The 55,212-nt window shown below is 25.4% G+C and overlaps 1 protein-coding gene across 1 annotated transcript; it reads left to right on the top strand.

The window, feature by feature from the left end:
• The first annotated feature begins 32,865 nt into the window (after positions 1-32,865).
• Positions 32,866-54,729, top strand: LOC129958800 (zinc finger protein 726-like). The gene is made up of 6 exons (XM_056071490.1): positions 32,866-33,085; positions 35,550-35,771; positions 41,215-41,346; positions 43,497-43,637; positions 49,268-49,542; positions 54,670-54,729. The coding sequence occupies exons 1-6, from the start codon at positions 32,866-32,868 to the stop codon at positions 54,727-54,729; spliced, it is 1,050 nt and encodes a 349-aa protein (XP_055927465.1).
• Positions 54,730-55,212: the final 483 nt, after the last annotated feature.

Genomic DNA, 55,212 nt, shown 5'->3' with positions numbered 1-55,212 from the left:
TTATATAAAACAATTATCAGAATTGATTGCTTGGGATTACATATAATTTTATTTTGATATGCAAAAGTCTTATTCTACTCTTTTAATGTTTGTATTGGAATTGAAAATTAATTAGATATTTAATGAAATATATATAATTGATTGCATGAATCAGATTATATTTTCATTGTCTACATTTCATTTGAATTGCGCTGTCTGCTTTTGATTGAATTATTTACATCTAGATTAAAAGTTTTATTCAGTCTTTTTTAATTTCATATAAAATTTGTTGTTATGTAACCTATAAGCTTAAGTTTTAATTTGAAATAAATAGGCACTGCTAGATAAAGATCTTAACTTAATGTTAGAAATAATGTTTAACAAATAAGATATGAAAATATTTAATTATTTATTTTTCTCCATGTGATGTTATTGATAAATATATGAAATAAATATTGTTGAATAATTTGATTGATTAAATATTCAAAATATTACAAATCTATGGCTTTCAAGGTTGTTCAAAGAAATTGAAGTGTATTTTAGTTAGTTTTATTATTAAAATTATATAAGTTATTGTGATAATAGCATCTCATCCATTTTTTTCTTCTTGTACTACAGTGCAAAATTTAATACTATTTAAATCATCAAAAACTTATGAATACCCTTTTTTTTCTCCCCCCCCCCTCTAAATTTCATCGAATTAAAGTGATGAAGTTATACTGTAATGCAGGTAAATCATTTAAAAATATTAATCTACATTTGCAGTGTCTATTTATAAATTTATGATAAATGAAAAAAAAGCAGGAAGTGTAAAAAAAGCCTTTATTAAGTAAAATCTGCAACTGTTTATGGAATAGTAAAATTCATTAAAATTTTATTTTAGCATTTATCTTGGATTACAATTCTTTTACTTATTTTTATTGACAAACTCCAAATCTCGTAATTTTTTTTTAGCAGATAAGTCTTGAAATTTTGCATTACTTCAATAACACAATTACCATACTATGTTTTTATAGTGTGTCTCTATGTATGGGTGTGTTTGTATATTTGTGTGTGAGTGTAAAAATGTCTGCTTTTATTTTAATGTATTTATATATGCTCATTGATTACTGTTCTATATGTTTCTTATTTATTTTTATATAATTGTGTATTTTTGACTTTTTTTTTAGTGGGAGAAATGTATGCTACAAGCTATGAATCACCATTGCGTCTAACATATTTTATGCAGAAACCACTTTTTTACAAGTACTTGTGTGATAATTGCCCTTACAAAACTAATATTGCTACAAATTTTAGAAATCATATTAGAAGACATTCTGGTGAAAAACCTTTTAAGTGTCAGAAATGTTTTCGAAGTTTTACAACTAAACAGAATATGTTAAAGCATCTTTGTGTCAATTTTTGAAATTTTTATTTTGTGTGTAGATGCTTCTTATTGTCATTTAATCAATGCCCACATCGTTTGATAGCATTTAAATTTGATAAAATAGCTAACAAGAAAAAAAGATTTACTTAAAGCACTTATAGTTAGCTCTGATAGAGGATTGTATAAGGATTGAAATAGGTTGGTGAAGTCTACAGTTGTAATTATACTTTAAGACCACTAGATTTTAAGATGCTAATAATTGTCTTCATTTGTATTATATGATTATGATATATATTAATTTTTTTGAGTTCTTATTGGATGGGTGATTATCTTTTGAAAACTAAATTGAGACTTGACATCAAGAAAACAGGACTTGCTAGAAAGTTTTATAAATAAGAAGTGCAACAAAATTGTTTTCATGACAATTGGATCCCAATCAATGAATGGTTACCATGCTCTGAAAAAAAAAAAAAAATGACTTTTGAGTGACTTCATGTCAAAACTCTAATTAAAAAGTGATAAAAAAGAAACATTATAAAAATGGTATTTTTAAATTTGGGGAAAATATTTCTATTTATTCTGTGTAATTAGGCATTATGATGTCAAAGGGATACCAGGAAAAGTTTTGGGAGATCTATTTAAATTTACTAATAAATTAGACAAAATCATTCTAAGAAAGAATAGATTGCTTCTCACTAATAACATCTTTGAAGGGGGAGGAAAACCCACATAGAAATTTAGATAAAAAGCAGGTTTATTTGGATTATGTTTGCGAAATTATTTAGATATCTTACGATTGTGTCTGAAGGATTACTTTTCTACTTTTTCTGTATCTGAGTATTACAGGATGCGTAGCATCATAAAAAGTCCTTAAAAAGTGCTTAAATTTGAAAACCATTTTTAAGCACTTTAAAAGTGCTTAATTTTCTCGAGAAGTGCAAAGTAGATATTCCTTTTTGTTTCCGTAGATGATGAATACAATCAATCGAAAACAGTCATAAATCTTTGTTTATTGGATATATCAAAAAAGAAAACAAACGAAAAGGAAGCATTCAGTGAAGGGATACAAGAGTTTCAACTTGTAATAAGAAAATGCTTAATGGACATTTTTTTTCACGTTCCTTTTTATAACAGTGTTAACTGGCTTACATTGAAATATTGGAATGGTTATTCTGAAAGAATGAAATATAATAAGCTGGTGTTGATAAAATGTTTGAACTTCTTTTACATTTAGTGTTCTAAATAGCAAATAATTTATTTTAGTTATATGCAAGGTAACTTTTATGTTCAACTCTATGAGTTCTTAAGGACTACGCAGTTAAGCTGTGATTGACAAAAAATAAAAATACAGTATGGTGCGTAAAAGAAATAGATATATCAGAGATGGGTGAAGTTGTTCTAAAAGTTTACATGAAAGATATTTATGATATTTAACTGCTTTTAATCTGATTACTATGAAGTCTCATTACATATTTAATGATCATTCCCTTTAATATGTTGTTTTGAGCAATCTTTTGAACGACAATAAAAAGGATTTTACCGTACGATTACTTATTGTAGTTGTAAATACTTTAGTGGACTGCTTAAAATCCAGTGACATTAACTTTTAACTTGAAGACGTAAGTTTTCAATAATTTCTATTGCGGTGCACTTTTTTTAATGTCCCCATTCCTTTGAAAATTATCATTTGTTGGACCAATCTTGTCTACTAGGTCTGATGTTTAAAATTTAAAAGAAATAATTAAAAAAAAAAGTTAGAAACCTTTATGATTCAGATTATATCATTTTTTTAGTTTTCTCTCTCTCTCTCTCTTATTGTAACTTTTGCATGATTTTTTTGCTTTCCCAGCAAAAAATTTTTTCTCGGTATATAAAGATTTGCCTGACTAATACAGAGCATCATTGAAATTTAACAGGCAATTAATTTTTGGATGTTAGAGGCTGACTAAGGATGAATTTTGCAAAAATTTAATTAGAAATTCATTTTTTAAAATTTTCTAACGTATTTCCCACATAATATTAAGGAATTTTAAGGGTCAAAATTTATTTTTACACCTTTTTAACAGTGTTTATACAATATTTTCTGACACTCTTCTGTGAATTTGGTTGCCGTTTGTTACTTCTCTTTTACTTTGATAGCTTTGGAAAGCTTACATTAATTGTGATAATAATAGGAGATCTATTACTATCTACCTTCTAATATGACCTTCTCCTATAGTATTTTGATGGATTTTGTCCTCTTTTAAAGCTTCAGAAAAATACTAGCCACTCGCATTCCATTAGTAAATTCTTACCCCTCTCCTTTGTAAACCCATTTTTTTAGAACAAAAGAAGCAAATTCATAGTACATATGTTTAGAATTCAGTTTTAATAAAAAAATCTGATGCAAAAATCCTTTAGTGGACACAAAGCAAAAAGTATTGTGTACAGCAGTTGTAAGTCATCCTCCTTAGAAAATTAATTCTAACGACTTTCCCTTGAATATATTCAGCAACCCACATCTACTATACTCTGTAGAAATTAAAGAACTGTCACGAAAAACTAGTGAAAAAAAGAATTTTTCACGCATTGTGAAGTGCAACAACATTCAAAGAAGGATAAGGAAAAAAAGGGCTTTTATAAAATGTAAAATCTGAAATTGTCAATGAGAATTTTTTTTTAATGTAAAATTAGCTGTAATAACAGCGTTCTTGTTTCTATACTTATTATTTCTATTCATATAAATATTTATGTAAATGAAAAATGTCTTATTTAATCAATTTTTTATAAAAAAAATGCTAAAATAAAAGCTGTATGTATTAGTAAATTTAAATTATTAATATAAAATAATGTCAGATTTTTGTTATTTTAATGTTAAAATTTGAGTTGAGTATTTTAAAAATTAGGGGAGGAAGCAGTTAAGTTACTTTTTACGTGTAATTTTTTTTAACTGTACACATAAAAAAATATAAATTATTAAGACGTAGAAGTTATTTAAATATTTTTTTTCTAATTTTTTTAAAAAAAAATTTAACTTAAAATTATTCTGATAAGAGTGTCAGCATTATCTAATATTAATAAAGTGTTTTCTGAACTGATACGTAATTAATTATAGGTTTTTTTTTTTTTTTTTTGTATAAGCATAAATTATTTTCGCCCGATGTCTTGTGAAAATAATTTTGTCAGCCCATTTTTATTGAATTTACCCATTATTTGAATCTTTAATTTTGTAATATATATTGATTATATTCAATTTGCTCTTAATTAAAATTTCCAGAGTTCCTTTGTAGTAATTATTGCTGATGATAATGTTGCGAATTCAATATCTAAACATCGATTAAAATTTAAAAAATGTTTTGTAATCAATGATTAAAATTTAAAAACATCTTAAAAATGGATTTTTTTGAAAAAAATTTCTTTAAAAACTATCATTTATTATAAGACAAAAAAAAATTCTATGATTAGAAAATTCTTGAGTTTATGTATTCGTGCATGTACGAAAATGCTCAATTTTTTTCGCTAAGGTGCTTAAAAAGTGCTTAATTTTTGCATCCATTTCATACTACACACCCTGTTTTATTATTATTATTTTTAAATTCATAGAAGGATTCTATTCTGTTGCAATCATTATTGGCAAGTGATTCAATATTTGAAATATAAGATTGTGGGTCCCCCCTAAAAAAATGTTATTAATGAGAAGCAATGTATTCTTTCTTTAAAATGATTTTATCTCATCTGTTAGTAACTTTAAATAGATCTACCAAACTTTTACTGGTATCCCTTTGATATTGTAATGTCTTAATTCTACAAAATTGATTGAAAATATTTTAATTGTTTCGTTTTAAATGTCGGAAGTTGGATTAACATAAATGCTTATAATTCTTGTTTGTATTATTATTATTCCACTATATTCTGAATCTATAACATGTTTGAAAATGATGGCATATTAAATTAAGGGTCATCAATGAGTCATAAAATTTTGGATGTCAGATAAATGCTCAGAATTGTTGTATTTTTTATTCTACTATGTTCCAAATCTGTAATATGCTTGAAAATGATGACATCAATTAAATTAGGGATCATCAATGAGTCTTATAACATTAAACTGGATTATGGAAATTTGAACTATGAATTTTTGATAGTGTTCAGTATTTGCTAATTATAACTGCATTAAGTAACATCTACAGTGATTTTTAAATTTGCTTGTATAAATTTTGATGCTTTTATAATACTCGTATGTCAGGAATTGTTCAAAGACTGCATGCTGATAGGCTGTTTCATAATTAATGTTCATCAGTGGCATGTGGTTAAAGCACAAGTATCCCATTTCCATAAAAAGGGATTTTATCTTATTTCTGTTATTTATTTTTTGATTTTTATTCTGAGAATCCAATCCAATTAACTTAATAATGTGATTGAATTAAGTATTTTGTCTTTGTGTAGTATATATCTTTGTTTAAAGTTATCGCTATCCCCCATCTTCAATTATGAAAAAAAAGTTTTAATGCAAAAGTTTCAATGATGCATTGAATAACCTTCATATAGGCAAAACAAAAGATAGTCCACAATCCAATTGTTATAAATTTTTCTGTTCTTTTTTTTTTTTTTTTTTTTTTTTGCACTTATTGGTACCATAAAATTTTTCAGTTTTCAATCCAAGAAAAATTTTCAACTATATCTGTTGAGTAGTAGATATTGATTTTGTATGGAATATCAATCAATCAATAAATCATTATTATTATTTTCCCTTAAGATTTAGAAAATAAATTTTTAATGTTTTTTTGTATGTCAGGTGATTAGATTTGAGAAATGATTGATTTCCTCCTTATTCTATTTGTGTAGTTCTAAAAACTATGTCATTTCATATATTGTTTTTTCATTTTATTTGATCATATGAATGTTGCTGTTTTTGCTTTTTAATTTATGACTCAAAATTTGGTAGCCCTATATTTTGTATTTAAAATCAATAAATAAACTTAACAAAAATGATAGTGTTTTTATGACTTTCTTTGTAAATATTCCTTTGATAATTTTTCAATGTACAAAATGAATTTAATCTTTTCATGTATAATTGAAATTCAGATACAATTTTTCATTTGAAAATTAGCCTCTTAGATATGGATTTTTTTAAATTCAATATTTTGTTAATATAATTAAATCTTTTCAAATTTCACTATAAATGCTTGGTTTTAAACCGACTCTCAGAATTTTCCTGTCATTTTGGTCTGTTATTTGTATCATTATCTTTATTATTAATGAATTTTTTTTTTATAATTCAATTTTCGTCATATTTTGAAAACAAAGTAAAATAATAAAATTTCATCTAATCAGTGTAATAATGTATTTTGCATAATAGAATATTGCCAAACTTATTTATTAAAAAAAAAGAGGATTTGAGCGTCTATCCAGATGTTTTAATGTGCATTTTTTGTTGAATATTCATTTCATTGCTTGTATTTTTTTAATAGTGTTATTATGATTTTAGTGAAGAATCATGTAAGTTTACAAATGATTGTATTATTTTGCTCTTATAAAGTTCTAGTAATAAATTACAAATTTTTCTAATAATAATAATATATATATTTTAATTTATAATTTATCTTTTCTATAATTTATGCATTTTATGCCATATACTGTGATTTAAAAAAAAAAAAAAAACTGAATATGTCCTTTATGCATAATTATATTGCTTTAAACTGGGCCTATAATTATTTTGGGGAAAAAAAAAAAAAAAAAAAAAAAAAACAGGATACTTAAGTTCTTACTTAAGGATAGTTATGTCAGTAATTGTATTTTCAAAATTTGAATAGCAAAATATATTCCTGATTGAAATTATCCATTTGATTTTCTTTTCCATATGAAAGAAAGCTAATCAAGTACAGAAGTAAAAAGAAACTTTATTTAATGCAGCATTAACTGGTCTTCTATCCGATAAATATGTACTTTAGTATTCTGTTGTTTTTGAAAAAAGGATTGATCATCATTATTTTGTTTATTGGTGCTTTTGGTTGATCTGTAATTTATTTCATTGTTTAAGATATTGTTAGTTATAAGCATAAGTCATTGGCAAGTGAATGTCAGTCTTTTTCTATAGTGGATTACTTTCATTTATTATAGTAGTTTTGAACCATTCTTGTATTATTTTTGAAAGCTAGTTTTTGTCAATCATTGAAACATTTCTCGTCTTTCTAGAAATCACAGTTCTTTCTAAATAGAGAAAATTTAAGGTATGTTTAATAGGGGGTTTTTTTGTGTGTGTGTGTATGTTTGTGATTATCTCTCTATAAAGATCAAATTGAATTCCCCCCTTCCCTATGGTCAACATTTGATTTTAAAAGGTTAAATCAAAAGTTAAGAGAAAAAAATAATGAACATTAAAAAAAAGTAAGAATGACTTGTAAAAAGTTACCTTGCCATTCAAAATCTTGTAAATTTTCCCTTTCTTTTTAAAAGAATAAGAAACATTTTTTATTTCTTGTACATTTTCTAATTTTGTGACTTTTTTATGTTATGTGTTTTTTTTTTTTTGTGTGTGTGAAAATAATGTATACATAATCTTAAATTGATATTTTCTTTGAAGTGTTAACTGTGATTATTTATACAGTTATTGAAAGAAACAGAATTTCTTTTAATATGTGAAAAATATATTTCTTTATCATCTTTGCAGCTAGAAATTGTAATCAACAGAATATGTGACTCCTTTTTATTTTAAAAATATTTGTCTCTTCTCTTTCTTCAAATGTTATTAAGTGTATAAAATGCTTTTGTGTTGTAAAGTTTTTAAATTTACTTCAAAAAATAAAGAAAGCAGTTTTGTATTCAAAAAAAATTATTGATATAAGAATGGCAAAAGTTTGACTTTTCATCAAGTTTTATGATTTTCTTGCACATGTGCCCATTTATAAAAAATTAAATATGTTAAATAAAAAAAAATATTGAATAAATTAATTTTCAGTTATTTTTTTTTTATTTGTTAATATTACTGAAGTGCACTTTTTAAATATTACTATTTTTCATATTTTATATGTTTGATATTTTCGTATAAAATATTTTCACTAAGATTTATTTCTTTTGCAGATCTCTATTCTACTTGTTCAATATGTCGTAAAATATTTGCATCTGAAAAAACTTTGGCAAAACACTGTTTATGGCATCACCAATCTGATAGGTCCAGTTTTAGATTCAACTGTGACCTCTGCCCTTATTCTACAAATGAATCTTCTAATTTCAAAATACATTCTGGTGTCCATGATCCTAAGCGCGAATTTGCTTGCGATTCTTGTAATAATAGATTTAAGTCTTTAAACAGTCTATCTAGACATAAAAACATTCATACTGGTTACAAATGTCTAATGCGCTTCAAAGATCTAATGGCATAACAATTCATGTTATATTCATTTATGGAAATATATCAATTTCCATTTCCATTCTGTGTAAATAGTTTTTCATTTATTATTTTATTGTACATCATTTGAGTCAATACAAACTATAATTAATATTTTAAAAGTGTGCTTTAATTACAATTTTTGAAGAATTTCATTGTTTGTTGTATTATTTAAGATTGCTTCAAAATTATTTTTGTTTTCATTCTAGAATTTTGACTTTTGCAGTGATAGCATTGCTTTTAACAATTTGTTTTTGTTTGAATGGAACATGCCTATGAAAGAAAAATCATATTGGGAAAAAGTAATCTTTATTTCTCCTCAACTAGTTAATCATACAGTTTTTTAATATGAGCAAAATTCAAAAGTAATTTTATTTATTTATTTTTGGTATTTGACTTCAAATAGAATGGTATGTATTTTGTAGTTGGCTGTTCCTTGGAATAATTATATACAAATAAACAGTTTGGGATTCCCCCCCCCCTTCATGTCTGTTTATAAATGGTTATCCCACTCAGAGTTAAAAGTAATGCTTTCTTTTTCAAAAGGGAAAGATTTTGATTAGATACTTATTTAAATCTGCTGTTAATAGTTTTTTTTGTTGGTTCATATTAATTACATAATAAATTATCACTTTTTTTTTTTTTGATTTGATAGCATTTGTCAAGTATTGTACTTCTGACTTAAATCTGATAAATAGGTTCCCCAAACTGTTACTTGATATGAAAATGTCTTAAATCAAATAGAAAGAAAAAACAAATTTCTTGTAAGTGTAGTTATTTCATATATTTACAGAAATAATAATTATTTTTAGAAAGTATTTTTGGTGAGTTCAGTTTAATAAAATCATAACAAATTATGGTATTTATTATGAATAATTCTTACTGATATATATTTCAAAATATTAGATTTATTAATGTATTAAAATTTTTTGAAACTGTATGCTGTAATAAGATGATGGCTTTATAAATTTCAAGCTATATATATATATATATATATATATATATATATATATATATTAAGGATCATCAATAAATATTGTATGGAAAACGTAAGTAATAATTTGGGGAAGGCATTTGATTTTTCTGCTGACGCAACTATTAATGATTTAGTCCACTTTTGTTTGAATTTAAAATATTTTTACTCCATATTCTGACATAAAATCATCATTTTGAATTATTTGTTTAAAAATGAACAAAATAAATAAAAAGCTGATATTTATATTCATAAACTGGATTTGCTAAATTTTCCAATAAACTTTGTAGCCAAGTGCTTGCATTATTAATATCACTACTTTCTGTTAGGATATTTATTTAATATAGGAACTGCTGCTTTTATAATGTCACTTCATTTTTATAGGTGAGAAATTGTCAAGATTGTAACTATAGATTTTATGATGCATGTTTTGTTGGAATTGTATTTGTTTACGTTGCAGTTATATTTTAATTCAATAAAAATGTTTTGTATATTTGGATGATTATTTCTTTCTGAACTGATGTATGTAGATTCTAAAGGATTTTCTTCCATGGATATGTTCTATATAGTCTGTGTATCATAAATATTTTAGATTTTTTTAAAATTTATTGTTATATTTATATTGATTGTCTGATTCTAATAATTAAAGACCAATAAGCTTAAACTTATTTCTATTAAAAAAATCATACACTTATTTCTTGAAGCTAATAAAAATAAATATATAAATATAAGAATAATGATTAACAATATTTGAATTTCTTAAATTGAAAGTCCTATTCTGGTGTTAAAAACTTTTAGTGCAAGTTAAATTTTCTATAGGATATTTTTATTGTATGCTAATAAATGTTGTAGATATACTGCATGCAGGTGTCTTCATCAGGTCTGCTTCTTCATATATTAATTAATGCATTGTAACTATTCGCCTAGCTGTAGAAGAACAGGAGAATTGATTTTATCTTTCTATTATTTACTGAGTGATGATAGAAAATGAACTGTCGTCTTTTCTTCCATTTTTTTTAAATTTAATTTATTTTCTAGCATTGAGGCATTATATAACTAATGTGATTAAAAAATATTACTTTTTTTAAAAAAACATTGTTTTTAATAACTGAAATATAATTCCTTTCTTTTTAATTTAGATCAAGTCTTAACTTGTAGATCACATTGAGGGAATATTGAAGTTGCAAAAATTCATACAGGATGAATTCCCAGATCCTTTAATTTTATATCAAAAAATAGTTTTAAAAATCTTGACATAATAAGTAGGGTGGAAGAAGCTACTTTTGAAGAGATTTTATTTTTGTTATACTTTAGTTGTGATTTTTTTTTTTTTTTTTAACTGATTACATCAGAAGTTTCTGGTTTCTGTGAAAATTGTTTACAACCAAAATAAGTTATAAGCAGAAAAAGTTTTAAATAATCTTGATTCACATTGCATTTTTATTTTAACATGAAATATTTGTTTCATTTTCTAATTTATTATGATCTCTCGTAGGTTCTATTTCTGGTTTCACATGCGTCAATTGTCATAAATGGTTTACATCAAGGGTTACATTATCGAAGCACAGAATGTGGCATCATAAAGAATCTTCAACTTATAAATTCAGGTTTAATTGTAATCAATGTCCTTATTCTTCAAACAATCATACCAACTTTAAAAAGCATGCTGCTGTGCATAATTCTGATAGGCCATATGTATGTCATTTATGTGGAAATCGTTTTTCTTCAACCTCAAGTTTAAATGTACATATTCTTATTCATACTGGTGAAAATCCTAGACATTTTCAGGGTGTTAACTCATTGCTATATATGCAGTGATGATCCAAGTCTGATTTTTAAACTGTGTGAAAACCATGGTCTTAAATTTCCCTTCATTTATTTAATATTATTTTAGTAATTGATCATTTATTGTATTTTATGCTAGCATTGCTAAGAGTATTTTTTCAAAAATGGTAATTTTATTAACTTTTTTTAATAAAAGATAAGTTACACTAAAGTTATATTTATTTTACTGAAATTTGCTTTTATTTATTTTTTTTTTGTTGTTTTTTTATTGTATTTCACAGGAGAATTTTATTGAAGTTTGCTGAATAAATAATATTTGTTCTCATTATAAGAAATATTTATAAAAAATTTCAATCTTGATTTGAAATTGACAGATTTAGGAATATATTTACAATTTTTTGGTAAATAATTGAAAAATAATCAGTAATTGTTCAAATTCCATGTTAATAAGTGTGGTTATGAGTAATAATTATTTAAAAAATTATTTCTGATAATGCTTGAAACTTTTACTATTTTTCATTTCCAAATAATTTTTCTTCCGTTTCAAGTAGTTGAAACGGAGATTGATAACTGTCTTACTTCTAATATCAACTTTACATGGCAGTTTCTGTTAAATAGCTATATTTAAAATTTTGCATGTTTTTATCAATATTTTACTGTTTTAAATACCTTTACTTGAATTTTTTTCCTTTCTTTTATTTATTATTTTTATTTTGCCTTCTTAATTTGTGTTGTTATGGTAAAGGATTTAATGGTTTGCAAAATTTTATCAAGGCATGGACAATAGTGCCATTGATTTTTGAATCAAAAATTTAGATCCCTTTACAAATTGTAATCTTTGTATTTAAAGTAAGCATGAAATTCCATACAAGGCCTCATAATCCTATTTGTAAATATCCCTGTGAAGATTTAATTACACAAATTTCATCTCTTGATATATTCCAAGAAATTTTCTTCTAATTTTGATAGCTTAAAATTAATAATTAAACTATCATTTGAAAATGCTGACTTTTGGCTTTTAGTTAACTAAAAGCTGCTGGGGATAAATTTCCTATGTATTGTAATTATTTATTTAATCATTATGTAAATATTTGTTTATATATAATTGAAATGAATTATTATTACTTGTTTGCATTTTGCATCAAAATTAAGAAAAAAAAGGTTGAAAGCCTCATATTAGATATTCTTTCTTGTTTTGTTCATTGCTTATCTCTTAAATAAAAACTTTTGATTATGGAAATATTATATATGTTAGTTTTCATATTATAAATAATCAACTTTTTTTAAAAATTAACTTGATTTTCATTAAATTTTGGGCATTTAGTACATTGTTTTGCTCTATCAATTTTCATTTGTTGAAATAAATAAAATAACTTTTAAAAATAATTTATTTGAGGTTAACTATGTATTAATCTTAAAAAGGAATTCTGGTCATTAAATTCCATATATTGACTTATTTCTGTGTGTAATTTGTTAATATTGTTCAGAGGATTAGATAATTTTTAATCTGTTCTGTTTTACTTAATGCATATGTACATCAATACCAAAGGTGCTCAAATATAGGAACTTTAAGCCAGGTAAATTGTAATTTTTCTGTAACTGTATGTAAAATTACTACACTATATACATTTAAATTTCTTTCCTTTCCTGTATTTTGATTATTATAGGTTTTTCCTTTAAATTTTAATTTTTGATTGAGCAGTATATATTGATTTCAGAGACTACTTTTAAATCTTGCAATTTACATTCACAGTTACATTATTTGTTGGTACTATGTTATTTATTTGGTTTAATTCCTACAAGTGGTTAGTTTAAATAAGCTTATATTTGAGCAATAATCATGTTTGTAACTTGCTCTAATAATATTCCCAAGTGATGTTATTAAAGATATATCTTGATTAATGCATTAGGATTGAGCTGAAAGTGGTTTTTATAATTTTAAGAAAACAACAATTCGGTCATTTATTTATCATAACTCGGTCATTATTTATGAAGTGAAAACCAATACATTTTTATCCTTAAATTATTCAGTGGGTTCTCAAAGGCCTTTTTTTTCTTTTTTTCTTTTTTCTTTTTTTTCATTTATGGTCAATTGAATTCAATGCTATCCTGACTGTTTGTGAAGGTTTTTAAAATTTAAAACCTCTCATTTTCAAGAACAATGATTTTGGAGCACATGCCAGATAACACACCTTCATTTCTTCCTTCTCATTTTCAAAATAACAAAGTCATTCTTGTCATAGATAAACCTAATGGCACATGGCATGTAAAATTTAACTGCAAGTAGTCTTGCATTCTATAGTGATGGCACATTTACTTTGCTATAGCAGTATATGTAATTGATTCCGGTTATTAATTAAGTGCAGCGCATTCAGTGCAAATCATTTAAGCATGAACTATTTCTATTAAACAATATTGTATTCAGTAATTTTTAAGTAAACTGTTTAATATTAAATAATATATCAGTGATTATATTTTATATCTCTGATATATACATTTGTATTTGCCAAATTCTTAAAGCCATGCAATATAATAAAATTGAGTTTTTTTCTGTAGGTCCATTTGCTCGTTTAACTTGCAAGAATTGTGGCAAAATATTTTCTTCTCTGGCTACTTTGTCAAGACATCAGATATGGCATCACAAGTGTCCTGATGATGTTTTTAAATATAATTGTTCCCTTTGTCCATATGCTACAAATCATACTAATCGCTTCAAGAGCCATAAATTAGTTCATAATCCTGATCGACAATTTATATGTATAGAATGCGGTAATGGATTCCAAAACTCACAAAGTTTAAAATGCCATCAGCTTATTCATACTGGTGAATTCAATCTTGAAACGATGAAAAGCATTGTATAGACAAAATGAAGTATTGCATTAAGTATGAAAAGTGATGTATAGGTATACTGTTATCAAATCTCTATTCCTGTGATTTTCTTTTAGACATTCTAGCTCAGGTCTCCATCATCTGACCATAGTTGCAAATTATAATGTCCATTTCAAAATATCAAAAAATTGCTTCTAAACATTTTTTTTAAAAAACTGAATTGAACTAAGTTATTTCTTTTGGGATAATCTCAGAAATGTATAAAAATTTGAATTTTTTTTTAACAATGATTATTATCTAAGATTCTGATAAAATTGTTTTGTATTTCCACAGCTTTTTTTTTAATTAAATAAAAAAAAAGTAACAAAAGAAAATTGATAAATTAATTTAATTTGACTTAAAATGTTCCCTATGTAAATTTGATATTTGCCTTTTTCCAAATCATGTTAATTAATGCAAAGTTTGTTAAATGTAGCATGTAATTTATGAAGATATTGATGATGTATCTTGATAATGAAGCTATGAATTATCTTCACCTAAAGAATTAATATTTACAAATACGAAAAAATCTTATTTTATTTGAGATTAGACTTTTGCATAACATATTTTTATTGTTCAAAGTCAGTTGGGGAAGAAATTCATTCTTTTTTTCTTGCATTAAATTATGCTAATAAATTTCTTGCATAATTTGTATAATATTTTCTAAGTATTCATAATTAAAAAAGTAATAAAGAGAAAAATTCATAGTATAATTGAATATAATTTGAATAGTAACAGTTGTTAAGAAGTACAATATATATTTTTATTATTGTATTTAATTTTTTTTAATATACTAAATATAATAGGATGTGAAAATGCTTGAAATCATATAATTTCACATTTATTGTGAAATCAAGAAATATATTTTAAATTTCAAAAATCTATCTAAGATACTGTAAGTGTTTTAGATATGTGTATTATTTTCTCAAATTGAAATAAAAATATTTTTAAATATCTACTCAGTAAATACATACACATATATGTATATATTATCTATAATTATTGATCTCTCCATAATCTATGATTCTGTCGTGCCTATTATCTTAATTTAATTGTTGATTTGATAAGTTTTCAAAGCACATTTTTTAATTCTTGGAAAATAAATTAGTTTTCTTTAAAGTAGCATAAGCCTTAACTGCTAAATTTTTCTAAATGCATTTGTTTTGAGCAATTTTATAGGAAATACTTTTTTAAATAATCATTCTGCAATTTAAGTATTTATAAAATGTAAGCAACTATATTTGGCATTGATCCTTTTAAATGTTTATACAATAATTCAAAATTGTTTCTTCTGTTATTGTAAGCCCTAAAATGTTTTTTCAGGAATTGCTTGACAAATTATTCTTGGTATTGTGCAATGTATGCTCTTTCTTTCTTTATTTCTTTTCTTTTTTTTTTTTTTTCCTTCTTCCTTTGCTCTAAAATGAGTATTGAGATTTTAAAGAAAATATCTTGATTCCCATCCTTCATTTTTCAACTTTTATCATTTGATTATATTTTTATGTTCCATAAAGCAATAATAAATCAACTCTTAGCTTATTTAAAAATAATGTAAATAAGACTGTAGTTATATAAATTATAGTATTTTTTTACATGATATAAAATATTGGCTGCCATTGATTTGTTAGATGTAAATCATGTTTTAAAACTTTTCAAATTTTTTGTATAAATATTAAAAAAATAAGAAAATTTTAGAAATATTATAAAAAAATTAGAAAAGTATAACAAAACTACATAATAATATATGCAGTTTTGTCATATTTTTAAAGTTTAAATTATATATTCAATCCCCAAATTAAAAATATTTACTTATCTTTAAGCAAAAATATATTTTGTGTTAGTTTTTTTTTTTTTTTAGTTCTTTCTTTCTTGGCTAATTGTTTATATCTTTTCATAGGACCTTTTTCTCGTCTGATTTGCTCAAAATGTGGCAAACTGTTTGCTTCCAAAACTACTTTGTCAAGGCATCAAATGTGGCATCATAAATCAGATTTTCCTAAATTCAAATATAATTGTGAACAATGCCCTTATGCTACAAATACATCCAGTCACTTTAAAAGCCATTATTTAATGCATGACGTCACTCGTAACTTTGTTTGTAAATTCTGTGGCAATAGATTCGTATCTGTTGGAGGTTTAAATAGCCATTTATTAATTCATACAGGTGAAGACCATAGCATGTTCACCTAAGAATTGCTGAATTATTATTATAATGGAATCATATATTGTATGCACATTACATATTGTATCGGCTCATTTTTTAAAACTTGTGTTATTATTTATTAAAATACCAATCATGATCTGTTCCAGGAAACATTTTCTCCTATTGTCTGTGAAAACTTGTGATGACAGTATATAAGATGTCCTGGTAAATGAGGATAGCCTTCTATATATTTTAGAATTGTAAAAATTATTATGTGAAATAAAAGACCTATATCTGAAATAAAGAAAATTTGAGTTCCAGTTCATTCATTAGCTATTACAGGTGTTTAAAATTAAAAGCCTGTTGTAATATATAAATTACTTTTCAATATGATATAGGTATTGCTTTTCATGCTATGCTTATAAATTCTTTGAAGCCAAATCCTTGTTTTCTTTGTATTTTATATATTTTGTTGAGTAACTTTGTGATAAGTAATGTTTTGTTTATTGAGTAATGCTGCAAAATTTAATCTGCTTTTATATATATCATATTAATGGCATTTATGTTATGTTTTCTAATTGTAGGGTAATTTATTAGATTCTACAATTGGTTTCAATTTGATTTAGGCTTAATAATGAATGTTTTGTTGTTTATCAATAGGACTTCTATTAAACTTAATCCATTGATTGGTGGTTAACCATTACTTGAATCTTTCTAAGAATATATTTGAATACTGAAAGAACTACTTTCTATGTTGTAGCCATTATTAGATAGATTTGTGTGGACAGCTTTTTCTTCCAGCTGATTGAAGAATTAAAAAAGCATTTGAGTGCATTAGAACATTATTTGTCTCTTGTATTCATAACTTTGTTTTCAATTTCTTTTTTTACTGCAGAGATTAAATTAATGAAATGTTGCATTTCTTGTATGTCAAAGAGTGTAATTGTGCTTTCCTGTTTAGGCTGAAAAATATATAGTAGTTTGTGCCAAATTGATAAATAGAACATAAAAACAGTAAATGTGAGAAATAAAAAAAAAAATTGTAGCATATTTCTTATGAGTTAATATTTATAAATGGTCATGTAACCCTTCACTGTTTTATATTGTAATTAAAGTTTTTACTGAATACTGTTATTTATTTATTTATTGTGATCATCTGCTTTTCAGGTATTTTTTGTCCTGAAAATTTATGTGTAATATCCAGATATTGCATTCTGCATCTTCTTATATAAATGCATTATATTTTTCTGTTGGATATTTCTCAGTTCATTTAAATATCTTAGTTCAAATCATCTTAATTTTTTTTCTTGTTATAGGTTCCTGTTCATTGTGCTCATATGTGGCATCTTACTTTAATTTGCAACTTCTGATTCAAGGTGGCAAATATGGCATCAAAATTTATTTTAAATATCTTTGAATATTATTGCTTGAGTTAAACATGTATACTCAAGAAAGTAGTGACTTTAAAAAGCCGTACATTAATGCTTGAAACTAAACCATAAATTGATTTTTTAAAATTTCTGTTGATAACATTATATTAATGACAGATTTCCATAACATTTTAATACATCTCAGTGACAGCAAACTTGTTATTCAGCTTAAATTATAATGTATTTCAACAGTCTAACTTTCTTGTAAATTTATTCTGATACTTTTTCTACAAACTTTTATGGGTTTTATTTCAAAATGATGTGCAAAATACTTTGTCTGTGTGCTCTTTAACCTTTCTAATGAAGTCAAATCATGACATTATAGAACCATTAAAAGCATAACTGAAGAGCAGTCAATTTTCTAACTGTATGCTGTCTTTTGTAATACTTGATTTCACTTTCTTATTTTGCATACTAACTGTATATGTAATAAATAAAATAATTCTTCCTTAGTTTTCAAAAATAGAAGAAAACCATTCGGTGAAAGACTATCATAATAACAAGAACCATTGTTCAAAACTATAAGAAAAATTAATATTCTCAAAATTTATGGAAAAATTGACATGACAATCAAATTGATATCCTTAAAAATTAAATTTTTTGAATTTTAATATGTTATAAAAATTATTTTTTGCAACGATATTCAGATGCTATTGTAGAAATATGCCATGTGTTGAGTAAATATTTTTTTAAAAAAAAATTGCATTGAAGTGCACGTTTTTATTTCTCAAAGTATGTATGCATGTGCTAAATTTGATTGCTATTAAACTGAATGACCTGGCTTATAAATCATCAGTGTACTCTATATTCTATTCTCTATCATATTCTACTTTATTATTAGTAAAGATCACAATTTATGAATGTTTTGTTTCATTTGAATTATAAAAGCAGAACAGAAAACAGCATTTATTTTTATCCATTTTATTCTGTAGTAGATATTAAGTATGTTAATGACAGAACATACATAACTTTGTGTATATTAAACTAAAATAAGTATGTTAATGTCAGCAAATAAAATGAACATAAACGTGAAAAACCAACCATTACCACCATTTTGATGTTGAATTATATTCTATAAATGAAAAACATACAAACTTCATCAATGTATTTTATAATATTATCCTAATAATTTATCATTTATAGAGATTTTTTTTATTATTATTATTATTATTAGCAAACTTAGTTATTTAGCGGCAAGGAAAATAAAACTTGCAGTTTGCCTGCTTAGCAGCTAGCACCTAGTTGGAAATCTGTCATTAATTATTTCCTGATTTTTATGAATGTAAATATTTCCATGAAAAGAGAAACCTATAAGTTTTATACAGCATTTTGTTTTATTTTTCAGAATTTTATTGTCGAGAAAAATGCCAGCACTGTGGGAAATTTTTTACATCAGCTGTAACTCTTTCAAGACACATTATGTGGCATCATAAACCAGATAAAAAGTATCGGTTCAACTGTGACAAATGCCCATATGCTACCAACAAAAAGTGGAATTTTCACAGTCATGCTTCTGTTCATAAAGCTGACAGAACACATTGGTGTGATGTCTGTGGAAATGGATTCACTAGCGCTGGTTCTCTGGCTAAGCATGGTGTTATACATACTGGTGAAAACATTTGATGTCTGTTTTTTAGATTTGCATACCTGGAAATTGTATTCTTTTTCGTTACATATGTATGTATGTTTTTGAATAGATATGTTCTTTGAATTTAACTATAATATTTTTCATGGACGTGTTATAAGTTTTATATATATTCTTTAATAAATCTATTCACGATAGTTATCAGTTTTTTTTAGTTTTGTCAGTGTTTAGATTTAATTGTTATTTAAGTTCTGGCAAATCTGTCTGTTCATTTAAATGGTTTGTTGTTTGCGTGTTTTATTTAATCAGCTTTGCAATATGTGTTGAATAATTTTCCTTGTAATAGTTTAGTTAAAATTCATAAATTTGTTTTAAAAAAGTCATGACAATCTTATTTTTAGTTACTGTGTTATTATTATTACTGTGTTAAAATTATAATTTTCAGGTTTTTTTTTTTTAAATTTTATTATTGATGTACTGTTAAATGATATCTCATTTGAAATTTCTTTATTTGCTTTCCTAAATTTTATAGTTTTTTATATATATATGTATTGAGGATAAATCAAAAGATTTAATTTATGTTGAGAAAAAAAATATATTAAAAAAATTTATTCTCGCATTTCTCTAAATAAACTTTTCCAAAATTTGTATCATATTTTTCAGATGACCATTGTGGAAAAAGCACTAATGTTTCATAACTTATAGTTAACGAATGTTAATGAATGCATTCATTAACACTTGGATTAAATATTTAAATAACTATAGTTATGAAATGGTTGGAAGCTCTTTTTTTGGGGGGGAGGAGATTCAAATGTATAAAGATTATATTAAAACTGGAACATTGAATTAAAAATAGCTTATATTGAAAATAATATTATATTGTTTCATAAATTGTTAGGTGAGTATTTGTTGTGCATAATTGTCAAACAATAAGGGAACTCCAAGTCAGTAAGAGCTTTATTTCAGAGATTTTTATTAATCTGGCAAATTTTTTATACCTATATTCCTATTTTAATTGGACAGATTTTCGTTTATGTTTTACTGTTTGGTTATTAAAAAGAAAATAAGTTGTTCTATCAATGAAGGAAGGAATATAATAAAGAGATTGGATGATGTTCATAAGCACTGATAAAGAATGTGAAATAAGGACCAGAAATTAATTCAAATTGTAAAAATTGGAGAGATTGACAAATATCCAAATGAGCTCAGTGATGTTAGAATATCTTTGGCTCATGAGAATGGGCTAGATGTGTTGAAATAGCAATAAAATATAGTGATTATTAAGAAGAAATCCTCAAGTATAAACAGGGTGCTTTGATTTAGCAATTTGAAGGTATTAATTGGCAGAGAAGCAACTTTTTAAAATATGTATGCGTGTGTAAAACATATTTTTAAGCAGCTGCATTGCCGAAGAGAGAAGATGCTTTTGAAAATTTTAAAACTTCTCTTTATTTCATCCAGAAGGCATATTATGTACAAGAAGCGATGATGAAACTAACATCCGTTCACACCGCGATACAAGTGCAAAAGACTGAAATTTTTCCCTTCGACTATTTTACTATGAGATTTTGATAGGGATTTCTTTGACATATGTCGATTTAGATATCTTTAAAAGAATGTTGCAAATCATTAAATATTTTTATCTGTTTACTCGGAGCGTGGGAGCTTGCTGATTAAAGCAGTTTTATAGAGCTTGTGTTGGATTAATTAAATTAAAAAAGGGAAGTGGATCAGAAAATAAAGAGACCATTTTAGAATTAAGTTAATATGGATTAAATTTAGATAAAAATTAAGAAATTAACTAAGATTTTAAATCTGATTAAGAGATATCATTACACACACACACATATGTAACCTTAATTGCTTTATTGTTAGATCCCTTTTAATGACATTTTATTTTTTTTAAAATTGAAATATGCCTGAAAGGTTAGATTATTTTCATAAAATTTTGCAGTTGGTAATTTCATAAAAGGATACTGAGTATTTTATTTTAATAATGTTTATTGCTTTTTTTTTCTTTGGTAGTCCTGTTGTATAATGGAGACTATTGTAAATAGTATGAAGTTTTGTTCTAACTTCTATTTTATGTTTCAATTATGTATAATACTACATTTTATTCAAATGCAATTGTTTGTTAAATGATATTATGCCTCTTTTTATTTTTTTATATGTTCACATGTTATTCTAATATAGTTGTTGCTAGTAATACTAAATATTTATTAAAGTCTCTTCTTTAAAAATAATATCCAAATATTTAAGTGATAACTTGTGTTTTTAAAGAATTTATTAGAAAGATGTAATCTAGCCATTGAGAACAGTAATCATAAGCCACATTAAAAGTTTCTAAGATATATTTCGTCTTGTACCTCTTTTATACCCCTAATTAATTTTGATTTAGTTAATTAGTTAGTTTGACAATTAATAAGTCATTATGATTCATTTGTGTATAATTTTTAATGCTTTTAGGAGAGAAAATAGCTGATTTTAATATATTTTGTTACACTGAATTCATATATGTAATAGTTTTGCTCCATTACTGTTTAATCATTTTTTTATATCACCTGGATTGAATGAAAATAAAATTTATGTGTATATGTGGCATTTTTATCTTACCTAGATTGAATGAAAATAAAATTTGTGCATATATATGGCCTTTTTTTTTTTTTTTTTTTTTTTTTCTCTTTTCTTCTTCTTAAGATTGGCATTTGCACCATCCTTCTTCTGTGACAAATAGTAATAAGCAAACATTCCTTTTCTACATTCTCTGGTATTTCTTTTTGTTATAGAGACGATATCATGGTAAAAATTTATTCTTTTTCATTTTCTGACAGACCTAGTATTTTCAGGAACAGAATGTAGGTGAAAACTTAAACACCTTGAAAGCTTAAAAAAGAAGTGGATAAACATGTTTTCACTCAATATCTCTATAACTATAGTAATTGATACAATTCCTGTAGATTGGTGACTTATAGTTTTGTAAAATAATTTGATGAACACTTATTAGTGCTTACCAATCTGATTTTTAATTTTCATTTGATAGATCTTCAAATTTTCTATCTTTAATTAAAAACTGTATTTTGAATCTTACAAAAATTCCTCCCTTCGCTGAACATGTTTTGGTTCACTTACACGAATGAATTCTTTCAAATAATGAAACAGCACTCTTAACTTTATTCAATGCCTTAACTAAATTTTTGAAAAACCTTAGCCTTCTATGAAGAAGAGGTAGAATAATCTTGTTAGTATTGTCGAATGAAGGATATACATGATTTTTTCTCTTCAAGTATAGATGATTCATACTTTGGTACTTCCATATTTATATAATTATTTTTCTTGTCCCTACTGATTCATTTGAACACAAAACAACCACAACAACAATTAGTATAACTGAGTTGTTAACTCATTAACAAGGCTTTGACTTTTAGGTCTCAACATATAACAAACCATATTTGAAATATTGAATTTTTATCAACAGGATTTTTTAAAGGTTTCTTGCATGATAGTGTTATGAGTTATTGTCCTGAAAAATATTTATTGCCATTTTGGAAAAGTATTGTTTGAATCTAGCTTTTGATGAATCAATGAAGAGCTTCCTCTTTGTTGGTATCTTGTTGTCCTAGAAATTCCATCACAGACAAATATTGTTAAAGTTAATAAAATTATTTTTTGTAGAAAATGGAAATAGAAATCATTCATAATGGTTATGAAAAAAGCATACTTTAGTATCTTTCTAATGATTAAGAAGAGATACTTGTTTGAGAAGTAGAATCTTCCTGTTTTTCTCTTTCAACTTTGTAATATAAGTATAGCAGTCTGATGAATAATCTCATGATTCATACCACAACATTAGCATGACAAATCTCATTTGTTGGAAATTTTTAGACCAATCTGTTTGATGATAATTAACAGGCTCAACTCTTATCTTGGTCCACCATTTTCAGCAAAAATGTACTTCATAATGTTGCTATGGTTTGAATGAATTTGAAGATAGTATAAGAATTTATTTACTGTAGTTATATACAAATATTTAGTGGCACTCTAACTCGCTTATAGAGCTTGGGGCAAACTCGAGATGTTATGTGGTTAATTGGTTCAGATTATTGGTTAGTATTTCCATCAGCTCATAATGATCATATATCCCTCTCACTCATTGAAAGCACAACTATATTTCCTTCATTGATGATTGCAGTAAATCTTTTGCATACTCTCAAAAGACATCAATTTTTCAGAAAAGAGTAAACATTTAGTTGCACAAAGTAGCCAGATTTAGTCACATATTTGCCAAACTTGATGCAAAAAGTTGTTGAGAAGCCAAAATTCAAATTTCACAAAATTTATAACTAACTATATTTTTAACCAGGAGTGTCCTAATTTGCCATTGTTTTTAATTTTAATACTTCCACAGTTAGTATAAATGTTATTTGGGTGATTTTCTTTATTTCTTGACATATTTAATCACCATCTGATGCAAATAATTTCATTTTAGATATAAAAGTAGTACAATAAAAGCATACTGAGCGAATGCCTGAAAAATAGTGCCTTGCATATAATTACATTATTATAATTGGGCTATGTGGATATAGTAAGCAGATGTTTGACTCTGTATCTCTATATGATGGGGCATATGGTTTTTTCACCAATTATTTTTAGAAGTACATAATTTTTTTATAATTGACATTCGCTTTGCTATGTTTAAAATATTGTTTTACAAATATAAGCTGTTGTTGAAAACAAGAATGATTCTGAAAATTCTGTTTTAAAAAAATATATAACTATACTTCTTTTATGACTATATAAACTTTATGTAAATATATTCTTACTTGGTATAAAAGTTATGGATGATAGCGAATTTTTTATTGCATATTTGAATTCAGTATGAAAAGTTGTATGAGAAGTATAACATAAAACGCCTTAGTAAATCAAAATCGTATCATCCATTGTTATTAGTATTTGTAATGTCATTTGTATTTCTATCATGTTATTTTAATTTCTATAATTGTTCAAAAGCAGACCTAAATTTCAGATCTGACAGTGAAATATATTGATCATTTTAAATAATGTAATGTTGAAATTTTTCTTGTTTTTTATTTATTATTGTTAAATACTAAATACTAACAATACCATTGAAAATTCTGTACTTTTAGTTTAAATAAATATGCATTAAAATTTTATTTTATTGTATGTTTTCTTTATGTTTTTTCCAAAATGAGAAAAGGAAAATAAAGCCTTCATTCTGTTTTTTAAAAAAAAGCATGAGCTTTTTAAGGAATTCTATATATCATATCTGTTAAAATTTAGATTTTTAAATAAGTTTTATAATAACTAACATAAAGAAAGATTTTTTATTCTTATTTCATAATGAATGAAGCTATTAAATGATAGTCCATTTTTTTAATGCAAAATCTTTTTAGATAAACTTATTGGTAATTTTTTTTAATTCTGCTCTTTGGAATTCAGCAAAGATCTCTAATGTTATGCAAATAAAGCTCTAATCATATCATAAGGGACCTTAATTTGCTTTTAAAAAAATATTTGCTTAGCATTAGCATGTTTCAAAAATATCGTCAATTTTTATTTTTATGAAACAAGTGTATTCATATATAAATCCTTAAGAAAAGTAGACGAATTTTTTTTCATTTGTCCTCTTTTTTACTTATTGAACTTAACTAGTCCATAGGACAGAAACCTAATCTAATATGAGTTCTAATTTCTAGCACTGATTATTTAAGGCATTGACATGAAATTGATTATGAAGATGTGATTAGACTCGTCAATACTAAGATCATCCATCTAAAAATATATATATTTAGAAAAAAAGTAGTTTAAAAAAATAATTCCTCTCCTGAAATAATTAAACAAAATTGAGTGACTTTTGTTACATATTTTCACAGTGATAGTTACTTTGTGGAGGTTAGGAGTTGCCTTGTTTCAATAAACATTCCTGACTCATCTACTGCTATTTAAAAGTTTTTTTTTTTTTTTTTTTTTTTTTTTTTAAGATATACAACTATATTTGAACATGAATGTATCTTTCCAATTATAAAATCAATATGTTATGCAATTTTTTTCTTTTAGTTTTAAAGTAAAAAGATGTGCACATACATAGCAGCTCTTTGATGGAATTGGGTCTCAACTCACAAATATATCCTGACCAAATTCTTTCTCTCTGGCCTTTTTATTTATTTTGTAATGTATATTAATAGGTTAATATTATATTTCAATATATTTTGTTGTATGACAAGTTTCACTAATATCGTTTATTTAAAACTTAAGTTTGGTTGATTTTAATGAACCTTCTTTTAATTTTAGGACAAGGCTACACTAAATGCTCAGTCTGCAGTAAATGGTTTTCTTCTCATTCCACATTATACAAGCATAAAGTGTGGCACCATAAATCCTTGTTCCCTCCTTTTAAATATAACTGTAAAAGTTGCCCATATGCAACAGATAACAAAACAAATTTTAAGACTCATTTTGAAGTTCATGTTCCAGATAGAATTTTTCGCTGTTCTGTTTGCGGTAATGGGTTTAAACGACTTGGGAGCCTGAGTAATCATATGATTATTCATACTGGTGAAACACATCTTCATTGATTGCATTTGAGGTATTGATATACTAGAAAACAATTTGGTGATACATATCGCACTTATTTTAAACTTTTGTATAATGTATATTTTTTACAAACCATTGATATATGTCTTTGATACCTTCTAGTTAGTAATTAACCTTTTACATTTGAATGTGATGTATGTGTGTTTTATGTTTAAAAAAATAACAGAACATGAGTTATGCAAATATTGCACTAATTGAAATTGTCAAAATGTGTATTTACATGTAATGTAATGCTTAATTCCTGAAAATATTTCATTTTTACCTACACTCAGTTTCTACTATGTAAATCTTAAAATAAAGTGTTTTAAAAATTTTAAGAATAGATTAAGTATACAGAAGCAAGTTACTTGTGCAAAGCATGAGAAAAATGCTATAAGGTGCTTCTTCTTGTGTACAATCAACCACCCTGTCACCATTGAACAAAACATTATCATTAGGATTTGTTTGTAGCTGACTGTGCTACTAAGTGATGTTGTAAAAAAATAGTAAAGTTACATTGAATTAAAATTTACAAAACAGATTTCATGTAATACGAATTCATAATTCCTCAGCAACACATATTGCAGAAATAACGTTATAGGCCTTACACAACATGCCTGATTGCAATCACAAGGTATTGGTATGCAGTGTGAACTACAAACTTATGGAATTCTTAATGCATGTATTCAAAGGACATGCCATTTGAAGTTATACATGCTCCACATGTTTTATTCCTTAGTTGTGAACCTGCATAATTTTATTTGCCATTAGATCATGATCTACATTTTATTTTATGTATACTTATATTCTTGTTTTTGCTTCAGTTTGCTGCCAATGAATTTCCAGTATGGTTTACATTTGGGCCCAATGTTCTATTGTAAAAGTAACTTGCTTCTGTTAGCTTGACTACTTGTTTAGTTTGTAAAACACTTACTTATAGTTTCTTAAACACTACTCTTATAGTTTGTAAAACAATCTTTTCAAACTCACTATATATAACCCATTACTTTTTTGGATTATTGTTTTTTTTTTTATTTTATTCATGCAACTATGTTATTGTGCTTTTGTAATTTTATATTTCATTAAATCTCTATTGTACACTATTTCTGATGTATCCTTTTTACTTAATTTGCTGGCAAAAAACTCTATAAGAAAATAGCATTTGAAATCCTTGTTTTTTCGTAAAAGTATTTTGCTTCTGTTTTCTCGACTACTCTTACAGTTTGTAAATAATCTTTTAATACATTTTGTGTATGATCTACAATATTATTTCTAATGTTGCCTTATAGAATTTCGAATAATACAATATATGAGTATAGATATTTGATTTTAGTGACATAAAATAATTTGAATGTTTATTAAAATACTGTATAAATGTCATTCTTTTTCTCCTTTGATTGAGATATATGATATTCAGGATCATCCCTAATATATTTTTTTCTTTTTATCTAGACATACTAACAGGATTCACTTGTTCTTCATGTTCAAAATGGTTTACTTCACAAGTTACTTTGTCAAGGCACAAAATGTGGCATCATAGGTCTCCAAATGAAAAGTTCAAGTTCAATTGTTCTAAATGCCCATACTCTACCAATCATCACACTAATTTTTATAATCATCATTCTGTCCATAGCGATGATAAACAGTATCATTGTTCTGTTTGTAATAATGGTTTTAGTTCTATCAGATTCTTAAACAAGCATCTTGTTATACACTTTGGAGATAAATTTCAAGGATTCTCATTCAAAATTTTTGAAAATCCATAAATTATAGTGTATGTGAAAATAATATTCTTACAATCTGATATGTAATTATTTTATTATATTTAAGAAATTTTATTTTTTTATTTATTATTATACATATTTTTTATGGTATACTTTTTCATAAATAATGATATACTTTTCCATAAATTTCCTTGTTGAAAGATGTAATTAATATTTTTTTTTAATTTTTTTTTTAATTTATTTTTTTTAGATCTTTTTGTAAAGAAAAATTATGCAATTTAGTTTCAATTTTGCCCATATAAATCATTATTTATGATCTGGTATCAACATTTTTCTAAAATAATTAGTACTGAATGCTAAAAACTCCAGATAAATAAGTTAATTCTATTTTTTGGCTGTTTGATATGTTCGAATTCATAAAAATTGAATATATTCATCAAGTTGAATATTAATTTATTCAAAATTTGGTGATATTTAAACATCAAATTTTGGATGATTGAATATTTAAATTGATATATAATATATTCAGTTATAGAAAACACTTTAATCTATTCTGTAATAAAGCTAAGATAAATACCTTGAAAGTTCTACAGTCCCCTGTATCAATCCAATATAAGCACATTAATATGCATGCTATTTTAAATTTAAAAAATATTGAAATATTTATCAATACATAATAGTTGACCCATCAAGTTTGCTCAGTAGATTCATTAAAAATTACAAAATTTAATATATCCTAAAATATAGCTATCAACTTTTAATTTATTTCACTTGTTTGTAAATACATTCGTTTCTTGAAATTGGTTTTTACTGGTAAATCTCCAATAGTATGTTATGTAATTAGTGTTTTGTTATTAATTTCCAATTTTTATTCCACGCTACTTCTAAAATTGGGAATTTTGTATTTTATGGTAATGACTAAAAATTGCAATCAGTTATAACATTGCAAGACAAGTTTTACAAGAAAAAATTTGAAATTGAAAATTTTTATCGAAACTTATTGAAGTATGTTTAATTTTTATTTTTATTTACTAAAGATCTTCGGATGCTTGGTAATTTTTTTGGAGTGTCATAATAAAATTAAATTGCAAAAAGTTGTATTGCAATGAGATATTTTTTTTTTTCAGTCTTATGCTCTGTTCAAAAATAAATTATTTATATATATATATTTTCTTAAGACCCTTTGTTGAAAACATTCTTAAGATTTTGGTGAATTTATTTAATACTAAATAATTTGGTATGTTCACTTTAGAAATTAACTTTCAATCTTTAAAGTTATTAGATCAAAATAATTTGTCATTTAGAAGGTCAAAAGCTTTCTGGTTATGATTTCTTTAGAATTAGTACTGGAATTTGATTGATTAATGCTGTATAAATTTTGTTCATGAACTATATATAGTCATTACATTAAAATTGACATATTGTACTGCTTCTCTACCTTTTAGTAAATTCTTTATAGAAAATTACCTAGTGCAGTGATGCTCATAACATGACTGGGAAATTTCTGCAGGTCTTCCTCAATCTTTGTTTCTCAAACTTCTTTGTGCATATATATATATGCATATGCATGGATTGCTCTGTCCATGTTGTGAACACAATAACTGGAGTAGGTAACTGATAATAATATATATCAGTTAATGATAGTAATAACATAAGATTTTAGCATGCCTAGGCTGTATTGTAAGGAGTATAAAAATCTCAGATGAATTCACAGATGGACCATCTAGCTAAAGAGGTTGGAAATATTCTTTTGCTCATAGTTTTTCTACAGTTGAAGATTGATAAATAAATTAAATTTATTGAAGTAGTATCTCACTAAGATAAACAGCGTTTGTACTTAAAAACTTTTTGTCGCTGCCGTTACTTAGAAGTTAGTGCTGGTAAATGACTTTCGGTTCATAACCAGATATTTTGTAGCATGATTTGCATTGCCATATTAAAGAGAGAGAAAAAAAAGAAGTCTTCTATATTAACTTCTTTTTCTTACTTTGCAATTCTTTTAATCTGCATGAATCAAAGTTAAATAACTTGAACACGCCCCCCCCCCTCCCAAAAAAAAAAAAGAAAATAAAAGCAGCAGAAGGATTTATTGGCAACAATGTACAAAAAACACTAGTCTTAGAAAATTCCAGAAACTGCATGTGCTCATCTTTTGAATGCATTTTATTATAATCTTTGCAGTGGGAGTGTAAACTTGTTAATCTTGTCTTTCATTCACCTTTTAAAATAAACTGATTTATGTTCTAATAAAATGGATCAAAGAAATGACAGAATACATTTTTCTTCCTCTTTTATCTAGGGGCAAACAAAAGCATTGCTTTTTCTCTAGCTAACCAATAGAGAAATTTTAATTTTTTTTATTGCTTTAAGAATAAATCTAATTTTATCGTAAATTTTTCTTTCAATTATATGAATTACATTATAAAAAAATTTATTCATTGTTTTAGAAATCCATGTATTTTTCAATTGAATCAAGCTGCTTAAAAAAGCTAAATATATGTATATATATTTATGATTTTCATATGGTCATTAATTCCCATTCTGTGACACCTTAAATTAGTTTTATTTAGATATAATAAATTCATATACTAATTGCAAGTTAGTTCAGAAATCATTAAAAAAAGTTTTATTTTAAGATAGAAATTATTGGAAAAAATTGTTAATTCTGCCATTATTTCTTGCTACCAATTAAGTATATATGGAGATAGAATTTTGATTTTATTTTTAGTAATATATTTAGTCTGAAGAATTTATTAACAAAAAAATAAAACCTTTTTATTTAACATTCTGATATAAATGTAAAAAACATTTCAATTTCTCTTAAAATGAATATTATGGTGATTAATAATTTTTGAGTGAAAGCATGGAAAATGATATATATATTGAACGATGTATAAAGTTAAGATAGTGAAAAGTAAAGTTCAGAAAATGATATTCTAATCATGCAAACAGCAGGTTTTTAATAATTTTTTATAAATTTGGAAATGGGAAATCTGACATAACATTCTGATAGTACAAAATAAATACGGTTTCTTCTGTAGTTGATTGTAGATAGAGAGAGAGAGAGCATCTGCTTAATAATATTACATGCAAATGTAAATATTGTGTAATCATAATAAGTAAATAAATTAATACTTATAGATTTGAATAAAGTTAGTAAAATAAAAAAAATAGCTTAAAATAAATCATTTAAATATTAAATTTTTAGTGTGGAACTAAACTGACTGAATATATCCTCAGAACAGTCATTGCCTAAGGCCATAAATTGCTTAAATATGCCATTAAATATTGTTAAAACTTTGTTTAGAAGTATAGATTATGTACTAGATGAATATACTTATATGCAAATAAACATTATCTGAGTACATTAGAATTTTAAGAAACCAGTTTAATATGTATAGCTTCATTTTTACATTAAACATAATTGACTGCCTTCTGTGTGGCTTTTTTATATATTATGCTTCTTTAGAACAATTTTCATTCTGCGTTGTCTTTCAACTGAAATGATTAGTATATTTAATTAAAGTTCTTCATAAAACCATGTACATGGAAATGTTCCTTAAAAATACTATTGCTTATGTTTTGAAATAAATGTTTCATTTACTTGCATGTAAAATAATATTTTCAACCTTCTTGATTTTAAATAATGCTCTTTGATGAAAAATGGCATTTATGAAAAAATATTTTATGTGCAAATGAAAAAAATATTTTTACATAAATTTGACAATAACTGAAATTTTCTTAAAATTCTCTTTCCTTATGCTAATTTTTCTGCATAACCTGGGTGTGTTTGTCTCACTTTGTTGTATTTTTTATATATATGTATATTTTAAGCTTGCCAGTGAATCTAATGAAAAAGTATCAATAAATTTTATGATGTTTTCTTTTTATGATTGTAAGTTTGATTCTTTTTGCTTTTTTTAAGACATTTCAGGCATACTTGTTCTGCATAATTTTCTATGGATTTATGTCTTAAAAAGTGTAAAATGTGATATAGATCAGTATACTCTCCATTTAAATATTCCTGTGCCAGCTGTCTACATCCTACTTATAATTGTTCAAATCTTAAAAGCAGTTTTGCTGCTCATTTGCCTGAATAATGTTCTCAATGTTAAACACTATGAAAATAGTTTTATGACAATTGCTGGCCTCATCATTGATTACAGATTAATACTGAAGAAAGGTTTTGAAGCACCTGATTTTAAATTTTTAGTATCTGCATTAGATGTTTGTATATCAGACTTGATGAATGTTCTGTGTAGAGGTGGGGGGGGGGCAGAAGAAAGAAAAAAATAGAAAGGAAATTGAGAATTTATTTGCAAAGGCTATTTGTTTGTACAAACTTAAACTATATTATAAACTAACAATACAATATCAATTAAAATGTAGTTTTTCATCTTTTTTAGTAAATAGAAGCCCTGTCTTGTTTTCTATATACTATTCAGAATTACTATTAGGGTAAAAATATGGTATAAAGCATTTATATTCAATAATTAAATGAATATATCCCCTTTAATAAATTCTTTTTAATATACTTATGTTTTCAATTGCCTTTGCTCTTAATACTGCTTTAATATTTCTTATATTGTAAGTGCTTCATTGCTCATAAGTGCTCTTAATTCTTAGTAAATGTGCGATCTTTTAAACTAAACTATGCACATTTGCAAAAATTTGAAAATTTTATGTGATAATATGATTTTAATGATTTGAAAATTATTTATTAGTTTTTGTAATAAATCCACGTCAAAAATGAAAATGCCTTTTTGCATTTTACATTCTTCAGCCCTGTGGTGATACTTGTATTTGGACTAGTTTATTTTTGATCATGCATTTTTTTTAAATTTAAAAACTGCTAATAAGAAAAACAATTGTATAAATATTATACCAAATAGTTCCTTAATAATGTATTGATAATTAAATTTTGGTTTTTAATTTTATATACTTTATTAAAATTTTTAACATGTTTTTAAAAATTGCTTTTTTTAATAAATGACCTTTCTTAATATTTATTAGATTGTTTACGATATGTATTTACATATAAATTTTTCATTTCTAGACATGACATGCAGAACATGTGGAAAATGGTTTACTTCAAAGCAGACTTTGGTGAAGCACAGAATGTGGCACCATAAATCAGAATATCCACCATTTAAATTCAACTGCAACAAATGCCCTTATGCTTCTAATGCTAAATCTAGTCTTGTGACTCATGAACTTGTTCATTCTGAAGATCGTGCTTTCAAATGCGAGTTCTGTGGAAACAGATTTAAAGCTCTTAGTAGTTTGAATAATCATATTATTATCCATACTGGGGAAAAGCCATATATATGAGAAAACTTATTTTTCTTTTTATCTATCTATTTAATGCATACTTGATAGTTGTAGTATTTACAGGTTTTTCTTAGAAAAACATGTATGTTATATAAAATAAAGATTATTATTCAATCTTGAATGTTATAAATAACATAGAATGTTATTTATGAGATGTATAGCTTTGTGCATGTTATTGTATTGCATATTTCATATAATGTAGTGTCTTTCTAAGTAGAAGTTTATCTTTGTTTTCTCCTGCTTAAGATATACATAATTTGTTTTGTTGTTTTAATTTATGATATATAAAAATTTTAGTAAATGCATTCATTACTACTTAAAAATCTTATTTTAATGAATAACTGTCTTAATACCATTGTGGTGAAAGCTTATAAGCCAGATAACAGCTACGAAACACAGGGCAATTGCCTTTTGTCTTGTGGTCTTGTTACTTGGCTGCGAATCACAAGTCCCAGGTTCTATCCTTGCTCATAACTATCTGCTACACCATAATTAAATTTAACCTTCATTTTTAATAATAATGTTAATAAAACTATAACAGTTTAAAAGTTGCAGAGCAAACCTTTTTTATTACGAAGTAAAATTTTGGTAGTGTAAAATTTTGACTTTTCTCTTAGGTGGAATACATAATAGGCAGTTCATTAATTTTTAAAAGGTTTATTTATTTATTTATTTTGTAATTGTGAGCAATCTTTTATAATGTATGAAAATTAAAAATCATTTATGCACAAACTTATCATTCTGTGTTCTGTTAATAATAAATTATTTAAAAACTTGTGGAACTTTTAACTTTTATGATCCTCTGTATAGTTTTCATTTATTTATTCCTGCATTATTCTGAAAATGTCTTTATAAAAAAGGCTTCCAATTTCATTTCAACTCCTTTTATTTAATCATCTTTGATATTATTTGTCACGGGGCTAAAGCCTTCTGATTCTTAGCCAAATTGGTTAATACTTTATATAGTAAGTATTTTGCAGGGGAAAATGAATTAAGTATTAATATTTTGCAATCTTTTTTAGTAAACGAACTTCTGTTCACTTTTATGAATATCTTTTCCCATTCCCATATACTATGGAAAATATATTATTGACATTAATGAGGCTAGCTCTTAATAAGCTATCATTTATAATTATAAAATTCTTTTTATTTTCAGTTTTCATTGTTTTATTTAGTCTTGTTATATTTCTTGAACTGAAATATAAATACCTAATTGAAATAATATTTATTAAATTATTATTATTTTTTTTTTTTGATTTTATCTGTGCTTAAAATATTTTGTAAATATTTTTTCAAAATTTCATTAGTTTATTTATTAATATTTCTTTTTTATTAAAGTTATTTCTATTTATCAATAGGTGCTGTTTGTAAGACATGTCATAAATGGTTCTCTTCCCGAGCTACATTAATGAAACATCGTATATGGCATCATAAATCTGAATTTCCAAAATTTAAGTTCAATTGCAATCTGTGCCCATATTCTACAAATGAAGGCACTAATTTCAAGAACCATACTGGTGTTCATTCTCCAGACAAACCCTATAAGTGTGATATATGTGGCAACAGATTTAAAGCCCTGAATAGCCTCAATAATCATGTCTTGATTCATAAAGGCGAAGATTATAATTTCTTTTTTTAACAATGCTGATTTTTTTTTAAAATTGAAATATTAAGAAAAATTCATTATATTTAAATTAATAAGTATCACTAGTTTTCTTTATGTAAAATGTTAAAAATTTTTTTTAAGAGACTGATTATGTTGCTTTAAGACTTATTCAGATTTTAAATTTCTTCCTAAATGTAAGAACTATACATGTTTAGATTGTGTGAGACATATGTATCTGTGTACTGTTTTTAAATAAATCTTTTTCTTGGTGTAATTTGTTTTATTAGGATTATAATTATCTCTAGCTTTAAAATGTAACATCTTTTGATAGCAAGAGAAAAATTTACATTTCTTGAAATGAAAATTCATTTACTCAGTTAACCTCTTCATTTTCATAAACCAGTTGATATTTTGTTGAATCAGTTTTTGCCTAATGGTACTTGTAATATGTTTTGTATACTTTGTGTTCTGCCCTCCAATTTTTAAAATTTATTTTGTATTCCCCCCCCCCTTTTTTTTTGTGCTTGATTTCGCTTATGTAAAACATTTTTCCAGTTTCACATTGTCCTAGTTTTTTAAAAATTCATATGCATCTACTTAATATTCTGTTTTTTTAATTGGTTGTCATAGATTTTTTCTTAAATTTATATATTAAATGTATTTAGTAATATGCCTTAATATGTAACAAAAATTCTATCGAACATTTGATTTTGATAAAAATTTAAATTAATGGATTATTTCTATACAATTTATATTTTTGTATATGACTTGTAATTTAATAATTTTCCCTTGATTCCACTTATAGGAAATTATTGTAAAACATGTGACAAATGGTTTCCATCTCATGCCCTTCTTTCTAAACACAAGTTGTGGCATCACAAATCAGAATGTCCTCGTTACAGATACAATTGCCGAATGTGTCCATATGCTTCAAATGTGAGTTCAAATTTGCAAGCTCACGAACAAGTTCATTTGCCCGGTCGTCCTTATGAATGTACTTACTGTGGGAACCGATTTAGAGCTTTGAGTAACTTGAATCAACATATAATGATTCACACTGGTGGAAATATTCATGCATTTGAATATTATATCACTAGATGAAAGTAACAAAAATTTTATATCATATTTTATGTTTAACTAAATTTAAGAAAATACTTAAAAAACAAAGTAAAATTTTCATTTTATTGATTTCTGATTGCTCGGACATTTGGTTTTCTCTTCATAAAAATTAGAAATTCATGTTATTTATAAATTAAATAATTTATGAAGTCCATAACACAGGTACCTGTATTAAGAACTGCAAAATTCTTTAAGTAATGCAAATTTTGCAGGAATGCTTTTTCTCCTTCCAGAGTCTGATAATTTTTATTTTCTTCAATATAATATCTATTTAAACTATTTCATTCATAAGTAATAAATATTACAAAAAAATTTTAAAAACAAAGCATTTAATTGTAAGTCACTTTTTAAGCAAGGAAAGTTTTAGGTATTTTGTGGCATTAGGTAGTGCACGTAAAATTCTCTGTTTAATAATTAGACTAGTTCAAATTTTTAAAAAAACATTTAATTACTCATTAAGTAATCAAGATATTAATAATTTGTTATAGTTGAATAATTTTTTTTTATTTGTTTGACTAATTTTTTTTTTTTTTTTGGTGACTTTGTTGAAAGTATGTATTTTTAATGATTCATAGCTGTATGGAATCTGCATTTGTACACAATATTTTTTTTAAGCAGATGTTTGGTATCTGGGAATGCTATGACTGCTAAGTCAACATTATGAAACAGAGGGAACCCGATCAAATTTACTTTACTTGACAGTATTTTGCTAATTTATTTTAATTTACAGAATTTATATTTTTTGTAAATTTATTTGGCAAATAGGCTAATAACATCTTTTTAATCAACTTACCTGCAACTTAATACTTACCTTTTTATGAACCCATCCATCTTAGACAGCTGTCTGGTTTGTGAATTGCCTCTGCTTTCGAAAGACTAGTTTTCTGTATCTTGCATATTAATGCATTTGAAATTAGCATTTGGAAGTTATTTTAATAAAATGGCAGATGTATTGCAGGACTTTTTCAATTTTTATAGATATTCCAAGTTAGCCACTTTATTGATTGTGAATCAGTTGGTTAATTGAAGGGGAAAAAAAGTAGAAAGGAAGGAAGAAACATCTAAATTGTAAATGAATTTGACAGTATGAAAAAAAAAATTGTGTAAATAATATTCTGAAATTGAATGTGGTACTTAATTTTAATGTGGATATATTGAAGTATGTAGCCCTTTTTAATTAATCAAATGATGAAAGCATTTATTGAATTGCCTTGGAAATTTTGAGGCTCCTAAAAGTTGACAATTTCCTTGTCAGTTGTCTTTCTTTTTTCCCTTCAATCTAAGTAAATAAAGAAACAATCTAATAAAATTAAATAGAAGAATATATATAATGAAGCAAAATTTTCCCTTTATTTTTGTTTATGCACATTTATGTTTTAACAGTAATAAATCAACATCCAAAATGCACTTAAATGGTACAGGTTCAGCTATGAAACTGTCAAGAAATGTGTTTTGCAGAGGTTTGCCATTTTGTTATGTGGAATTCCATTTTTACATATTATATTTTACTGTAACGTTATGTTTGGCTATAACTGCTTCATTACAAACTGAAAAATATGTTATTTTTAATGGCATATCATTTTCTGTCTTATTTTGTATGATTTCCTTTTGTAATTCTAGGTTTTTACAAAATCATACTGGGAGATTCTTTTTTACTAAATAATTTTATTATAATATATTTTCTATTTCACACAACTTAAAAGAATGTTGTATTTTGTAATTTTAATATTCTGATAAATATTGATTCCACATTTTTTTTATTCACTTTAGAGAGAAATATATGTAGATTATTAAAGAATAGCATAATTTTTAAACTTTCTCATATATAGGCTATTATTATGAAATTAAATGTAATTTAATTTGAATCACAATTTTTTTCATTATATATTTTGAAAATCATATATATTTTTAAAAAATCCTCTTAATTTCAAGACAAGGAAATGCTTTTGTAATAGTGTGTCCAATTAGGTATATAATAATTGCTAATACTGTTGAAAAGAAATTCCGAATCATATTTTAATTCTAATATCTTGATAACAACTTTAAAAACATTTACTTGACAGTGTTGCTGAACATTGTGACTTATTTTATCATATTACATTTTTTAACATTTGATCATGTGAATCATTTTTATATTCATAAATTATTGTACAGATATGCTCATAGGTATTTCAAAAAAGTTGTTGATAATTAATTTTTTCATAATTTCTTTCACTTTTTATTAAGAAATTGGTTTTACTCCCCCCCCCCCGCAACCTTGAGATAGACCAATCCTTAATTGTATCTTCTGTTTGAGTTGTATGTAATTTCAACTGATTTTTCAAATACAACATAATAAATTACTATTTATTAAAAGATTCTAGATATTCTGTTAACATTATCTGAGATCTGATTTTCACAGATTTACTAAAAAAAATTATTGCAGGGAATTTGATGTACATTGACAAGATGCTTATAGTGTGTGTGTATATATATATATAATTGTAGTAATTGTACATATAAATATTTGGTAACATTAAAAGTAAATTTTTAAGTTCTGGAATTCTGTGAGCATAACTTTATCATAAATAACATTTGTTATATCTGTTGTCATGTAACTGAGAATATATTCAATTAGCATAAATATAAAAATTGCAGATCTAAGCTTATTGATCCTTGCTACAATGTAAGAAAAATATAAATGAAGTGTGAAATTTACAAATCCTATAGCTAACTTTTGTTCATGTTTAACCTTATTTGTACACTGATAAATCAGTCAATTAAAGCATTAAGTCCTTCTCAGCTATTTACTGAAATAGAAGTTGGGATTTGCACATTTGATGAAGGCATTGATCAAAGATATAACTAAATTTTTAACTCCAGCCTGCATTTGAAATGTCACTGGAATTTTTTGTTTTAGATGATTTATTTATTGAAGTACTTCTAAAAGCTTGTATAGTCATTATTTATATTTCATCAATATATATTTCCATATAATTTCAAATTAAATTAATTTTATTGATATCATTTATAATTCTTAAATTATAGAATAAAAGGATAAGATTAGTCTTCAAACCATTTCTTTGTATAATATTGTCATTATATGGCAGTAAGAAATCACTGGGGGGGGGGACAGTCTTTGTAAACATGAGAAAACAACCAAACATAACCAGTTACTTTTTTTTAAAACTATAATTTAAAAATTCAGCAAATTTGAACCTTAAAAATATTAGTAATTAAGATAATTTAGAATAATCATTTTAAAAAATATAAACTGATATTTTTTATGAAAAAAATTATTAAGATTTTTTTAGATGCTTTTTATATAAGTTTTGTTTCTATTAAAAGAATTTGCAGTTTCTTATTACTGCATATTAAAATTACAACAAAACTGAAATAAGTCCCATTTGCAGAATGCTGTCAGTTTGTTTGAATAATACAATTAGTAATCTAGCAGATATTAAACCAAAAGAGTGTTGGATTAAGAAAAGCAATGAAAGTGGTGGTTATATCTAAAATAACTATTTTAATAGCAAAGTGTGTATTTATTGTTCAAAAAGTAATATTATAAGCTGTGATATTACATTGTTCAAAATTTGTGCAGCAGTCTATTGTTAACATTATACCAAACTGTCTGATTTCTGCAAACATTTATTTGTTCCCATTTGTCCTTTTAATAAAACCGGATTGCCAGAAAGGTGAGATTGATGAAACATTGAATTATAGAAAGACTAATTTATTTGATTTTGTAACAATCCTTTGTAAATTTTTAGGTTGATATATTTCTGAATGAGATATTGATTGTTTCTAAATTAATTTAATAAGGTGAAAAAGTAGTTTCTGATTGTTACATTAAAATAGCTTCTAAATCAACTTGTTTCAATAAATAGACAAATGGAAAGTTCTTTAAAATTTTATTCATTGTTGAAATATTAATCTAAATTTATTACTTTTTCTAGATTCTGTTGCTAATTACATGACAATGTATTTATTTGACAAATATTTTATGAACAAAAATGTTTGATTGCCAGGTTGTTTAAATTATTCAAATTCTATAGATTGACAAAATGATTTGATTATACCCATTGGCAGGTCAAAGAATTTTCACATTACAAATGTGAAAATGTTGTAAGCAGTGCTTGAAGAGGAATTTTTTCTTTAATATTAAGAGAGATAAATATAACTTATACTTACTTTTTTTTATACATATGTTGTATATTTGTAGAATGTGTTTCATTTAATTATATCCTTTTACTTCCATTAAAATAATTTTTTTATTCCATTTATTTATCTGTAATTGGAAGTATTCACTAAGGAGATGTATATTATAATGTAATTTAATGTGAAATAAATAGCTTTTTTGAATAGAGACATTGTTTTTTTCTGTTTTTTACTTTCTTGTATACATAGCATAGAGAAAATATAGTAATCATCAAAATATTCGAACTCCAGATTTTAAGAAATCTGTATGATTTAGACCTCTGTGAGTTAAAAAAACACATTTTTGTAATCTGTGACAAAGATAACACAAAAAGGCTTTGAACTAGACGGTTGAAAATTGGTATTCAGTTTTTAGACTAAATTTACAGATATCTATCAAGTTTTGAGTAAAATCTGTTCAGAGGAAGTCTGATTTCAAATGCATGATAACTGCAAAATGAAAGGTGCTTAATAAATAAAATTCGGTAGACAGATTTACCATCTATAGTGTAGATATTTATCAAATTTTGAGCCAAATTCAACCAGGGAATTGATAGTCTGTATTTTCAGAAACATGCAAATGCAATATTTCAAAAATGCCGTGACAAATACATCAAATTTGGTGTGTGATTTTGTGCCCATAATTGTAGTTCTTTGTCAAATTTTTGTTCCAACTGGTTAGAAAAAATGTGTCTAAACCAAATTCAATGTTTGGATACTATTAACACATGTCAAGGATTAATCACCAAGGTTGGCACAACAGATTCAGTAAAAGTGCTAAATTCATGCCAAAAGTTGTTTCATAACTATTGTACAGCAAGGCTTTTTCAGGCATGACTAATTTACTAGAGAGTATGAGAGAAAATTTTGCAGAGACCACTCCCACTGGTTTATTACACGGAAACGCTTATCAAAACATAGAATTTTATGTGCATATACATATTTTAATTACCTTTCATAGTTTCATTATTTTTGCATTTGTAGTAACTCTTGAATATGTTTTCTTTGTGAAGAGCTGCTTATTGATTTCATTTTGATGAATGATTTTTTAAATCATCATTTATGAAAGCAGCCATCTATAAAATACTTACTTCAAAAAGTTTTTTTAAATATATGTATAAATATTTCTCTTTTTTATTGTATGCTTAACTCTTTTTGTTTTCTTTTTTTAGGATATGTTTGCTCTGTTTGTTCTAAATGGTATTCAACTCTCAATGCTCATAAAATATTTCATCATAAATCAGAATTTCCGCCTTTTAAATTTTGCTATACCAAATGTCCTTATGCTACCAACAAATGTAGTAGTATGAAAAGTCATGTTATTGTACATTTGCCTCAACAGCCTTTTATATGCAAACAATGTGGAAATGGTTTCAAAGCACTGTCTAGCCTTAATCGTCATATTCTTATTCATACTGGATAAACATTTTTCACTGAAGAAAATTAATTTTAAAACGGATTATTTCTTTCTAATCTTCTTAAACTATGGATTCCAATTTGAGTAAGGTGTGAGAAAATCCTGACTATATTTATAATTGTCTCATTTCTGAATATTAATAAATAAAAATAATCCAGAAAACCATCTTCTTTAAAAACTCTTTATTAAAATTTTCTAAATAAATATATGGGGCTGTAAAATCTGTATTTTTTGTACAAAAAGAAATATTATAAGTTGTAAGCTGCATCGCTCAAAATTTGTGCATCAGTCTATTATATACGTTCCACCAAAGTATCTGATATCTGCAGACATTGATTTGTTTCCCCTTTTAATAAAGTCAGTTTGCCAGAAAGGCGAGATTGATAAAACATTAAATTTTAGAGAGACTACTTTTTTTTATTTTATAATAATCCTTGCTAAATTTTTAAGTTGATATATTTCTGAATGAGATATTGATTGTTTCTAAATCAATTTATTAATGTGAAAAAGTACTTTCAGATGGTTAAATTGAAATAGCTTCTAAATCAATTTGTTTCAATGAATAGATAAATGGAAAGTTCTTTAAAATTTCATTCATTGTCGAAATATGAAAGATAAATAATCTAGATTTATTACATTTTCTAATTTTTGTTGCTAATTATGTAACATTATATTTATTTCTTTAATAAATATTTTACAAACAAAAATGTTTGATTGCCAGTTTGTTTAAATGATTAAAATTCTATAGATCGACAAAATGAATATACCCAGTAGAAGGTCAAAGTATTTTCACATTACAAATATGAAAATGTTGTAAGAAGTGCTTGAAGAGAAATTATTTCTTTAATATTAAAAGAGATAAATATAACTTATTCTTATTTTTTTATACATGTATATTTGTAGAATGTTTTTCATTTAATTATATCTTATTACTTCCATTAAAATAATTTTTAATATCAAAATTATGTATATTATAATGTAATTTAATGTGAAATAAATAGCTGTCTGGAATAGACAGCTATTTATTTACTCGGTTTTTAACAGGCATTATTTTTCTCTGTTTTTTTACTTTCTAGTATACATAGCATAGAGAAAATATAGTAATCGTTAAAAAATTCGAACTCCAGATTTTAACAAATCTATGTTTTAGACTTCTGTGAGTTCAAAAAGCACATTTTTGTAATCTGTGGCAGTGATAACTTGAAAACGCTTTGAACTAGACTCTTGAAACGTTGGTATACAGTCTTAGATCAAATTTACAGATTTCTATCAAATTTGGAGCAAAATCTGTTCAGAGGAAGTCTGGCTTTCAAATGCACGATAACGGCAAAATGTAAGGTGCTTGATAAATAAAATTTGGTAGACAGATTTACCAACTATAGTTTAGATATTTATCAAATTTTGAGCCAAATTCAAACAAGGAATTGATAGTCTGTATTTTCAGAAATATGTAAATGCGATATTTCAAAAATGCAATGGCTTAAATACATCAAATTTGGTGTGTCATTTTGTGACCATAATTGTACCTAAAACAAATTAAATGTTTTGATAATATTAACACATGTTAAGAATTAATCACCAAGGTTGGCACAACAGATTCAGTAAAAATGCTAAATTCATGCCAAAAGTTGTTTCATAACTATTGTACAGCAAGGCTTTTTCAGGCATAACAAATTTATTAGAGAGTATGCAAGAAAGTTTTGGTGACAAAACTGGTTTATAACATGGAAACACTTATCAATACATAAAATATGCATATACATATGCATACATATTTTATTACCTTATATATATATATATTTTTTAATTACCTTTCATAGTTTCATTATTTTTATATTTGTAGTAACTGTTGAATATGTTTTCTTTGTGAAGAGCTGCTTATTGATTTCATTTTGATGAATGATTTTGTACTCATTATCATTTATGAAAGCAGCCATTTATAAAATTCTTACTTCAAAAAATTTTAATATATATATATGTATATATATTTCACTTTTTTTTATTGTATGCTTAACTCTTTTTGTTTTCTTTTTTTAGGATATGTTTGCTCTGTTTGTTCTAAATGGTTTTCAACTCATTCAACTCTCAATACTCATAAAATATGGCATCATAAATCAGAATTTCCACCTTTTAAATTTTGCTGTACCAAATGTCCTTATGCTACCAACAAATGTAGTAGTATGAAAAGTCACGTTGCTGTACATTTGCCTGGACGGCCTTTTATATGCAAACAATGTGGAAATGGTTTCAAAGCACTGTCTAGCTTTAATCACCATATTCTTATTCATACTGGAGAGACATATAATTCTTTAGGCATTAATTAATGCTTGATTTACTTAAATGCATATTTATAGCTGAAGAATTCATTTGGGGATGTAGAATTAGAGCAGAGAATATTCTTTCTTGAATATGAGATTTAAAATGGACATACTTTCAGAAGCACTCAATGTAAATTTCATTATATATATATATATATATATATATATATATATATATATATATATATATATATATATATATATACAATAGGGTTCTTTTTGATAGGATAAAAACACTTATGGGTATATAATATGATACTTGCATTCTTTTGCATATTTTTAAGTACAATAAATGTTTACTGATTTTTCATGTCTGAAAATAAGTTTTTTTCTTCTTCTTCTTTTTTTTTAAATGCAAGTTTGAAAATCTCTGTTGATGGTTGAATTATTCTGTACGGTTTGTATTGAAATAAATGCTATAAATTTGATTTAATAAATCTCTAAAATATAGTGTAAAAATATCTTATCTATGTGTACATCTGTTTTGTAGTTGGAATTTTTTAAAAAGCCTTTTTTTAATTAATTGGTAGAATATTCCTGATCATTTCATTAAAGGATATGCTCCATATGAATTATATCTTTTGTTATATCTCATTCATGCTGGAAAAATCTTTTTAAAAAAATAACTACTTTCTACTCTTCTGTGTTTATTGCTTAATTTTTATTATTATTTAATATGCCTCATAGAATGTGTATTGTTTTTAAGAATTTTTTTCTCCTTTGGTTAATATTTTATAGTGATCAAAAAATGTCAAACTTTTGAGATTTTTTTAATCAAAATAGCAAAAGATCACATCATCCTGATTTTTAAAACTTTTGTTTTTGCTTAATTCTGTATTACATATGATAGTTGATTGAGATAAATAAAAAACTTTTTTTCCATGAATTGCATTTAGGCTTTGAGAAACTTCAAATAAGAATAGAATATTCCTGTTTTTTATTTATTTGTAATGAAGCATATTTTATTCAGACAATTTTTACAATTGTTTAATTTTTATGAATTTTACTAATCGGTTTCTCTTGTCTAGCAACATATGCTTTTTGTATTTTGTTGTAATAGATTAACTGAAATCACAATATTATTTCCCAGAGATGGATTGTATAAAATAAGACTTTATTTGTTGTAGAATATAAGTTGCAGCCTTCATTAATTTTTTTATTTCTTTATCACTTATGGTTATAAAAAAATTCCATTACTTCAAGCTTTTTATTTTAAATTAATTCTCTTTAACAGCTTTAAAAATAACAAAAATAATTTTGTTTAAATCTCAATATATTTAATCTAAAAATATATTTACATGATTTTTATCCAAAAAAAATATTTTCATGTAGTTATTATAATCGATTAGTGAATATAATCATTAATTTTTTTTTTTTTTCGAAAATTGTATTATTTTTTTAGGTATGGCATTTGCTTGTTTTAGTCAGAAGTTAAACTTATTTAGTTTCAAATATATTCAAGTAAGATCACTTAAAAATTTATTTACTTATTTTTAAAAATTTTCTTACCTTTTTTTATTATTATTGAAGAAAAATTAAAAATTTCGTCTGTTTTTTTATTTTAGATTGAGGATGCTGTGATTTAAAAATTGATTTGTTTAAAGGAAAATGATACTAAACATTTTTATGTGCAGTGTTACTACCTTAGTAATTTTAATTTAAATGCTTAGTTAAAATTAAGACTTCAATGAATGTGTATTATTCTACTAAATATGTGTGTATATGTATGTGGGTGACAGAGAAAGAATGTGGGATTTTATATTATCTCAGAAAATGAGCTAAAAGTTGCAGATTGCTTGTAAATGTTTGTGTTCTGTATGATTATTTCTTTGATTGTATTTTTTTAATTAGAAATACTGTAAAGTTATCATTAATTGATTAAAAAAAAACACTGTTTTCAATCCTTCTTGAAAAGCATACTATTGCCAATGCCATTAACTTTTTGTATTTTGTGCATTTTTTCAAATGTGTTGAATACAATTATTTTAGGGATTTAATAACAAGCGAAACTGTTATTTTTGGTGCTACTTGATTTATTGGTGATTTAGTGATATTTACATTATTTACTAATACTGATTCCCTTCCTGTATAGGAATAAATATATTGTATTAATAATACTTTGTTAAATATTATTAATGCTATATCAGTTTTTAATTTTAACAATTATTTTACCACACAATTTTTAATTTTCAGTTTTTTTACTGCTTATTTCTGACATTTCAAGGGTATTAAATATTAATGATGTTATAAAGATTTATTATTTGTTTTAAATTATGCATTTAATGTTGGCTTTCCATTCACAGATATCATCTGTAAACCCTGTGGAAAATGTTTTACTTCAAAACATACTTTGATGAAGCACAAGATGTGGCATCATAAATCAGAATTACCACCATTTAAATATAACTGCAACAAATGTGCATATGCTTCTAATGTTAAATCGAGCCTCATGAAGCATGAACTAGTGCATTCCAAAGATCGTCCTTATAAATGCAAATGCTGTGGGAATGGTTTTAAAGTTCTTAATAGTTTGAATCATCATGTTATAATTCATACTGGAGAAGTTTCTCTTATTTCACTGTCCAAAAATATTTATCCTTTTAATAACCTTTCTATGCAATAGTTTTTGCATGATTATGTTTTCAATTTTTTTTTTTTGGGGGGGGGGGAGGGGGTGTTATAATATCTAATATGATTTATGAAAAAGCATTTGTTTCTTGTTCATTTCCTTTCATATTTTATCTATGCATTTTTCAATGTTCTGCTTAGTGGATTATATTCTATTTTCAATGTTCTGCTTTGTGGATTATATTCTATTTTCTATTTCATGCAGTAGAGTTTATAAATTTGCTTTGTTTTTTAAAACTCTTTTTATATGATCATAAATATTTCCAAAATTTTGAATCTAATTATTTCATTAATTAATTCTGTTTATAATTATTCTTCGTTAGGTTATAATAGATTGATTTAGCAACTCTATAGTAAACTATATTTAGAAATAAATGAAAAATTAACTGCTAAGCTCCTCCCGTATTTAACTGTTAAGAACTTAAATGCTGGAAAGACCCATTTAAATTATTAATCAATTTTTCTGATATGATAGATTTTTTTTAATGTATCTAAAGATTGACCTATCCTTTGTTAAAATTTTTCTTAACTTTTCACTTTATGGGTATTAGTAAGTTGTTTTTGATAGTTTTGAATAACTGTCAGATTTGTAGGATGAAATCATTATTTGTTTTATCTTTATTAACTAAATACTGTGCAGGATACTAATATATGGTGTTCAAACTTATATTGCTCTGGAACTTATTGCTATTACACTGTTTCTCGTGCTGTATGAATGAAATAAGAAAATGTAAACTTCATACTTTAGAAGGGTTTATTATTCTGTTTTTGATTTATAATTGTGGTGACAGAATTAGAACTAAATATCTTTGCAATAATAATAATATGTTCTTTTTTCTTTCTTTTTTAGTTATGTATATCTTTGGAATTTACATTTGAAAAAAACCTAGTTCTTGCAATTAAAAGTTTTTTTTTTTTTTTTTTTCATTTACAAATATATACATTTTTGTTTTTGATTTGAATGTGGATTTTAAGTGCAATAAAATAAAATTATATAATACATTAAATATTTGTGTAATCAATTCTTTCCCTATGTGTTAAATAATGTGAATATGTATTGTAAGTATCATTGCATCATTATTCTTTTAAGGAATTTCTAATGTATACACAAATGGCAATAATATACTTTATCATTACAAATGCAAATTATCAAGTCCTGTTTCACATTTAGGACACATTTGATTCATGTATTAATCATCATAATTTTTTTTTCAACTCATGTGTACTAATATATATTTCCTAAGAACTAATCATTTGTGCCAATTTTTATTTTTGTTTTATTTATTACAGTGATTTTCTTTATAAGTATTAAGCCATAAGATATTCCAGCTTGATTTACAATTACAAAGCACTTCTTGCAGTACAATGAATCTAAATTTCTAAAGTTTAACGTTAATTTCAACTTGTGTCCATAATCTGTAAATGAAGTAATAATTTTTTGGCACATATTAATGTGCATTTTTTTAAGCATCATGATGATTTTTTTATATAGAAATTAGGCTGTTAAAAATGTATTAATTATTTATATAGAGATATTCTCTAAGTATTAGATAATTATATAGATATATTTTTTGTTATTAGGTAGTTATTTGAGTATTGTCATGAATTTAAATATGGCTTTGTATACATTTATATATATATATATATATATATATATATATATATATATATATATATATATATATATATATATATATATATATATATATATGGATTTTTCTTTATTGATTCTTTTTTTTTATCAATTAAATTACCTATGCAACAAACTATTGTGACTTGTGTATAATATATCTGCAACTTTGAAAATTGTAATTTGATATTTTTTCTATCCCTAAACTGAAATCTGTTATGACCTCAGCTATTAAGATTCCTGTCTACAAAGGTTTTGGAATATATACTGTTTAACATCTGGCACCATGAAGTTTAAGATGTTTGTTATATTAATTTTTTTCTTAAGGGCAGTGGAGCTGCTATATAAGAATAATTTTTTTCTTCTATTTTCTTTCTATTTACTGCTGTTCCATCTTGGGATTTTCTACAGTTCTAATCCATCTTTCTATTGATGACCTGGCTGATAGTTTTATTTTCCTGTACTGCATAGTATCCATGTATTATGGGTTTATTGATTTGGTATGTTGGAAAAAAAAAATATTCTTCTAATGAACACTTCAGCGAACAGTATCTCCTTGTTTCTCAGTCAAAATTTGTTTTGAAAATATCTTTACCCTTCTGATTTTGAATATTTTTCTGTTGATAATCTAAAGGTTACAAGTATTTCTATTGAACTGAATTTCAGATTCCACTCTGGCAAATGTCCTTAGGCTTAGAATAAACAAAGAAACATTTTTTCATCCATTGAATTTACAGACTTTTCAAATTGTCCAAAATTAGAATTAATTGCATTTGTTTTCCACTTTATTTTTTCATGTATGTGGATATTTATAGTATTTATTTGAAAATTTTATTTATAAAATATTAATGATTTATATAAATGTTTTATTTGTGATTTTTCCTTTTTTTATGATGATTGATATGCATTTTTTGGTACTTGTCTATTAACCACATGCCAGCAATTGACTACCAAAGATATCGTGTTTATTTGCAACCAGCGTTTAATTTACCAAAGATTTGTTTATTGTGACTAGCATTTAATTTCTAATATTGTCATGTTTAGTGCGAACAGTATTTAATTGCCAAAGTTGTAATATTAGTGCTCACCAGTGACATGTGGTTAAACATAGCTTTTTAACCAGTGGCATGCAGTTAATATGCTAGTACACATTTTTTAAGGAAATTTTCTTAATGATTAAATGTATTGATTGTCTTTAAGCATTTATTTAAACCTTTATTTCCCATTTGCAGATGTCATTTGTGGTACTTGTGGAAAATGGTTTACTACAAATTGTACTTTGCTGAAACATAGATTGTGGCATCATAAATCAGAATTACAGCCTTTCAGATTCAACTGTGACAAATGTCCTTATGCTTCTAATGTTAAATCTAGCATGACTACTCATGCTCAAGTTCATTCTGCAAATCGTGCTTTCAGATGTCAGTTTTGTAAAAATGGCTTTACAACTCTTAGAAGCTTGAGTAATCATGTAGTAATTCATACTGGTGAAAAACCTGTTATTACGGTTAGAAAAATTGCTTTCCCAATTAAAAATTGATTTTCTTTCTGATTCTTTAATATCTTTTCTGTTAGAATTTTCTGATGAAATTATTGTATTTCACAAATAAAAAAGAATAATATCCTGCATCTCAAAAAGAAAATTTTATAGATTTGTATCAACATGTAGCTTTGTTCAAGTTCCATATTTTAATATGATAATTTGTGTAATAATCTATTTATGCATTTAGATTGTGGTTTTAAATGACAATATTGTTACGTATTTTCCAAAGTCACCACCGGATTCTTTTGATAGTGATCAATATGTAACTTTGTTCAAGTTCCATATGTTAATATGATAATTTGTGTAATAATCTATTTATGCACAAGCTCATTCTTTAGATTGTGGTTTCAAATGAAAATATTGTTACGTATTTTCCAAAGTCACCACCGGATTTTTTTGGTAGTGGGTGTATTGTGTGAGAACACAATCATCAAGCCTCAGTTGAAAACAACGACGTTTATTTACAAAAAGACACTAATACAAGGAGACGAGTACACAGACAAATATTTACATTAGAGACGAACACAGGACAGCACATTACAGACGACATTAGCCCACAAGTAGTAATCGTCCACAGCACACGAAGCGACCAGACAGAATCCAGCAGGAGAGGGGATCCTTGGAGTTTCGCTCTACGGTCTCTTCAACGGTTGAACTTCTCACTGTCTCTTCTCGCTTTAGCTTCGACTCACTATTTCTCACAACTGGCTACTACACAAAAGATACGGCGCTGCTTCCACAGTAGACAACAGAATTTGGCACACAGCAGTTCAGCATTCGTTATTTGTCGGCGACTCCGACTACAGTTCACGATGCTGACCCATGACGACTCACACAGTTTGAGAATGCTTTTATAGTTCCCGGGAGGCGGGGCAAGCAGCTTCTAGACCAATCAGACATATCTCGGTCCCTAATGGGCGGATCGTCAAAATTCCTGGAAGTTTCGGGAATTATTCATTTTGTCGCCTAGCTTGGCATCCGATAGCATCCAATACAGATAGATGACTGTAAAACGGTCTTTCTTATAATGACACTATTAGTGCTGGGAAGCAAACTTACAGGTTTGTAATGATATTGATATTGTAAAAATGGATTTACAACTAATGAAGTTGGAACTATTGCATAATCATCGTGTAGTAATTTTACTGTTTGAAATCCAGTTATTACTATATGAAAAATTATTTTCCAACTAAGAATTTATTTTCTCTTTGAGTTTTTACAATTTATTTTTTAATTTTTTCTGTTGGAATTATATAATGAGATTATTGGGTTTCATATTAATAGGGATATATTTATAATATCCCTAAAGAAGGAACTTCCTTATAAAAGAAAAATTTATAGATTTCTATCAATATGTAGCTGTGTTCATATTGTGTTGCTTATGTAATAATGTTGTAATAGTTTTTAAAATAAATCTTAACATTTAATTATTAAAAGTATAGTACTTACTTTTATTGTTTTTATAATACTTATAATTATTTTCATGTCATTCAGTTTCATAATTTAGAAACCTGGCAGAGATTTACTGATTAATAGTTATCTTTATACTGTGAATGCAATAATCTCTTTCTAATCTTATTTATAAAAGTTCCAAATATTTTTTTCTCTGCATGCCCAGAAAAATCATTTTTTCAAAAAAAATTTATGCTACAATAATTTTTTAGCATGTTTTCATTGCCATATGTTTCATTTAAATTCACTGACATATAGCTAACTATGTATTTGTTTGTAACCATTGTTCTTTTATAGTTTTTAGTAATATTTTATTGTTATTCACAAATTATTTTCCTGTAATGAATAAATGAGAATTGGAAATAGAACAAATGACAGTTGGAGATGTTATTTATTGCAATAAGAAATGTTATTCAACAATTATATTTGGTTAAGAAGAAAAAAGAAAAAACTTTATTGTTGCAATGAAAGTAAAAGTGAAATATTTTATTAAAATAATTCATGACTCTTTTGCCATTTTATTCTACACATTCTACAATCTTATAAATTATATCTAATTAAGATATATTTTATCCTGTCCTGTTTTTTTTTTTACTAACATATTTGGCGTTTTCTTTTAGTTCCTTTAATCAGTTTGTTGTTACTGAATTAATTCTGGCATAATTATTGTAAATGTTGCATTAAATTAAGATTTAAGTTTCCTTTTTTTTATGCATAGAAAAGTATAGTTATTTTTATTATTATTGAATTATATAACATTTTTTCGGTTGAAGCTGTAGGCAGGTTTGAAGACATAGATGAGGCGTTGTATTTTTAATTTCGTTTTATTCTCTCTTTCATATCCATTTCGGGAAAGCAATTTATTTACAAGCAGACGCAGTGCGCCACAAAAGCAGAAGTAAGAAAGATGCACGAAACAAATGATGACTAGTCTTATATAACATAGGATTTCCGGCCATGTGCAGATGAAAAATACATATTTTGACCTCTGATAAGGGCAAAAGTATCACTTTCATTTGATACGTAGTACTGATGGTGCATTATTTTTACAAAGGGATTAATTGAACCAAAGGTGGAATTGGATCACGTAATAAGAGAATATTTTAGAATGAAGTTACAATGGGATAAATTAAGATAAAGTTTTTGAAATTAATTTGGATTAAATTAAGAGTTTAAAATATCATTACATATATATGTGTGGTTGTGTGTGTGTAGTTTATAGCTCTGTGAAAATTGTTCTCTATTTATTGACAAAGTATAGTGATAAGTGTTTGTAGTCATGTCATAAATGATTTTCCATTCCATATGACATTGCACATTTGATTTATTGAGATTCAGTTCCAATGCATGTTTTTTCCCACTGACTTGTATCAAACTTTATACTCTTTGCATTAGCTGGAACAACATAGAGAGGATCATTATGGTATCTATAAAAATATTTTTTTTTGTCTTTGGGCTATTATATATATTATCTCAATGAGCATTATGATTTTGAAATATGTATAATCATTTTAAACTCTTGGATAGTTTTAGTAACACATTTAAATTTATAATTCTAATTTCCATCGGAATTAATTTTTTTTAGAAAACTGAAATTATATAAGGAATTTTTGAATTTGATGGGCTGGTATTATTTTATTTTTATGGTTATGGTTCATTTCAAATTATAAACTGATTTTCTATGATTTTGATTTGTTTTATGTCTATATTTACATTTTGTTTTACTTTCCGAATATAAAAGCTAATCCCATTTAAAATCTACAAATGTATTTTCTGCAAACATGTTTTCTTGCTGTAAGTGCTGTTTGAGATTGCACTAGGATGAGTGAATTTACAGTTTCTGAAAATTAAACATAAAAAATATATTTGTATAAAACAGTTATAAAATCTGCTAATATATTGTTTAATGTAAGGTAATGATTGATATATCTTCATTTAAATGTATTTAATGTTTGCTATTTCATTTATAGTAAAAAAAAGCAGCAGTAGAGTTCATTCATTTTTAGTGATTTCATTTTTTGTCTATAAGGTCATTAATAAATAAATGCTATATATTGGAATTTCTAAATTACAATGTAATTTTTTGCACACTCTTTTCTGTCAAATTCCAGAATATTTGTAAACATTCACGAATGAAAATAAATTTTATGTCATTATATATGTTGATTCCTCCTCTCACGTTTCCATAGGCATATATTTTTTGAAGGCAAATAAAGAAATTTAAGTATTTTATATTTTTGTAATATAAATTAAGTAACTGATATAATTTAACTTAATTATGGCAGATTCTTAATAAATATATTCAATCACTACTCTAAATATATAACATAATTTTAATTTCCTCTAAAAAAATTTAATAATATTAAATGTATTATTTTGCATCAAATTTGTAGTTTCTGTTTGATTTTTTGTGAATGTTAATCATTTTCTGCTTCATTCCATTTTAGGAAATGTTTGTAAAATATGTAACTAATTGTTTACTTCTCTTTATCTTCTATCTCTACACATGATATGGCATCATAAAGCAGAAGGTTCTCGTTACAAATATAATTGTCAAAAGTGTCCTTATGTTACAAATACACGCTGCAATTTGCTGACTCATCAAAAAGTTCATTTATTGGATCGCTCCTGTATATGTATTCATTGTGGAAATCGGTTTAATACTTTGGGTAGTTTAAATCATCATTTAATGATTCACTCTGGTGAAAATCTGCAAACATGTGAATTCTTATAATTAAATAAAAATAATGAAAAATATTTTTATACAATTCTTCAGTTAGATTAATAAAATAACATTAAAACTTTTATTTATATAAATGTATATAGAAAAGTAAAGTTTTGCTTTTCATTTTTGTAAATAAATATTTAAAGTGAAAACAGAATTCGAAACTTAGCAAATAACACATTAATTGTTCTTCAAAGGATGAAATCAGTCTTCCCTTTTCCATATGTTTTAAACAATCTTCTTCTTTATTCCGATTTAACTTTGATTTTCATTATATTTGCTACGTCTCTTGTTATATGTCTATTTCTCTTTTGCTTATATACTCGTGTGTGTGAATGTGTGTTGCTAACTGTTCATTTTGTGGAAAAGAGGGAGTTTAATTACTTTTCTTAGTAATATTGCTTATCAATTTTTTTGCAATAATTAGAAGTAAATAAATTGACTACAAAATCAATTTAATAGTTTGCTATGTTTCTAAAAGGAAATTTTTTGCATTAGTAGATTACTTAGATCTGTTAAAATCAGAATAGATTTAATTCTTTTTCTCTTTTCTTTCCCTAGGATATATTTGCTCTGTTTGTTCTAAATGGTTTTCAACCGATTCAACTCTTAAAACTCATAAAGTTTGGCATCATAAATCAGAATTTCCACCCTTTAAATATTGTTGTACCAGCTGCCCATATGCTACCAACAAGTGTTCCAATCTCAAAAATCACATAATTGTTCATTTACCTGGTCGACCTTATTCATGTAAACAGTGTGGGAACAGTTTCAAAACACTGTCCAGCCTAAATCACCATATACTGATTCATACTGGAGAGAGATACTTTTCTTGAAAATTTGTAACCTATAAATTTTGATTTCTTCTGGATTATTTGTTTAATATGGATATATGTTTAATTTAATCTTTTTAGTGGCTTCAAGAACAAGCTGTGGATGTTAGGAAAGAATCAGTGGTTGCAAAAGTTCTTTAAAAAACAGATTTAATTAAATGCAGCAACTAACTGGAAGGAAGTCTATTTTTCAGCAACTAAATCAAGGGAGTCAGTTATATCAAAGATCTTCATAATATTGTTAGCCGAGTGATAGATAGTATAGATAAAATTATTAGATTTATATAAAAAAGGTTTAGAAGTGAATATAAGAACATTAAATTCATTTTTATTCTAAGAAAGGTTCTGGATTAAGTATTGAATTAAATTCAACTTTATGCTTGAATATTATAGATTTCAAGAGAACATTTGATAGCATTGATGAAGACTGTATGTGGAGTACTGAGCTTTAATAGATTTCCTAAAAAATTGGCCAATTATTAGAAATCTGTATCGTGGAAGTAGAGCATAATTTTTTGTAAATGACACTCCATCAAAAGTATTTGTTATAATTGTAATAGATTGGGTAATAAGATCGATATTAAAATATCAAAAAAACAAGAGTACTCTGTGATTTCAATTCCA

The sequence above is a fragment of the Argiope bruennichi genome, chromosome 2 (genome assembly GCF_947563725.1).
Source record: "Argiope bruennichi chromosome 2, qqArgBrue1.1, whole genome shotgun sequence".
NCBI lineage: Eukaryota > Metazoa > Arthropoda > Arachnida > Araneae > Araneidae > Argiope > Argiope bruennichi.
The sequence above is the reverse complement of the archived record's forward strand: the minus strand, read 5'-3'. Positions and strand labels throughout refer to the sequence as shown.

Coding starts and splice junctions, on each gene's coding strand:
- LOC129958800 (XM_056071490.1), top strand. CDS start 32,866: ATGACATGCAGAACATGTGGAAAATGGTTTACTTCAAAGCAGACTTTG. Junction 35,772..41,214: donor GAACCGATTTAGAGCTTTGA/GTAACTTGAATC, acceptor TTCTTTTTTTAG/GATATGTTTGCTCTGTTTGT. Junction 43,638..49,267: donor TGCTACCAACAAATGTAGTA/GTATGAAAAGTC, acceptor TCCCATTTGCAG/ATGTCATTTGTGGTACTTGT.